Source organism: Physella acuta, unplaced genomic scaffold, assembly GCF_028476545.2.
Source record: "Physella acuta isolate Inbredline_101_S28 unplaced genomic scaffold, ASM2847654v3 ptg000515l, whole genome shotgun sequence".
NCBI classification, from domain to species: Eukaryota; Metazoa; Mollusca; class Gastropoda; family Physidae; genus Physella; species Physella acuta.
In genome coordinates, this window is record NW_026732034.1 from 420,367 (window position 1) to 473,322 (window position 52,956).

A 52,956-nucleotide genomic window follows, 5' to 3' on the forward strand; every position below is an offset into this window, starting at 1 on the left:
CCCACCCCTACATGGTTTTAGTGAGCTGTGTTCACTCTAAATGTTTACAAGCAGAGCCAACGATTTTAAACGTAGGGGGGGGGGGGGGGGGGAGGGGGGGAGGGAAGGAAGGGGGGGGGGTATGGTCCTTAACGAGCTACTTATAGTGTTTTAAAGAAATATTTTCAGTGTCAGCGTTGGTACTGTCGAATTCACAAATTATGAATTATTGAAAATTAGAAACAACTAAATAGCGGCGTATGTTATGCCGCGGGCCGGCTCGTATATATATAATTCTCTTCTGGGAGCCGTTAGAGAACAAGCTGCAAGCGCGCCTTTGCAGTCCCCTCTCTTCAATATCACTACCACCCCCACCCCATCCCCACATGATCTGGTGAGCTGTGATTCACTCTAAATGTTTACAAATCGTAGAGTCGGGTTTGTTGACGGCTATTAGGGGCAGATAATTTAGTTTGAAACGATTTTAAACTTACAGGAGGTAACTAAGAGGAGGCTGCTTTCGCGGTGGGGGGGGGGGGGGGTGTAGGGTAGGGGTTGGGGAAAGGGGGGGGGGTTAGTGTTTTAAAGCAAATATTTTCAGTGGCAGCATTGGTACTGTCGAATTCACAAATTATGAATTACTGGAAAGTAGAAAATAAAACAACTAAATAGCGGCGTATGATACGCCGCGGGTCGGCTCGTAGGTTATATTAGGCATAGTATAATTAATGATAAATACAATGTATTTTACTTGGACTCAAACATTGATCAACACAGCCCTTAATTACAGCAATTAGTTCCTACACAACGATAAACATAAACTTGAACTTTAAAAGGAAGTAGGTCAACATGACTCAACGGGTCACAAACTTCTGACCCAGCTGTCGCTCTCAGTAATTGGCGAACATACACCACAGACACCACAGGGGCTGGTGTATCAAATAGGCCAATGTCAGGGTCAGTTAATATAAGATGCGGAGGGTATTATGGGGTTGGTCTACTTGTCGAGACATAGTTTACACTGGTTTTATAAACCTTACTTTGATTGTTTAAAACATAAGATTTCCTACTTGTATTTAAAGAATTGATTACAAGAAATGTACTTTTCTCTTTACTAATGTATTTGTTTACTCACTAAAGGTGTAGAAAAACAAGCCAATGCCTTTCCTGTTCCATAGTCTTAAAGTTTCTTCAGAATGAAAAGACAATCTTTTTGGGTTTGAAACGATTAAACAATATAATTTACTCTACTGTTTACCATATTTTGCTGAAATTACAAAAGACATGTAAACTTTAAAACAACGTCAATACCGTTGCCGTGTACAACATATATACATGTTTTAACGTCTATAACACGCAGATGATTGTGAAGACTTTATAACAGCAGAGCAGTTTAAATCTAGAACAGTTTGTATTGCAGACCGAAACGAGAAAACACAATGCAAAAACATAATGTTCAATAAGAAAAGGTTAATTAAACACAATGTACTCAATAAAAGCATATCTAGTAATTAAAACTTGATTGTGTTTGTCTCTGCTACTTTTCTACATGTCGGAATGCCTTAGTGACGTACGCAAATTATACAACTCTGATGTTTTATTGCATACAATTAATGTAATTACACCACGGCAAAACACACAAAAATGAAAACAAACTCTTTAAGTGACCATAGATCAAACTAGTTACTGTAAGAATACAGCAAAAATTATAGCCACTCAAAGTTTGACAAAAATAATACACATAAAAAGTCACGGTATCAAAATGAAACAAAATTTACTTTTGTTTTAGGTCAAAACTAAATTTATAAACCCCTTAACCAACTGGGACTCTAAGTTGTCTTAGCAGCTAAATAAAATTCTTGGTATTACTTGGGCGTTAAAACCGGGCCATAGCATTTCAAAAACTTGCTATGGCCTTAACCTATATTTAGTGCACATAAAGTAAAATAAACTTTGCAAAGTTTTTTTTCCTGCTTGTATTTCAGATAAAAAGGACAGCTACTTCGCCCAAAGTTTATGAGCATACGCTGGTTAGACGGTAGGTTACATACGTTAGCAAAATACACGACATTTATTTTGTTTCAACATGACGTAGTTAAATTTAATTTATGAACTGTAATTTTAGTTAAAGTTTGTAATATTTACATTACATTTTAAGGAGATTCATACTTATTTCATAAGTTGAATAAAATATCCCATATTAAGTTTGATTCATTTATTTCAGTTCACCGAGGCGCTTTGACTGGCTGTAAGACGCAAGATGTTAGACTTGACCACCATTTTCTCTCTGACCGCAATCTTTCTCCTCACTTATCTGTGGCTGAGACGACCTAAACTCAACCTTCCACCATGTCCCACCCGCCCCTTACCTTTCCTCGGAAATTTACTCGCACTGGAGGAGAACCCAAGGTCACAGTTCAGAAAATGGCAGAAGGAGGTGGGAGAGATTTTCACGTGAGTTGGTTTATATAGATAGAAAATGTTTACTCCACGCAAAACTGTTTCCGTATATTTAGAACATGTCAATGTTACGTATTGTTGCACTAGATTTTGTCTATATGGAGATGCACCAAACATTCAACTATTTAAAACATGCTTCCTACACATCAATATGCAATTGTGAATTAATAACATGTGAGGTTAAAGGTTAGTTTTAAGCGAGCAGTATCTTAACAAAAACTTTACCAAAACAAACAACAAAAAACGGATTTAATGTGGGGGGAGGGTGACATTTTAAAAAATAATTTTAAAAAGTTGCATATAAAATGTATGAACTAAATCGCCTGTTCTCGTGTTAAAAACAACAGCTCAATTGGTGAATAAATGTATCAGAGATGTAACTGTATACATCCCGACTAAAAAAGAGGCAAATTTTTTAGAAAGGGGGGGGGGGATACATTGACTGCGGCAAGTTTCTTAAACAATCCACCATACTTCGAATTTATCTTTAGTTAAACATTTCGAAGAATTGAAACATAAGTTTAAAACAATTACATCTAGCCATCTCTGATAGATGGTGCGACATAAGTTTTTCCGCCTAAACTTTTTGCCCGATTACAAGACTCCCTCCATACTTCGAATTAGAGAAAGTAAAAATCTTACCTAACAATAAGTACTAAAGAGTCTAAAAACTTAAAATTTTAATGGCTTTAGTTCCGTCTATAGATTTATTTGATATATGCGAAATCTCAAATTAATTAATATTATTTTGAGAAATTGTTTACAAGGTAAAATGTTTATAAATTTTGTGTTTAGATTATTTTTTTAAAAATAATACTTACGCATGCAATTGTATCCTGTTTCATTGTTGTATGCTAGTAAACACAACTAGCATGTTTTGTACTGTAGGCTTATGTCTAATAATTATGTCAAAGTAAGCATTTCTTATTTTCCCTTTGGATGTGTGATTTTTATCAATTTTTACAAAGAAATTAACTTTACGTTTGTGTCAAAAGATAGTTTAAGTGTTTCTGTCATTGAAATTAATTATATTGTAGAGATATTTTATATCTCATTAAGTTGAAAGTTGGGTATACAAACCATACTTGCATTTGTATTGAAAACTGTGGTTATGTCCTAGGCTACAAACAAATAATTACATTTGAAGTAGGTGAAACTTGGGTGATAAAATTCAACCAAAGACACAAATACGGACACAGGGAAATGTTTGATTCGATTCTATCTGTTAAAAGTTAAGTGGTCAAAGGAGATGGGTTATCTGTTAACTTACGTAACTCTATGACTGTTTTGTTTTACCAGCCTCTACATGGGAAGTAAGCTTGTAGTTGTTGTGAGTGGTTATGATCTGATTAAGGAACTATTCCTAAAGAGGGCACATTTGTTCTCAGATCGTCCTCAAGTTGCATTTGATATGGTAAGATGAACCGCTGCAGATTTTTAAGCTTTTTTTTTGTAGAATAACTATAAGATTTTTACATGACTGTAATAATGCCTTATTTTCTGTTTGTGAAATTTAGGTTAATAAATTTCCTCAAAGTGGATTAGCGTTCTCAAATGGCCACAAGTGGAAGGAGCAGAGAACCCTCTCCTTAAAAATTCTGAGAGATTTCGGCATGGGTAAAAATGTAATGGCTGAAAAAATTCAGGAAGAAGTTGCTCATTTCCTTGACCTGTTGGCTAAGCTTGAAGGTCAACCGTCAGACATACGAGTAGCCACCAACATCAGCACCTGTAACGTCATCAGCTCTATCGTGTTGGGTCACAGGTTCGAATACCATGACCAGCGGCTCCAGGATCTGATTGTCCGTATCACTGCTCTGCTCTCAGACACACAATTTAACGGAATCGTTAATTTTATTCCTTATGTTCGGTTTATTCCCGGTGATTTCTTCCACATTAAAAAAATCAAGAAAACGACGGATGATATTTTGGATTTTTTAAATACTTTCGTTCAAAAGAAAGGAGTCGATGAATACGATGAGAACCATTCAGACAATTTAATAACAGCGTACATTTCAGAACTTAACTCAAAACAAAGTACTAGCCAGCAGACAACGTTAAGTAAAAACGAACTTTTAAAATCTCTGTTTGATTTGTTTATTGGTGGGACGGAGACGACAAGCACTACCATCACGTGGTGTCTCTTATATGTCGTGAACAATCCGGATGTCCAGAAGAAAATTTATGATGAGCTGAAGGAACAGGTAGGGACCAACAGAACACCTTGTATACAAGATAAGCCAAAGCTGATATATCTGAATGCAGTCATTAAGGAAACACAAAGAGTCGCTAGCATTATACCACACTCTGTAACCCACACGTGCACAGAAGACGCCGAAGTCAGAGGCTACACCATCCCTAAAGGAACCTACATCTCACCCAACCTGGACTCTGTCTTACACGATCCTAAAATATGGGGCGATGACGTCATGGAGTTTAAACCTGAAAGATTTATAGACCAAGACGGGAAGTTAAAAACTCCTGAAGAGTTCATCCCCTTCTCGATAGGTCGTCGTGTCTGTTTGGGCGAGTCCCTGGCTGTCATGGAGTTGTTCCTGTACCTCTCATCAATCTTCCACAGATTTGAGATTCTGCCAGCAACTCCAGGCTCTCCCCCTCCTATAGATTACAAATTCGGTATTGTTGCATCGCCAGCCCCTTACCAACTTAGATTCTTACTAAGGGGTGTGAACGGCTTTGCTTTGAAAATCTAAAAAAACGTTTACTTAAGCTTTATAATGATCTTCTTTAGTGTTTACAAATACATTTTATGACTGTAATGTTAGGTAACGTTACTGATACTATATTATCGCACGTTCAGTTGAAATAAATGTAATTGGTGATGCTTTTTATAAAGTATATTTCTGTTTTCTTCTACAAATAAACCCACCTTGTAAAACCTAAGTTAAGCTAATTGTTCATAATATAATTCAACAGTTTTTTCTAAAATTAATTTTCATTTCCCCTAAAGGGGAAAATTATTTGCTACAGAAATATTGATATGTTAACATTTTTTTTTGTCGCCTTTTATTCGCTTTAATTAAGACCTCAAAGTAATTAGCATGTATCTTACATTGTTGATTGTTTTTATGTGAGATAATCGGGGATTTATTCTACTTCTTCGTTCCTAAATGTAATGTTGTAATGTGAAAGATAATTTTTCCAACACATTCAACTTCTTATGCGCCACATAGGCCATTGACACCCATTTCAGCTTGCATTTCTTTGTCCAACCAATAACAAACTACAAAGCAGCAGTTGGGGTTTCGAACTCAGAATGTAGGCCTAGCTACCATGAGCTTTAACCATCCGACCTTGCCGACCACAGCAAGGATGCGCTTTTTAAATTCTAATTGTCTATATCTAATCTATATACCTAATGTATCGAAATGGTAAATGACGTTGCCATTACATGTGCTTTAAAAACCCGTTTGAAATAGTTTTCATTACGACACATAACATTTTTTGTATACATTTACTTTATTTTCATTTTACATATATTTTTTATAGAAGTCTTTAATTCCTAACATTTGACACTGCGCTCTAATTTTTTAAGGTAAGATTATTGAGTTGTAATACAAGAAAGTGAGAACTAAGGCGTCAGTTTCTGTGGCATTTCACTCCAGCGAGTGAGTGGATTTTGAAATAATGTGTTGGTTTTTTTTAATGGCTACCCCATTACCATAAACAACAAGAAAATACAAACATATTGATTATGTTATGTCAAACACGATATACAAAATTTATTACTCGAATTTCCGGGTTCGTGTGTGAAGGCGCCTATTCTAGATCTAGCTGATTCATTTTTCCCCTCCGGACTGATTCGTTTAAAGGTTATATAAATACTTCTTTTGTTTACATAGTAAAAGATATGACAGACACTGTATATAGAATTTTTTAAAGCTTAAACAGCTTTATTTATTATGTATAAATGTATAATTTAAAAAGTCTATTTTATTTAAATTATATACAAAAAAGAAAATATGTTTTAAATCAAAATATTGCTTTGTAATAAAAATCAGCATAAAATTGTATTATTATTTGTAAATTAAAATAAACCGGGAGTGATCTCCCCTAAACTTTCTCGAATATTCTTATATAAAACAACATGGGATGGGAACTCGGACTATAGACATGATTTTTAATCCATTTTAAATACTTAAAGTTTTAAAAATAGAATAAAATCTCGTAGACAAAAGAATTGCACACCAAGTGAACGCCAAATAAAAAAGTGCATAATAGTGCGCAATATTATTAGTACTTTAAAAATTTTCATTAGTTATTTGAGAAATCGGAAGTAGCGTAAATTACTACTTCCGGTCAATGGAAATTACTCAAAATTTAACAGAAGGTAGAGAATTAGATCTTTTACTTACACTTGAAATTTCATTTATCTATCTGAAATAGTACTCAAGTTATAGGTTTTTGAAAAATTCAAAGTAGAAAAAGTACCACTTCCGGTTATCGGAAATCGCTCAAAAGTTGATACGGATCTACGATTTTGATAAAATACTTATATATGAAATTTCATCAACCTAGCTCTAACGGTACTCAAGTTATCGTGTTTACACACGGACAGACAGACAGACAGACAGACACACAGACATACGGACAGAATTGCAAAGACCAGTTTTTTAGACTGGATTACGCATAAAACCTCTTAATTTTGATAAATCTGGATTGATAATTTTTGCCCGATTAAAATAAGTCCTCTATACTTCGGATGTGATGAAGGAATGAGGTGTAATACGGTGAAAATTGTTAAAATTTCAAGTGATTTTTGTGCACGATTACAATACTTTCTCTATACTTCGTATATACGAGAAAGTAAAACAGAGTATATTGTTATATTTTACTGTTCTAAAACAGCCAAACGTGTTTTTTTAAAATAAAAGTGAATGGTCGTATACTAATACAAATTATTTTAATATTAAATAAAAGAAATGTACATGAGAACTGCAAAAAAAGCTTGCCTTAAATTATGCCATGTAAACTGTGGAATTTTAAACCTTTACTCAAATAGAGACAATTTCAAATGTTTATATGTGTATTAATAAAGTATTTTTCATTAAAAAGTTACGTTTCATGTGTTGTTCTTTCAATAGCTCTGAGCTGAAAAAGGGCAGGTGAAACTGTAAAACCAAACTTGTATTTGATTGGAGGTGGCGAGCCTGGAGTTGCTGGTAGAATCTCAAACCTGTGGAAGATTGATGAGAGGTACAGGAACAACTCCATGACAGCCAGGGACTCGCCCAAACAGACACGACGACCTATCGAGAAGGGGATGAACTCTTCAGGAGTTTTTAACTTCCCGTCTTGGTCTATGAATCTTTCAGGTTTAAACTCCATGACGTCATCGCCCCAGATCTTAGGGTCGTGTAAGACAGAGTCCAGGTTGGGTGAGATGTAAGTTCCTTTAGGGATGGTGTAGCCTCGGACGATGACGTCACGAGGACAGGTGTGGGTAACACCCTGAGGTGTAACGCTAGCCAGTCTTTGAGATTCTTTAATGAACGCGTTTAGGTAAGTCAGGTTTGGTTTATCAGAAATACACGGGGATCTCCCTGTACCAACGTTCTCCTGCAGCTCGTTGTAAATTTTCTCCTGAACCTCAGGATGATGCAAGACATACAAGAAACACCACATTATGGTGGTGTTCGTTGTTTCGGTCCCAGCACCGAACAGATCGTTGATTGTCTTCAAGAGACTTTCCTTGTTCAGATACGTGGGTTCACCGTTTCTTATCTTTGACTTCAGCTCGGACATGTACGCAGAGATGAAACTCTCCCTCACGTTTTTGTCGTCCTCTTCCATGCTCGCCCATGTTTCGTTAACAAACTTGCTGTGAAAATTATAAATGTCTGAAATAATTTCTTTAAGTTTTTTAATGTGAAACAAATCACCTGGTAGGTAGCGTAGCACGGGTATGAAGTTTAACACCGCGTTAAAGTGTTGGTCTTCAAAAATCTCGGCCAGATTCGTCACCAAATTTCTGAATTTCTCGTCATCGTAGTCGAACCTGTGCCCGGAGACGATGGAGCTGATGACGTTGGCGATGCTGACGTTTGTCATGACCCGGATGTCCGTCGGCTCTCCTCTTTGTTCGGCCAACAGGTCCAGGAAATGACCAACCTCCTCCTGGATAGCACGAGCGAGCACGTTTTTGCCCATGCCGAAATCTCGGAGGATCTGTAGAGATAAGGCTCGATGCTCTTTCCAGTTTTGACAGTTATTAAAAATGAGCCCCTTCTGCGGATACGGAGTTGCCTGAAAATTTTGAAAAAAAAATATTGTATGTTTATGAGCTGTATGTAACATTGGTTTGATGATGTCATATCATATTCTGAATCTAATATTATGTTTACATTTCATAAAAACCTCAGCCGTGTGACATTTAGGGATATATTCCAAATAGATAAAAACTTTTTTTTAATATTTGCGTTAAAATTTAAAAGAAAACATCCTATTGGTTTACGATATTCATTTCTACAAATTCTTATCTAGTAAATTAAGACAACTTTTAATAAGCAATATTTTGTGGTGTAGAACAAACTTAAGCAAAAAAAGAACATCTATTTTGACAACGTCTAATAACTTATTATTATATTGGAAAATTAAGTTCTACCCTTATACAAACGCCACATTTTTTTCATAATTTGCTGCTGTGCTGGAACTATAGCGTCCCGACTAACCAGATAGATTCTACGTACGGCCAGTGATAGCAAAAACGAAAGGTGGAATTCATTTATACCTGGTCTATGGCCAGCAGTGGACGATGTGAGAACTCATCCCCCCTCTTGAGCAGAAGTTCCTTAATCAGGTCATAGCCACACACAACAACCACAAGTTTACTGCCCATGCAGAGGCTAGTGGGTACATGAAGAGGTTTTACAGAAAATGTGGGTCGTTAATTGTTGTCAACAATATATTTAATCAAAATGATTCTAGTTGATGAAATGATTAATATTGTATTTTTTCCAGTAAATGTGGATGCTTTTTTTTCATGCTTTTTCTAATTCTGTATTCCACAACATTAAATACACGTCAGTGTTAGTTGTTCTACGATTATCATTTTTAAAAATGTGGTACATGAATTTACAAAACTTTGGCATAGGGTTTATGAAATAAACGATGTGTTCATTGTTTTAAAAGGTTGCTGCTACTGCGTTGTAAGGAATAATACAAGAACATCGGCAAAAAGAGGAAGGTAAACTTTCACTGACCTGTAAATATCTCCCAATTCCTGGTGCCATTTCTTGAACTGTGACCTTGGGTTGTCCTCCAGTGTGAGTAAATGTCCTAGGAACGGTAAGGGGCGGGTGGGGCAGGGAGGTAGGTTGACACTCGGGCGCATAAACCACAGGTAAATGAAGGTAAAAATGGCAGATGCCACCAAAACTATTGTAAGATCGAACATCCTCCGTTTGCAACGATGAATCCCAGTTTGTCAATTCGAGTTTAACTTGACGAAAGCCAACAAAATAAAAAAATAATTCTAATGCACAAGAACAAACACGGATATTTAAGGTCATTTGAAACTGTTTTTAGGAGGGGGGGGGGAAGTTAATTTATAGGTCACCAACCTCAACAGATGGCCAAGTAAACATGTTGTTGGTGTCCTGTATTTCATCTGCCTTGAGCACGAATCGGAAAATATGATGATGACTGGTACAAGACATTCGCCCACGTTACGGCACCATATGTAATAACACCAGAGGGTCTTGTTACAAATACCTCCTCCCATAAACCCGCACACACTGACCAACACATACGTACTTCCATCGCTCACTTTCAGACTGCAATTAGACACAAACACATATTGAAATAGTGTGTTAATTAATTTTTTTTTTTACATTTTTTTATTCCTAACGAGAGGTGTCAGAGGCTTCTCGCACACAATCCCTTTGTTTATATATGTATGTTACAGGAACTTAATATTATTCACATATTCACATGCATAATGCCTAAGGCATACACGTATATAATGGTACATAAACACATAGATGCAGATTTTTAATAAATACAATTACTACATCAAATAACATTAAAATAGTCATTATATATATATATATATATATATATATATATATATATATATATATATATATATATATAATTCAGCAATCTACTTGAATACTATATGATATATAGAGTAGGAGATAATTTAGATACTTGTTTTGTTCATACTTCTTGAAACATTTTTATAACATTGCTTTGATCATTACGTCTTTTAACAAAAACTATGTCAGTCGAAGCTTTCAATTTATGAATTTATCTATAGATATTCCATAATAAACCAGCCAGTTTACAAGACAATCTATAAAAAGTTTTTCACATTTCTAATGTAACAGAACTTTGAGATTTTAGTTATTTGATTTTAATTGTAAGAATTTCTCTTTCTTTTTGATTTGTTGCCTTGACATTAGCGTCGTTTAACGGCTTTAAGCTCATAGGGCAGCGGTGCTATGGTCAGGCCGAACTTGTATTTGATTGGAGGGGGCGAGCCTGGAGTTGCTGGCAGAATCTCAAATCTGTGGAAGATTGATGAGAGGTACAGGAACAACTCCATGACAGCCAGGGACTCGCCCAAACAGACACGACGACCTATCGAGAAGGGGATGAACTCTTCAGGAGTTTTTAACTTCCCGTCTTGGTCAATAAATCTTTCAGGTTTAAACTCCATGACGTCATCACCCCAGATCTTTGGATCGTGTAAGACAGAGTCCAGGTTGGGTGAAATGTAAGTTCCTTTAGGGATGGTGTAGCCTCGGACGGTGACGTCACGAGGACAGGTGTGGGTTATAGCCTGTGGTACAATACTCGCCAACCTCTGAGTTTCTTTAATGACAGCGTTTAAGTAAACCAGCTTTGGTTTATCTTGTAAACAAGGCTTTCTGTTGTTTCCAATCTGTTGCTGTAGCTCGCCGTGAATCTTCTTCTGCACATCCGGGTGGTTAAGGACGAACAGCAGACACCAGAGGATTGTTGTGCTGGTGGTCTCCGTGCCGGCAGAAAACAAATCAGTCACCACTCTCGAGAGGTTCTCTTTGTTTAAATGTGTAGGGACACCTTTGCTCTCCTTAGACTTGAGTTCTAACATGTAAGCTGAAATCAAACTGTCAACGTTGTTCTCATCTAACTCTTCTACCCCTTTCTTATTGACAAAAGAAAATAGAAACTCGCAAAGACTTTTGATGTATTGATTTATCTTCTTAATATGGAACCGATCCCCGGGCAGCAGGTGTAGGAAGGGGATGAAGTTGGTCACCCCGTTGAAATGGCTGTCGGTTAAAATTGCCGTCAGTTTGGTCACCATGTCTTGAAAATTTTCATCCTGGTAGTTGAACCTGTTGCCTAAGACGATGGAGCAGATGACGTTAGCGATGCTGATGTTCGTGACTATTTTAATGTCCGACGGCTTGCCCTCTTGTTCAGCCAACAGATCCAGAAAATGATCAATTTCCTCCTCAATTTTCTCGGCCAATCTATTTTTGCCCATTCCGAAATCTCGCAGAATGTTCAACGCCACTGTTCGCTGTTCTTTCCAGTTCTGGCCATTAGAGAAGATGACACCTTTCTGAGGGAATGGGGTCGCCTACAAAACAAAAAATATTATTTATGAAAACGAAAATGTTTTCGTGTTCAAGCATAAATTAAAAATAAAACAATGTCTGGTGACTGCGACGGAAATCGTGAGCTTGAATTAAAAAACATAACTTTCTAAATCTTATATAGTTTAAATACCATGTTTGCGCCATACATTTAGATCCAGTTTATCTTCTGTTTCAGATAAAGGCTTTTGGCTAACCATAAGATAGCAGTCAATTGAAAGGGATATTAATGCCTGCATAAAGGGATGGGTCTAGCATACTCTGAGAAGGGAAGAGGTTAAAATTGTGAGACAAGCTTTAGACTGGAACTCCATGGGGGAAGAGAAAGTAGGCCGGCCAAGGCAATGCTGGAGAAGGTCAGTGGAAAGAGAAACTCGGGCTGCCTGGATTACGTGGGCGAAAAAAAGATGATACCTGCCCAAATACGAGTCCGGTGGAGAGGTCTGGCTGAAGTCCTTTGCGTCTTAGAGGCTACAAAGGAACAAGTCCTCAGCGTTTACAATCATTTGTAAATAAATTGTAAATCTATCTATCTATATATATAATTCTCCTCTTCGAGCCGTTAGAAAACAAGCTGCAAACGCTCTCCCTACCTCCCCACCCCTACATGGTTTTAGTGAGCTGTGTTCACTCTAAATGTTTACAAGCAGAGCCAACGATTTTAAACGTAGGGGGGAGGGGGGGGGGAAGGAAGGGGGGGGGGTTATGGTCCTTAACGAGCTACTTATAGTGTTTTAAAGAAATATTTTCAGTGTCAGCGTTGGTACTGTCGAATTCACAAATTATGAATTATTGAAAATTAGAAACAACTAAATAGCGGCGTATGTTATGCCGCGGGCCGGCTCGTATATATATAATTCTCTTCTGGGAGACGCTAGAAAACAAGCTGTAAACGCGCTCCCTACCTCCCCGCCCCTACATGGTCTTGGTGAGCTGTATTCACTCTAAATGTTTACAAGCAGAGCCGGGTTATGTGACGACTATTAGGGGCAGATAATTTAGTTTAAAACGATTTTAAACGTGGGGGAGGGGGGGGGGGGAGGAAGGGGGTGAGGGGGGAAGGAAGGGGGGGGGGTTATGGTCCTTAACGAGCTACTTATAGTGTTTTAAAGAAATATTTTTCAGTGGCAGTGTTGGTACTGTCGAATTCACAAATTATGAATTACTGAAAAAACAACAACTAATAGCGGCGTATATTATGCCGCGGGCGGCTCGTAAATTATATTTCGCTTCGTTTCGCTGCGAGAGGGGGAAGGAGGCCGTAGATCTTTCTTTCTGGGAGGCGAGGGGGGGGGGATGGTAAGTGCCCTTCTAAAGGTATGCCTGAAAGTAACTCTGACTATTTGATGTGATTTGATGTGATGTGATGTGATGTGATATGAACTGATGTCATGTTATGTCATGTCATGTCGTGTCGTGTCGTGTCGTGTCGTGTAGTTTCGTGTCGTGTCGTGTCGTGTCGTGTAATGTAATGTAATGTAATGTAATGTAATGTAATGTAATGTAATGTAATGTAATGTAATGTAATGTAATGTAATGTAATGTAATGTAATGTAATGTCAAGTCATGTCATGTCATGTCATGTCATGCCATGTCATATCATGGTTACCTGGTCAACCGCCAGCGCTGGACGGTCCGAGAACTCCTCACCACGTTTGAGCAAAAGTTCCTTGATGAGATCATAACCGCACACTACGACCACCAGCTTGTTGCCCATGTACAGGCTAGAAAGTAAAGGATGCTTCTAGTCAGTCTTATGGTCAACATAACAGGCTAGAAAGTAAAGGATGGTTTTAATCAGTCTAATGGTCAACATTACAGGCTAGAAAGTAAAAGGTGGATTTGTCAGCATTACTAGATGAAAACTGGTGGCTACTTCTTATGTGCCTGAATATCTAAGCTCGAAATTTCTAGTAGATGAGGATCATTAACTGTGGACAACAGCCAGAGACGTATCTAGGCGGAGTGCATTTTGTAAATACTCATATATATATATATATATATATATATATATATATATATATATATATATATATATATATATATATATATATATATATATATATATAAATATAGTTGAAATTATTATACCTGAAAATATCCCCCAATTCCTCGCGCCATTTCTTGAACTGTGACCTTGGATTTTCCTCCAGTGTGAGTAAATGTCCGAGTAGAGGTAAGGGGCGGGTGGGGTAGGGAGGTAGGTTGAGTCTTGAACGTTTGAGCCAGAAGTAGGTCAGGAGAAAGATGGAACTAGCCAGGATGAATGTTGTCAGGTCCAGCATCTTGTACTAGCATCAGACACGATATTTCGTCTTACGAGGATTAATTTATTAAAAAAAAACAACTGATGTTACAAATTAAAACAGTAGAATCTATACATATTCATATGTCAAATTTAATCTAAGAACGTCACACTTTTAAATTTCATTTAATCATCAAACCCTTATTGTCAAAAGGATGTCTATATCTTAACTACGCCCCCCTCCCCCACCTCCAACCACAATTAACCATAGATAGATTGATCAACGTATTTTTCAGAGGTTTTTTTTTTTCAATAAAAATACAATATATAAGAAACCCCTCTTACGTAACTATCTAAATCCCCTACAGTCTTCGTGGCATATGTCCTAACAACTATTTAACCCCTGTCTTGTGACGTCAGTAATAGACGACCTACTTACTTATTTCCTTGGCTGGTACCACAGATGTGTTAAAAACATTAAGCTGTGCTTTATTTTAAAACAAGACAAAAAATAAAAGACACTCCTATCTGTTTGGTTGAAATCAGCAGTGTAAGTGGTGTACTTTACTACGCTGATTGTACAATAAAACACACTTATATAGAGGGAAACAACTGAGCTGTAGCAGGCAAAGTTGACAGCACATCCACACACCAGCTGGTAAACCAAAAACGTAACGTCTGGGCCGGTGTTATCTGTTTACAGGCTAAAATCAAGGTCGCGAACAGCGCTACAAGCCTCCCCGTCCCTTCCACGCTCTTAAAATATCTTTACGTGTTAAATACAGAGATTCGACATTTCGCCAAAAACTTTCGATTTGCCCCCCCCCCCCCCCCCAGACTTTTTGCACCTCTTAAAAGACAATTTAACACTCGAATTAATCACTTAATTAAGTGGATTTATCATTTTCTCTATATATGTTGCTATTTTTTGCCTTGGTGTCACCCCACTAAATGGTGTCCCCCGGTGCGGCCCCCCTCCCGCCCCCCCCCCCCTCGCTACGCCTCTGATGCCGCCAAAACTATTGTAAGATTGAATATCCTCCGTTTGAAACGATCAATGTTATCCCAGTTTGTCCAAGTTATCGAATTCTAACAGAATAGAACAAGTAAGTAAAAAGTCTAGTGACAATTTAAGCGCAATTTCCTTATGTTATCTATAACAATTTTAATTTTTGGTGACCGAACAAAAGGATATTTTTTTTGTGCTAAAAAAAAGACAACTATATTAACCTGTATCAACGGAAATAGTTTTATTTTAACTAGTAGGCCTACAATGCTCAGTTTAAAAAAAGTAATAAATATTTTTTTGTGACCGAACGAAAGGATATTTTTGAAAATTTTCTTCGGCAATATTGTTCTAAATTATGGCAGGAATCGATTGGTAAATGTTTCAAGTCGCTAAGTGGTCTGTTTATCGAGATATGGAGCGAAAACTGCATTTTTTCGAGGGTTATTTTTTGGCTTTACCGGGAAATCCAGGAAGGAATTCCGGGAATTTTTTTGGCCCACAATCATCCTCGGAACTTGTTTAACAAATTTGCTTTTGGAACTAGTCCTCGATATTGCTTCGTTGAAGAGGAGATACGACTTGAAGCTGCGGACACACATCCATCCATCCATCCATCCATCAACAGAAATGACGAGTTAATAATCGCAATTGTCCAGTATGGAAATTGCGCTAAAAAAATCTAATGCACAAGAACACACACGGATATTTAAGGTCAATTGAAACTGTTTATTTTTTCCTTTGGGGTTTAATTTATAGGTCACCAACCTCAACAGATTGTTTAGTAAATATGTTGATGATGTCCTGTATTTCCATCTGCCACAAGTTTCTTGGGCACCAACCGGTAAATATGATTTTTACTCGTACAAGACATTGGCCTGCGTTACGGCACCATATGTTATAACACCTGAGGGCTTTCTTACAAATACCTCCTCCCATAAACCCCCACACACTGACCAACACGTGCGTACTTCCATCGCTCACTTTCAGACTGCAATTAGACACACACACACACACAAATTGAAATAGTGTTTTAATTATTTTTTTACATTTTTAAAAAATTCCTAACGAGAGGTGTCAGAGGCTTCTCGCACACATTCCCGTTGTTTATATATGTATGTTACAAGAAGTTCATATTATCCATATGCATAATGCTCAAAGCATGCACTTATATAATTGTACATATACACATAAAAGCAGTTTTGGTAACGAATACAAATACTGCATCAAATTACTTTAAAATAGTCATATATATATATATATATATATATATATATATATATATATATATATATATATATATATATATATATATATATATATCAGCAGTCTACTTGATTACTAAATTAATATAGAGTAGGAGAGAATTTAGATACTTGTTCCCTTCATACTTCAAGAAACATTTTTTTAACATTGCTATAATTGTTACGTCTTATAATAGAAACTATGTCAGTCGAAGCCTTTAATTTAAGAATTGTATCTATTGATATCACATAATAAACCAACCACTTTACAACAGAATCTTTGAAAAGCTCATTACAAGTCAAATGTTACAGAATGTTTGATATTTTAGTTATTTGATTTTAATTGTAATTATTTTTTTTTTATTTGTTGCCTTGACATTAGCGTCGTTTAACGGCTTTAAGTTCATAGGGCAGCGGTGCTATGGTCTGGCCGAACTTGTACTTGATTGGAGGGGGAGAGCCTGGAGTTACTGACAGAAACTCAAATCTGTGGAAGATTGATGAGAGGTACAGGAACAACTCCATGACAGCCAGGGACTCGCCCAAACAGACACGACGACCTATCGAGAAGGGGATGAACTCTTCAGGAGTTTTTAACTTCCCGTCTTGGTCAATAAATCTTTCAGGTTTAAACTCCATGACGTCATCACCCCAGATCTTAGGATCATGTAAGACAGAGTCCAGGTTGGGTGAGATGTAAGTTCCTTTAGGGATGGTGTACCCTCGCACGGTGACGTCACGAGGACAGGTGTGGGTTATAGCCTGTGGTACAATACTCGCCAACCTTTGCGTTTCTTTGATGACAGCGTTTAAGTAAACCAGCTTTGGCTTGTCTTGTAAACAAGGCTTTCTGTTGTTTCCAATCTGTTGCTGTAGCTCGCTGTGAATCTTCTTCTGCACATCCGGGTGGTTGAGGACGTACAGCAGACACCAGAGGATTGTTGTGCTGGTGGTCTCCGTGCCGGCAGCAAACAAATCAGTCACCACCCTAGAAAGATTATCTTTGTTTAAATGTGTAGGGACACCTTTGCTCTCCTTAGACTTGAGTTCCAACATGTAAGCTGAAATCAAACTGTCAATGTTGTTCTCATTAAACTCATCCACGCCTTTCTGATTGACAAAAGAAAACAGAAACTCGCACAGACTTTTGATGTATCGTTTTGTTTTCTTAATATGGAACCGATCCCCGGGCAGCAGGTGTAGGAAGGGGATGAAGTTAGTCACCCCGTTGAAATGGCTGTCAGTTAAAATTGCCGTCAGTTTGGCCACCATGTCTTGAAAATGTTCGTCCTGGTACTCGAACCTATTGCCTAAGACGATGGAGCAGATGACGTTAGCGATGCTGATGTTGGTGACTATTTTAATGTCCGACGGTTTGCCCTCTAGGTCAGCCAACAGATCCAGAAAATGATCAATTTCCTCCTCAATTTTCTCGGCCAATCTGTTTTTGCCCATTCCGAAATTTCGCAGAATGTTCAACGCCACTGTTCGCTGTTCCTTCCAGTTCTTGCCGTTAGAGAAGATGACACCTTTTTGAGGGAATGGGGTCACCTACAAAACAAAAAATATTTATCAAAATGAAAATGTTTTCCTGTTCAAGCATAAATAAAAAATAAAACAATGGCTGACTGTGACGGAAACCGTGAGCTTGAATTAAAAAAATAACTTTCTAAATCTTGTATGGTAAAATACCATGATTGTACCATTCTTTTAGATTCAATTTATCTTCTATTTCACATAAAGACTTGTGGGTAACCATAAGATAGCAGCCAATTGATAGGGACATTAATGCCCGAAAAGAAGTGAAAAGTATACAATTACAAGACAAGCCTTAGACTGGAATCACATGGGGGAAGAGGAAAGCAGGCCGGCCAAGTTAATTCTGAAGAAGGCCAGCTTCAAAGGTATGCCTGTAAGTAACTCTGACTATGTGATGTGATGTGATGTGATGTGATGTGATGTGATGTGATGTGATGTGATGTGATGTGATGTGATGTGATGTGATATGATGTGATGTGATGTGATGTGATGTCATGTCATGTCATGTCATGTCATGTCATGTCATGTCATGTCATGTCATGTCATGTCATGTCATGTCATGTCATGTCATGTCATGTCATGTCATGGTTACCTGGTCGACCGCCAGCTCTGGACGGTCCGAGAACTCCTCCCCACGTTTGAGCAAAAGTTCCTTGATGAGAGCATAACCGCACACCACGACCACCAGCTTGTTGCCCATGTACAGGCTAGAAAGTAAAGGATGCTTCTAGTCAGTCTAATGGTCAACATTACAGGCTAGAAAGTATAGGATGGTTGTAATCAGTTTAATGTCAACATTACAGGCTAGAGAGTAAAGGATGCTTCAAATCAGTCTAATGGTCAACATTACATGGTTCTAATAAGTCTAATGGTCAATATTACAGGCTAGAAAGTAAAGGATGCTTCAAATCAGTCTAATGGTCAACATTACATGGTTCTAATAAGTCTAATGGTCAATATTACAGGCTAGAAAGTAAAGGATGCTTCAAATCAGTCTAATGGTCAACATTACATGGTTCTAATAAGTCTAATGGTCAACTATACAGGCTAGAAAGTAAAGGATGCTTCAAATCAGTCTAGTGGTCAACATTACATGGTTCTAATCAGTCTAATGTTCAACATTACAGCAAGCTATAAAGTAAAAGGTGGATTTGTCAGCATTACTAGATGAAAACTGGTGGCTATTTCTTATGTGCCTCAATTTCTAAGCTCGAACTTTGTAGTAGATGAGGATCGTTAACTGGGGACAACAGCCAGAGACGTATCTAGGCGTAGTGCATTTTGTAAATAATCCTATATATATATATATATATATATATATATATATATATATATATATATATATATATATATATATATATATATATAATACTTTTTCTATGTTAAAGTTGGAATGATTGTACCTGAAAATATCCCCCAACTCCTCGTGCCATTTCTTGAACTGTGACCTTGGGTTTTCCTCTAGTGTGAGTAAATGTCCGAGTAGAGGCAAGGGACGGGTGGGGCTGGGAGGTAGGTTTAATCTTGAACGTTTGAGCCAGAAGTAGGTCAGAAGAAAGATGGAACTAGCCAGGATGACTGTTGTCAGGTCAAGCATCTTATACTAGCATCAGACACGATATTTCGTCTTACGAGGATTAAATTTAAAAAAAAACTGATGTTACAAATTAGAACAGTAGAATCTATACATATTCATATCTCAAATTAAATCTAAGAACGACTCAGTTTTAAATTTAATTTTATCCCCAACCCCCCCCCCCCCCCCCCCCCCATCCCAGCTCCCAGCTCCTACCACAAATAACCATAAATAGATTGTTCAATGTATTCTTCATAGTTTTTAAATATAAAAATACAATATATAAGAACCCCTACTTACGCAACTATGTGAATCCCCTACAGTCTTCGTGGCATATGTCTATGGACGACCCACTTACTTATTTCTCTGGCTGGTACCACAGATGTGTTAAAAACATTAGACTGTGCTTTATTTTAAAACAAGACAAAAGTAAAAGACACTCCTACCTGTTTGGTTGAAATCAGCAGTGTAAATGGTGTACTTTACTACGCTGAATGTACAATAAAACACACTTGTAGAGGGAAACAACTCAGTGTAGCAGGCAAAGTTAACAGCACATCCACACGCCAGCTGATAGGCCAAAAACGTAACGTCTGGGCTAGTGTTATCTTTTTACAGGCTAAAATCAAGGTCGCGTATCTTACACATTCTCAATAAATTCTTTAGACGTTGTAAATGTAGAGATTCGACCTTTCACCTCCCTAGTTCATTTTCTTTACTCCTGAGTCATACCTTTAAATCTTTTTATTTCTAGAATTCAGGTTCTTAATTGGCATAAATTGAAATCAATTGAACAAAAGTAAAGAAAAACATAAAGTAAAAAGTGAAGCTGTGGCAAGTCGAGCAAGCTTTTCACCTCAAACTTTTATTTCACTACTATAGCTAAAGTTTATTCATGATTTTTAGACGTACATTTAAATCATATTTTTATTCGACATTTAAAAAAGAGATAATAAGAAATGTTTTTCTTGTTTTATTTATAATGATAAACTGTTTTTCACACGTTGTTTTAGTTTACAGATGTCACCAGTAAGATTAATGACACGAGTCCAATGGTAAAGAGGAGTTATATTTATTACATTAAAACAGTCCAGACCAATATAATAAATAAGACTAAAACGAATAATATTAATTTTTTTACAAATACTATACAACTAATTTACTTGTATATTGATTAAATGACTATATATTATAAAAGCCGCTAGGTAGTGTGTCAGTCACTCGGTATAGCCACTTTGTCTTCGGCAAATCTGGAGAATGTGGTCTCATTAATAGAATTCTTATAAATAGTTTTTGTCCATCATTCATCTCTTATGGCGAACGTTTCATTTAATAATACAATGCTTAATACATTGCACTGCCACGCTTTGTTAAAAAAAACCTGCACATTTACTTCAAGTACATGTGTATTAAGGAGATGATAACAATGATTTATAACTAAAATGTATATTTTATTTTTTATTTGTGTAACCGGTATAAATCAGAATCTACAACAATCTATAAGTGTGGTTGTGTTATTTTTTTATTTGTGTAACCGGTATAAATCAGAATCTACAACATTCTATAAGTGTGGTTGTTGTTAGCAACCAATTAAATTCTGCATAGAAATATGTGTACACTGTTTACATTCTTAGAGTTTTCTGCGCTCCATTAATCTCACTTTAAATGGAACTGGACCCACGTCTAAGGCAAACACGTAGTCTTCTGGAATTTTCGTTACGTTCTCTGGTGGCACAATCTTAAACCTCTGCAGCATTGTGGCCAGGAGCAAAAACTCGATGGCCTTGGCCATCCCCTCCCCGAGGCAAACTCTGGTACCAAGTCCAAAGGGAATAAATTCGTCACATGATTTTAATTTTCCGTTCTGGTCCAAAAATCTCTCGGGTTTAAAGGTCATGACATCTTGACCCCAGACCTTCTCGTCGTGTAGGACTGAGTCAAGACTCTGTAGAATGACGGCCCCTTTAGGGATCCTATACCCTCGTATGGTCGTTTCTTCTGACGCCATGCGCGGAATGGACTGCGCGGCGATGCTAGCCAGTCTCAAAGTTTCGAATATAAACGCGTTCAAATAAACAAGTTTTGGTTTATCTTGTAGAGTAGGGGATCGTTCGGTGCCGATCTCGTTTTCAATTTCCTGAAAGATTTTGTCTTGAATATCCTGATAGTTGGCTGCATACAGAACCGCCCACAGAATAGATGTCCCTGTCGTCTCCGTACCAGCGAGAAAAATATCCAGAATTATTTTAGCCAGATTCTCCTCGTCCATTAAAGTATGTTCCCCCGCCGCCACTTTCCTATCGCGTTCAGCGATGTAGGCGCGGATGAAACTGTCATCTGAACCTCCTCCGATGCTTCTTTGAAGACTCTCATGTACAAACTTGTTCACGAAAAGGTCCATGATTTCTTTGGCGTTTTTCTCCAGCTTTTTGGCGTTGAATAAATCCCCGGGCAGTTGACGTAAACATGGGAAAACATTAATTAGTTCGCTTGTTTTCTGCCCTCCTAGGATAACTCTCAACTTTTCCATGAGCTCGTGGAAAACGACGTCATCGTACTCGTATCTCTGCCCGTTGAGAAACGAACAGATGATGTTGGCGATGATCATGCTGGTGCTTAGTCTAAGGTCTGTCGGCTCTTCCTTCAGTAGAGTTAGACGCTCCATAAAGTGCACTAACTCTTCACGGATTTTCTCTCCCAGTACGTTCTTGCCCATGCCGAATGCACGAAGCAGATATAGAGTTACTGTTCTTTGCTCTTTCCAGTTTGCACCCGATGCAAGAATCACACCTTTTCCCGGCATACCTGTCGCCTAAGAATTGGAGAGAGAGGGTGGAATGGCTGTTTTACTTTTCTAGTGTCCTCGTACATTATTTTATAAAAATACTTCAACAAGAAATTTTCAAAATTAAATTAAATGCTTTTGTAATATTTCGAATAAAAGGTTGTTTTATTAACAACTTACAATGTAGTTATACGATGCATAAACAAAAGCTAATAGATGTCAAATTACCTCATCGAAAAAGAAGGGCGGTCTAAGAGAGAACTCATTCCCCCGTTTAGCCAGTATTTCCCGTAGCAGATCGTAGCCATTGATCATCACCATCAGATTCCCAAACACCTTGAGGCTTAGAGTTTTAAAATGCTAACATTATAACTTTAGCCTGCACAAGTCTAAATGCATAAACGTTTATGATAAAAAGCTTTTAAATATGCATGAAACAGTGCGAAATAAATGATTGTCCGCGACTCCGAGCAGTCTCCGATTCTGGGCAGTCTGTGGCTCCGGGCAGTCTTTGGCTCAGGGCAGTGTGTGTCGACTACTAAGCTGTGTTTTCCTCAAGACCACCTTTTTATTTACCTGTACATATCCCCCACGTCCTAATTTACCTGTAGACATCCCCACATCTTAACTTACCTGTAGATATCCCCACACTCTAACTTACCTGTAGATATCCCCCACGCCCTAATTTCCCTGTAGATATCCCCACACTCTAACTTACCTGTAGATATCCCCCACGCCCTAATTTCCCTGTAGATATCCCCACACTCTAACTTACCTGTAGATATCCCCCACGCCATAATTTACCTGTAGATATCCCCCACGCCCTAACTTACCTGTAGATATCACCCACTCCCTAATTTACCTGTAGATATCACCCAAGCCCTTATTTACCTGAAGATATCCCCCACGCCCTTATTTACCTGTAGATATCCCCCACTTCCCTGTGCCACTGTTTAAACTGCGGCCTGGGGTCGGCATGGAGTGCTAGGGCGTGGCCCAGCAGGGGCAGAGGTCTCACAGGGTACGGGGGAAGGCCTGCGTCCCTCTGGGTGAACCACAGGTAGATGACAATAATGAGGGCCAGCCCTATAGCGAGCGTCATCCAGTCCATTTGGTAAGCCTGGCAGAGTTTACAAAAAACGTTTGTTAAGAGGATTAAGAAGGACGGTGAGTCACAATGGCACCGCTGTGTGTTAGAAGATTTATGAAAACAAGATATATTGTAGCTAGCTAAACGGTTATCTACACTTTCTAAAGTAAAAACAACATATTTATATGGAACGTTACGTTTAATTCTAGCTTTGACATGAGTTTTGTCCTTTCCTATTCTAACCGTATCCGTATACCCAACCTTAACCTTATAATGATCAGATAACCTCATAAAGATAACAGGATCACCATGTAAACAATCAGATGCTCGCGTTTAAACCTCGGGACACAGAATAACCAATCGACTATACATGCAGTCAAGCACACATATTAAAAATAACATCAGTCTTAGAAATCCATAGAAATATCTATCTGATACTGTTACCCATGTGTTCCATTAAAGACAAGTATATATACATATATATATATATATATATATATATATATATATATATATATATATATATATATATATATATATATATATATATATATATATATATATCTGCGCCTAAACTTGATTAGTCTACCAGTATAATCACATATAGGCTATGTAGAACTAGCTACAGTACACCAAACATAAACACAACTTACCAGTTAGCCAACGACTGCCGTGAGTAAAATGCAAGCACACAAACAGCGATCTAGCAAGAGCTGGCCTACTTTTGTCTGGCACAGTAAATAATAGCTATATTTACCGTCTACATCACTTCCGGAGAGCTATTACGGTTGTGCTGTGCCCTGCCTGCAAGTGTTATAAATCTAGTCACAATCTCGGTGTTGTAAAGCAGATTGCTCCGGTGGTTGTCGCACACAATTGATGTGATGGTGGGTGGCGTCAGATTTTGTTTATTAGTACAAATAAATAGTTACTTTTTCATTGAACACATATGTTGTTTCATGTTGTATTAATGATCTTCGATTAATTTATTAACTTCTGCAACAAAATCTGATAATTACTAATAATGGGGTACAAAGAAAATAAACATCACGACGTCCAGATTCCCATAGTCAATCAGCTATAAGTAAAAGTTCCCTTTTCAAACCTGACGGTCTATAAGGCAGGTTAAGTAGAGTTCACATGTTTCTGTGACCTCGGCATATGAAGAGATAGTGTGGTCAGCACCATGCCTAGCCGCCTTTACTTTCCCTAACATGAGTTATGTACCCATCAGAGTTGGGTGGACTCAGCGACGGTCTACTGACTTGAACCCGGATTCGAACTCGAGACTTACGGTTTAGCAGTCCAGCTCTCTACCGCTAGACCACTTCGTCAGCTATGTCTGAAAAAAAAGAACTGTTCTTCTCGGAGTCTAAAAGCAGCAGATATGATGTTGTAACGTGTATTTTTCGCATCTCAGTTTCAAGCTAGTGGGATCTTCTACCACCTGGGTAGGGTTTCGGTACGTCAGCGACGTTACTGGACCATCTACAGCCTCCAGCCTGGTACCAAAATTGTGCCTCTAGTATGTGCAAACCAAAGATAGCTAGACCATGCAGTCCGTTACTGAATGATAAACATCATTAATCATTTACTTTTTATATTTTTTCTGAATATTTTCATTCGTTGGACTAAGATGATTTGCTAGTCGATTGAGGGGAATGGCGGTCAGGAGGATGTTGGTCTAGATAGAGAGCATGGCCTGCATGAAAAAAAAATTCAAATAAAATCAATTGTGTTTGATGTTGCAAGATTGACGCAATTAACTAAAACAACAGGCACATTATATATCAATACCAAACGTGTCTGTAATTTTTTTATAAAAATCTAGTCCCACCCCTGTTTAATATACCATACCATAGTCTGGATCAGGCGAGTAAATGATCATTTTTACTTTCTCGTATGTATGAAGTATATAGAAAGTCTTGTAATCGTGCAACAACAAAAAATCGAGATTTTTACAAATCTCGACGTTTTACACCTCACTGATACGGAAAAACATAATTTTGCAATCTTGTCCGTATGTCTGTGTGTCCGTGTGTCTGTGTGTGTGTCAGTGTGTGTGTAAATACGATAACTTGAGTACCGTTACAGCTAGGTTGATGAAATTTCATATATAAGTATTTAATCAAAATCGTCGATCCTTGTCAACTTTTGAGCGATTTCCGGTAACCGGAAGTGGTACTTTTTCTACTTTGAATTTTTTAAAAGCATATAACTTGAGTACTATTTCAGATAGATAAATGAAATTTCACATGTAAGTAAAAGATCTAATTCTCTACCTACTGTCAAATTATGAGTAATTTCCGTTGACCGGAAGTACTACTTTACGCTATTTCCGATTTCTCAAAAAACGCATGTAAATTTATAAAGTACTAATAACATTGCACACTATTATGCACATTATGTTTTGGCGTTCGCTTGGTGCGCAATTCTTTTTTCTATTAGATTTTATTTTATTTTTAAAAGTTTAAGTAAACAAAAATCATGTCTATATTCTGAGTTGCCATCCCACGTATTGTTACATTAGAATATTCGAGAAAGTTTTTTTATTCGGATTATTACAGACATAATCATGACAAATAGATTAAAAATAATCAATTATCTCTCGTGGGTAAATGCTTTTAAATTAAATGTAAAGGTAGGTAACTCATAATAGTAATTCCAAACTTGAAAATATAAAGAAATATATTCAAACTTCTACTGTGTCTGTGTTTTAAAATAAAAACATAGATGCATATGCTGTTTAGTTATAAAGCTGCCGCTCCACACTACAGAAGCATAATCCAACCTAGATTGAATAAAAGCTTCATAAAAAACCAGCCTGCTCCTATAGTCCACAAAGTTATTTATCCTTTCTATAAAAGAATGAAATTAAAATTGTCGGAGAGTATTTGCTATTTTCCAGTTCAAATATTTATAACCTCTGTATTGCCAAGCAATATTACCCGAACCAAAAAAGGGCTATAAAATTGGTTACTGGCTTGTCTAGTAGTCTGCACTACTATTTAAATAACTATAATGAAAAGCGTGGGTCACTTATATTTAGGAAGAGACCCACGCTTTACTTTATAGTTATTTAAATAGTAGTGCATAATTTATTTTGAACTTTTTTGTGCATTACTAATTAAAAGTTTGATATTAAAACGTTTTTTATGAAGTTTTTTTCAGTACTTTAAATGTTTTAAATTTACAATAGAGTTGCATGACTAAAAAAACATTGGGCACCTAATGTACGTGATGAACGTGATTAGGCAATCAATTATGTCAAGTTTAATGTCATGTCTTCATGTCTTGACCCACGTACCAACAACGAACCGTATCTGTCAGTTAGAAGTGCCCGTAATTTCACTCGGGCGTTCCGATCAAGACAAACAGACTGTCGACTGACGACAGACAGAGGAAGTGAGTTAAATAAAAGCTTGTAAAAATTTTTGTTTTCTAGACATACATTACGTACCTGCACTTTGAAGACATTAAAGCAGCATATTAAAATTTTTACAAGAAATAACAAATATATTAAAGTTGTAAATACGTTTATTATTGTTACATTTGAAATCAAAAGTTCAGAATATTAACAGCTTTGAATAATTTAATTTGAAATAAGTGAATAATAATATTCTTGATATATTAATAATCATTGGACAAAAGATTTGTTTATGTAATAGATATGCTAGATCAACACAAATATTAGGTGCTAGAGATACTTTCAAAGTGGTAGTTTCATTATATGCTGTAGAAAAATCTAAGTGACAAAAACAAAATTACAAAACGTAAAGAACCTCTGAGTATAAATTGAAAATGCATAGGGAAAAATTAGATAAATTGCTCCCTCTGTTCGAATCTCACTTTATATGGCATCGAAATCGTCGTAAAACCAGGAATAAATTCCATTGAAGGAAGACATCCTGGGTCCTCTGGCTTCACCTCAAATCTCTGGAACATGGAAGAGAGAAATATAAAGAGCTCCATGTTGGCCAAGGACTCACCCAAACATACGCGTCGCCCGAGAGAAAACGCGACAAATTCTTCGGGATTTTTCAGTTTCCCATTGACGTCCAGAAATCTTTCAGGTCTAAATGACATGGCATCTTCTCCCCAGATTTTTTCATCGTGTGCAATAGATGGAAAATTTGGAATGATGAGGGTTCCTTTTGGAACTGTGTAACCGTTAACTTCAACATCTCTGTAACATGAATGGGGTAGAGAATACGGAACCATACAAGACAGCCTTAGGGTTTCCATGATAACAGCACCAAGGTACGGCAGTTTTGGTCTGTCCAAGATGTTGGGCACCCGGTCAGTGCCAACGTTTTCAACAATTTCTCTGTGGATTTTCTCCTGAACCTCCGGATGGTTGAGTACGTACAAGATGCCCCAAATAATTGTTTGGGAAGTCGTTTCAGATCCGCCAAAGAATAATTCAAAGACAATTTTTAAGAGATGATCCTTATCCATTGTTGTTTTGGTGCCTTTTTCTTCCAGGTTTTTTATCTCATTTAAATACTCTGAGATAAAGTTTTCCTTCTGCACTTTACCTTGATGGGTGGCTTCCATTTCGCGTTTCACAAAGTTGAGGATGAGATCGACGTACACTTTTGTTTCCTTGCCTTTGGTTAAATCAAAAGGTAAATAACGCACAAAAGAAAGAAAATTCAACACTGAAGTCACCTGTAAATTGTTTAAGACAGTTTTCATTGACTGAAGAGCGTTTAAAAACCTCGGGTCGTTATACTCAAACCTGTGCCCAAATACCACATAACTGACAACATTGGACACACAAGCATAGGTAAGGTCTTTGATGTTCGTTGGCTTGCCTTTGAGGTCAATCAGGGCTTTGATAAAGAACCCAGCCTCTTCTTGTACCCTTTCCGCTAAGACATTCTTCCCCATACCCAACTTTTTTAAGATTTGAAGAGTTTTGCCTCTTTGTTCTTTCCACAAATCGCCGTCAGTGAAAACAACCCCAAGTCCAACCATGCCAGTTGCCTGTAGATGTTCATTAGAATTTAGTGCAACTGCTAGTTAGAATCAATATTTTCTTAACTGCCACTAAGTTAAGGGTATATAACACATTATTTTGATATTATTGTAATCGTCTTAGTTCAAATTTTTAGGTCGAAGTCTTAATTTATGTAGGTAGTTTATATAGTTCATTGTTAATTCTTTTTAGTTTTTTACTTGTTTTATTTTATTCGTTCTTTCTTACATAAGTTTATTTATTCTTTAGTTTTCTTGACTATTCTTTCGAACCTTCATTCGTTTTTTCCTTCATTTGTTCTTTTGTTTAATGTATATTTTTATAAATAACTTAGCTTTCTGTTTACATCAAATTAAAAATTTTAAATATAAAATTATTAAAAATTTTGTTTCTGAATTTTTTATTAAATTAAATGTAAGATTTCGTAATTTTTCTTCTACAGGAAAAACTCCTGATTTACCTAAATTATTATTTCATCTTTTTTCGTGATAATTTGAGATCCACCTCTCAGAATTCTGATTAATCAGCTCTGAACTATCAACCTACCTCATCGAAGAATAATTTCGGCCGTGCACTGAAGTCATCGCCCTGCTTTACAAATGTTTTATTGATCAGCGAGTATCCGTTCAGCACCACGGCATATGTCCCACCCAGATACAGGCTGTGGTGGAGATGGTAAAGCAATTTTATTGTCTACTATTGATTTGGAAAGTTAGTAAAAAAAACTAAAAAAACTAATTCATTGCCCTTTGTTAAGTAATTGGCCCGCAGGTCTGACCATCTGTAAACATGTTACTCTACTGAATTTACAACGACCTTTCAATCTTTTCCAATTTTGAATCTAAGTAGCTACTTGGTTATAAAGGAATCCTCCTGTCTTATTACATTACCGGGGCTTCTCCATGTCTATACTAATATGATCACTAGGATATGGTTAGTTTTCTTCTGACAGACAGTATATATCTTAAACCAATTCACATCTGTTGTAGTAAAGTGGGGAAAGGGATAAAGTCCAAAGATACTGAAAAACGGGAATAGTTAAAACCCGTACACACTGTTCCTACAACTGTCCTAACACAGATTTTACCTGCAGATGTCTAATTACTGATTTATCTGAAGCTATACCTACACTAAGTTACCTATAGATGAAGATGTCCCCACCCTGATTTACCTGAAGATGTCCCCACACAGATTTACCTGAAGATGTCCCCACACAGATTTACCTGAAGATGTCCCCACACTGCTTCCTCCATCTCTTGTACTGTTCCCTGGGGTCTTTGTCCAGAGACAACAGATGACCAACTACAGGCAGCGGTCTGACCGGACATGGCGGCAGACGTGGGTCATGACGTCTGAACCAGAGATAGAACAACAGAATCAAGATGGTGGCGATGGCGATGGTGGCCAGATCCATTGCTTAGAAATTCTGAAAAGTTTGAGATCAGGAAATGTACATACAATCAAACCATGTAACAAAGCTCAGAAATAAACAAAACGATTCAATATAATAAACTAAATGCTTTTGTTTACTCTGATATTTATCAATAGAAAAATGGTATCATCATTTACACCAAAAGACTAAACACAAGTTATGCTTCAGGTGTTTTGCTGTCTCTAATGGTGTGGTTTTTTAAACGAAATACACCACTTTATGTTTGATGGATACAAACTATTTTTTTTAGCTGTGTTTACGAAATAATTTGATTTACCTTTATTAAAATTAGAAATATTAAGAATATTAAAATACGGCTAAATAAAAAAATAAACCGGGAGTGATCTCCCCTAAACTTTCTCAGGACATAGACAATATTTGTTATCCTTTTTTAATTACTTAAACTTTTTATAATAGAATAGAATCTCGTAAAAAAAGAATTGCACACCAAGTGAAAAGTTTCCCTTTCTAACCTGACTTGAACTCGGATTCGAACTCGTGACTAACTGGTTAGCAGTCCAGCTCTCTACCGCTAGACCACTCCGTCCCACACCAAGTGAATGCCTAATAAAATGTGTATAAAAGTGCGGGATATTATTAGTACTTTATAAATTTACATGCGTTTTTTGAGAAATCGGAAATAGCGTAAATTAGTACTTCCAGTCAACGTAAATTACTCAAAATTTGATAGAAGGTAGATAATTAGATCTTTTACTTACGTGTGAAATTTCATGCATCTATCTAAAATAGTACGCAACTTATAGGCTTTTGAAAAATTCAAAGTAGAAAAAGTACAGCTTCCGGTTATCGGAAATCGCTCAAAAGTTGATACGGATCTACGATTTTAATAAAATACTTATATATGAAATTTCATCAACCTAGCTGTAACGGTACTCAAGTTATCGTGTTTACACACAGATAGACACACAGACACACAGACATACGGACAGAATTGCAAAGTCCAGTTTTTACGACTCGATAACGCATAAAACGCCAAAACGTTTATATATTTGTATTTATAATTTTTGCCTGGTTAAAATAAGTCCTCTATACTCCGGATGTGATGAAGGACTGAGAAGTAAAACGGTGAAAACTGTCAAAATTTCATGTTATTTTTGTGCACGATTACAATACTTTCTCTATACTTCGTATATACGAGAAAGTAAAAAAGTTGATTACATATTGTTAACTGTTACAATATATTTCAAAACCCCAAAAAGTTTTGAATTGAAAAATATCTCATCGATCGTTACGATTGGTGTCAGTGTAGACACTCGATGGAAAAACTAGCTGACTTTTATTTAAATGAATCGTAAACTCATTATGCACTCTCGCGTGACACTATTAGAACCCTATCGCTCATAGAACCATCAATAAATTTGTAACATAAGTTCACCAATGAAATGTATTCTCAAGCTGTTCATTAGTCGAACTAGCCTTTCAGTTTGGGGGAGGTGTTTGAAATATTATATATATATATATACATAATCTATATATATATATATAATTCTCTTTTTGGAGACGTTAGAAAACAAGCTGTAAGCGCGCCTTGCTGTCCCCTCTCTTCCTCTCTAGGAAGTCAGGTGAGCTGTGGTTCACGATAAATGTTTACAATCGTAGAGCCGGGTTTAGTGACGGCTATTAGGGGCAGATAATTTAGTTTGAAGCGATTTTAAACTTAGGGGAGGTCTAAGAGGAGGCTGCTTTTACGGGGGGGGGGGGGGGGGTAGGGGGGGAAAGGAAGGGGGGGGGGGGGGGGGAAGGAAGGGGGGGGGTTATCGTCCTTAACGACTTACTGATAGTGTTTTAAAGCAAATATTTTCAGTGACAGCAGTGGTACTGTCGAATTCACAAATTATGAATTACTGAAAAGTAGAAAATAAAAAACTAAATAGCGGCGTGTGATACGCCGCGGGTAGGCTCGTATATATATATATATATATATATATATATATATATATATATATATATATATATATATATATATATATATAGTCACAGCCGGCTCCTTATGTATTTTGGGCTCTTTGGAGCCAAGTGTAACAATTTAAAATAAATACAACACTCCACAACGAGAATCTGTTTTATAGGTGTATAGTTATCTTCAAACACAAGAACACACCTCAAGAAGAAAACACTGACTAGTAGGTCTACGATGGTTACACGACACCACACTGCCTACACACTACTTTTTCTGCCATAACCATTCATTGTCGTCTGTAAACTGTCGTCAAGGACGGCTGCTTTCACGGAATTCGCGGGAGGGAGGGTGAGGATAATAGTCTTTACCAGCTACTGATTTTGTTTTAAAGCAAAATATTTTCAGTCTCAGCATTGGTAGTGAATTATGAATTACTGAAAAGTAGAAAATAAAACAACTAAACAACGGCGTATGCTTACGGCGCGGTTCAGCTCGTATATATTATTCTGTTCTTGGGGACCATGCGAGACACCACGTAAACGCACGCCGTTACTCCCCCGCTCTCTAGGCATATAGCTCAGAGGCGAAGCGACCCTTCCCGGCGCCCTGGGACAAACTTTCGATTTGCACCCCCTCGAACTTTTCATTTGCACACCCCCCCCCCCCCCCCCCCCCTCTCAAACTTTCGATTTGCACCCCCCTCGAACTTTTCATTTGCACCCCCCCCCCTAAAACTTTCAATTTGGCGCCCCCCCCCCCCTAAGGGTGAGCTGTGGTTCGCGACAAATGTTTACAATCCCAGAACCCAGTCGGATTAGTGACGGCTATTAGGGGCTGATAATTTAGTTTTTAAATGTTTTAAAACTATTTGAAACTAAGGGGAGGTAATAACAAGTTTTGCTTGATCTTTTCATTCTGGTATGTACACTGTCGTCACGGATGGCTGTTTTCGCGGAGTTCGCGGGGGCGGGGGGGGGAGGTGAGGATTATCGTCCTTCACGCGCTACTGATTTGAAGCAAAATATTTCCAGTCGCTGAATTGGTAGTGTTGAATTCACAAATTATGAATTACTAAAAAGTAGAAAATAAAACAACTAAATAGTGGCGTTTGCAAACGGCGCGGGTCAGCTCGTTAATTTTATCCTTTGAAGCGAGCCAGAGGCTTTTTGTTTATGGTCGAGCGCTTTACTACCTTAACATGTGAGAAAAACAAATTAATTAATTTCCTATTTGATAACTTCTAACCTTTCTGCAAAAATAATAATAATATCACTAATAATGAATTGTATATAAAGTTTCCGTTATATTTCAAGATAAACGAAATTTTCAGACCTCAAAACTAGTAAGTATTCAGTACTGTAATAAAACCACATGAATTTAATACGACTTAAAATAGAATGTTTCGAATATTTGTTTTGTTTGCGTTTTAGTCCGTGTTTAGGACCCTCAATACACAATGAAAAAAAAAACATATTTGCAATAGTCTACCACTCAACCACACAACCTCGTCTAAAACATTAGTACCGAGAAAATTGGAGAAAAGGACTAAGTCCAAAGATACTGAAAAACAAACGTGATTAATTAAACCCAGTAAAGACTGTACCTACAATTGTACTCACACTGATTTACCTGAAGATGTCTAATTACTGACTCACCTGAAGATGTCCCCACTGAAAAAAATCCAGACGGGAGGGAGATAGACATACAACAGCAAATTTCAATTCACCACCCGCTATTTGAGATTCGATAAATAAAATAAAACTGTCATCCAACAATATTTTCTAATTAACCCTATAACCGATATGTCTATTTATTTTATCGTTCACTTTTTTAAAAATGACACCAGCTGAATTCGATAAAAAAATACACGATACCTTCTATATAGTGCTATCGTATGTTTGGATCCACTGATCCGTACAAAATTGTATGAAATAAAATAATTTTCATGTAACAGCCGTTTAGTCGCCTATATTACTTTACACATATATTTAAGGGGCGTGACCACACGCATAAATTATGTCACTCGATACTTGCAATAAAATATTAACACCTTCACTCCCCCGCAAATCGTTAGCCACACATAACCCACACAACCCGCAACTTACTAGCCACACATAACCCACACAACCCGCAACTTACTAGCCACACATAACCCACACAACCCGCAACTTACTAGCCACACATAACCCACACAACCCGCAACTTACTAGCCACACATAACCCACACAACCCGCAACTTACTAGCCACACATAACCCACACAACCCGCAACTTACTAGCCACACAAACCCACACAACCCGCAACTTACTAGCCACACATAACCCACACAACCCGCAACTTACTAGCCACACAAACCCACACAACCCGCAACTTACTAGCCACACATAACCCACGCAACCGGAAACCTACTAACCACACAAAAACCCACACAACCGAAGTATACGAACCCAATTTTTCATAACTACCAACAGTTTATCCAGAGTTACTTTCAGGCATTTCTCATTGGGGGTGTCGGGATACTCACCCCGGCCCTAGTCTACCGCCTCCACTACCCCCACCCTCTCGGGACGAATTGAAAAAAAAAATTTAAATAGAAAATATGTATTTTTACCTTCCATTTTTGGAAGTTTCAATGCCCGGGAGTAATCTACCCTAAACTTTCTCGCATTTTATTCTAAAACAGATTTGGGAACAGCACTTCCAGTCCGACCAGGCTTTAGAAATTATTTTCTAATTAATGTTTTACTTTCTAGTATACGATTTTAGAGGACGTATTGTAATCGTGCAAAATAAATCGAAATCATGATTTTTCACAAATATCGACGCTTTACTGCGGCTTTACACTTCCCTTAGTCTTCCTAAAGAGGTCTCAATAGAGATATCCCAAAGTAGTAACAGGTCAATACTAACGATAGTCAACATTAATACAATTCTACATGCAAATTTAAAGGCAATCTGACTAAAGAGGGCACTAGTAAAGATATCCCCAGGAAGAGTCAGTTCGACCTAAACTGGCATATATTTAACAGTTACCAATGTACATCACAGTGCGATGCCTAAACAAGATCACTCGCCTGAGGTCTCAGTAGAGATATCCCCCAGGACGTGACAGCCCTCAAGTGTATATAAAACTGACAACTAACCATCCAAAAATAACACCTAACTGTCAGTGTCAGTCGTGAACTGTGGGCAAGGCTTAAATAAATCAACATATCCCGGGCGAACTAGCTAGATCAGGGGATACAACTCACAATAAATGCACACTGTAATTTTAAGTAAATTACCACCCTCAACTTGAGGCTTACATTTAAAATTGTACATAAGTTTAAGATTCAATTAGAATACATTTCTAATGGTCCATGATTTAGCAGAGCAACAAAGCAACACGTGGTCATGAAATAAAACGGCCATAACTTCTTAAAGTTGGGAAACTTAATTTTCTTGCCGGGACAAAATTAGTCCAAGCCATAAAAAATAGAACGTACAAAAAAGTATAAAAAGTATCTACTTTATTAGAAAGAAAAAAAATACACAAAAGAAAGAAATATAACAGAAGCTTTCTTTTAGCATTCTAGATGATACTAGCCCTCACACGCAGAGAACCGTTCTCATCCCCCACCCGCGCTCCAAAAGATTTCAAACCTCGTGCTCTTGGTCGAGAAATAGCCCCTAATACAAAGATGACAAACGATATGAAACAAAACATGACGCGGGACCATCCAAAAACAAAAATTTAATATTAATAAAAAATAAACAAAACATTCACATACCAGCATTAACCACAGTAAAAACAAATCGTGTCAACCCATGTTACTGAATTACTTAATTAAAACCAACAACTGGCTACTACAGAAAACAAAACAGTACATTTGCTTTTTTCCTAACAAAATAATAAAAATAATAATAACAGAGAAAGGTATGTACCACAGCCACACTTTTCTAATATTCTCGATAGCAACTATTTTGTATTTTTTAACACCACATTGTCATTCCAATTAATACAGCGTTTATTTTTCACTATCAGTTCTCGACCACGGTAAGCCATCTCTCATAAAACACAACTTCGAATTACTCTGTCAGTGTCCCTTTCAGATATTTTTCTCAGGGCAATCCTCGAAACTTCCAAGGGAGCCCTTAAACTTCAATGGGTGGGTGGGGGATACAGGTTTGAAATATATATTTCTACATAAATCAGTTTTTCCTTATTTTTCTCCAGGAAAAAACAGGATTAGTTTATTCTTTATTTAAACCACAGGTTCCCAACCCGGGGGTCGCGACCCCCCTGGGAGTCGCGAAGGTCTTTCTGGGGGGTCGCCAACTGCTATACTAATCCTTAGTAATTTGAAACAAAACATAAATATTTAGAAGAATTTTTGAAATTCGGCTTCATTAACATCACTGGAAATGTAATAGAGAAGAAACAAAGCGCACTGTACAAAGTTGTTCTCAGTCACGAATCTATGAAATCTTTAAAACTAAAACGTCATTTGAGACGAGTCATTCGGAGCACACCAAAAAATATATGGAGTTCTTTCGTCTGTAAGAAGCTAGCTGCAAACGCCAGAGACTTGATCGAACAGGAAGTTTTCACCAGCATTAGTGCAAGCATCAAATGAAGTCGCGATAGAAAATGCCAAGCAAAAAAAAAAAAAAAAAAAAAAAACAATAGGAGAAAATCTCATCAAACGCTGCATGTACGTAAATGTTAAATAACACATTTTTATTAAAATTAAGCTTTCACCATTGTTTGCTTTTCAAGTTGATATATCAACAGACGTGAGTTCGTGTTCGCAGTTGCTGGTCTGTGTCTATATTCATGCGGATGATAGCAAAGAAGAGTTGCTCTTTTGAGAAGATAGCAGCATGGAGAAAATAAATACCTTTTTTGAAACTGGATGATTAAAATGGGTTAGAACGGCTGTGGGGGTTTGTACGGATGGTGCGCCATCTATGTTTAGCTCAAAATCGGCCTTTCAGAAAACAGAAAAGGTTTAGCTCCCTAACCACTGCCCTAACCAATCGACACCAAGAGTCCATTGCTAGTATAAGTCGTAAATTATATAAAATCTGGAGCGTTCAAAGAACTGAGCAAAAACATTAATATAGATCACGAGGTTCTGCTCTTCTACACTACAGTACGCTGGCTGTCAAACGAAATGTTGTAAATTGTGTTTTTGAATTGAAATCTGAAATCAAATTGTTCTTGGAAGTGCAAAGGAAACAAGACTTCTTGGTATACTTAAAACGACATAGAGTGGTTGGAGAGAGTATCATACCTAGCAGATGTGTTCGAACATCAAAATAAGCTTAACCTAAGCTTAACCTGAAGCTTTAGGGAAAATGAACGAATATTATATATATATATTATAACTTTCCATGATAATCTCGGGGCATTTTTATCAAAGCTGCGAAATCGGTAAAGAAAATAAATCTTGGAAATGTTGTAAATTTGAGAAACTCTGCGGTGTGGTAGATGAATCTGGTGGTGAGATAATTAAAATTTTGAAAGTAGCGATTTCTTGGCATCTTGAATCTCTTGAAAACGAATTGCATCGCTATTTCTCTGAGCTGAAAAAAGAAGAATCTGCATTTACGCATTACCCATTCTCTTCTTCCCTTGATGTTGCCAGCATTCCCGATGAACTACAAGATGAATTCTTTGATTTGCAGAATGATTCGGAGTAAGATGAAAAACTGCAGACACAATTTTGGTGTAGTATTCACCATTCATACCCAAACGTAAAATTGATTGACTTTTCGAGAATATAGTTTCAACACTATTCTTCGATTAAAAAACAAAATTAAGATAATTATAATGACATAGGTTGGCGTTAACAAAAATTTTTAAAAAATAAAAACTTAACCACGAAGGTTTAGTGAATAGTATGCAATTTTACTCATGCTATTAAAACAGTTATCAAGAGTAGTTCATATTGAAAGTCTACTAGAAAATCTTATTTTAGTGCTTATTAATTTCCATACTAATTTCGGCTTTTTAATTCTATGGGGGTCGCGGGTCACTTTCTTTTTATAAAAGGGGGTCGCCACTCGAAAAAGGTTGGGAACCACTGATTTAAACAAATGTTTGAAGCGAGTCAGAGTTTGATATATTTCTAACTCTCTCATTTCGTTTAGATGGTAGTTAAAGTTATAAAAAGCGTAGCATTTCGAGCTGTCCATCAATCGTGCCACTCCGTTGTGTACATTCTCAGTTCCCTGACCCCTTTTTTCCTACACACTTGACCCATCTGACCCACCTGACCCACCTGACCCACCTGACCCACCTGACCCACCTGACCCACCTGACCCACCTGTCCCACCTGACACACCTGACCCACCTGACCCACCTGACCCACCTGACCCACCTGACCCATCTGACCCACCTGACCCACTTGACCCACCTGACCCACCTGACCCACCTGACCCACCTGACCCACCTGACCCACCTGACCCACCTGACCCACCTGTCCCACCTGACACACCTGACCCACCTGACCCACCTGACCCACCTGACCCACCTGACCCACCTGACCCACCTGACCCACCTGACCCACCTGACCCACCTGACCCACCTGAATTAAGATTGATCCGATCGACCTACAACGACTTTCTGCAACAGCTGGATCTTCGTTATTGTGTTAATCCGATTATGGCGCACGTATATTGTTGACCAGCACTTAAATAGATTGGACAAAATCTAGAGCAAAATTTGCTGACTAGGTGATAGCGTATTTTCAATTCCAAATTCAATACAACTGGGCCTTAGAACGGGACATAGAATATGTGTGTATGTGTGTTAGTTGATCAACACATTGAAAAACGAAAACTTTGCATTTCTTTTAATGTGCACTCCTGCTCAGTGCGAACTGAATACTTTACGATTACACAACGTTTAGATGACGTCAGGGTACATACTTAAGAGACTGCTATAAATATCTTGAACTGACGGTATCTACATTTACTTCATCCCCAACCGGTTCATTGAAAAAGTCGAGTCAGCCTCTGTGATGGATGACACTAGTTTAGGTCGGATGGGTCAAGTAGAAGAAGTTAATAGAAACAGGCTATAGCTAGCTGGTTAGAGAGACCAATGGAAGTACAGGAGCTGACCGGTCACGTGGGACGTTCAGCTGACCACTAAAGCGTGGGTCTGCAGTTAGGCAGCAGTTTGTGTTAGGTATCGGTTAGAGACGGTCGAGTTAGTTAGACAATTGGATATAGGTAGCGATAGGGAACGGTAGGAGAAATATAGAGTAAGGTAGAGAATGTAGTGTGTTCGGACTGGTCATGGGAGTGCGTAGTTAGTAGTGTTAGAAGTTAGCAGATAGTATACAGATTAGTTAGGTTACGTAGGAAGTTGATTGTGTAATTTTAATAAAGAACATTATATTTGGAAATGTGTGTTTGTTGGATTTCACGAAACGATACCAGGCTGGTTTAATCATAATCACCTCCACCCTCACATTTGGTGGTGCTACTTTCCCCACCCTCAAAACTGGCAGAACATCTTCTATTCACCCCCACCCTCACACCCTCCTCCCTTTAACACACACACGGTTGTGCTTGTAAGAGGAGTGTGTACAATATCTCTTGAATATCTGTGTTTGTGAAAAAATGTATTATCGGAGTAATAAAGCGAATAAAGCTATGCTCAAGTTACAGGCGTTTAAAAAAGCAAAAGTAGAATAAGTTCCACTTCCGGATACCTGAAATTGCTTAAAAGTTGAAACAGAACTACATATTTTACTTATATATGACATTTCATCAACCTAGCTGTAAAGGTACTCAAGTTATCGTGTTCACAGACACACAGACACACATTCACATACAAACTCACACAGACATACGGACAAAATTGCAAAACTATGTTTTTTTCCGATTCAGGGAGGTGTAAAACGACGAGATTTGTGAAAATATCGATTTCAATTTTTGTACGATTAAAATACTACCTCTATACTCTGTTTACCAGAAAGTAAAAATAGGTAATGCGATCTTAAAGACCAAACGTCGGATATAGTATACCACGGTCTGTTCGTTATATTCAAGGTTTGCAGCTATCTGTTCACCACACAGTAAAATTAACATGTACATAACTTTTATCCGTTTCTGGCAGATTCAGAAGCAACCATCAAACACGGGCATGGGTTTATCTGACTTGAAATTTATCGTGTGATCTACACGCAATAGGTTCTACATAAAACACAAAAGCACGGTGTACATAAAAATATGTTTTATAAACATATAGTAGGCGCCTGCACTTTGAAGAAACATATCATTAAAGAAACATCAAAACTTTCACAAAAAATAACAAATATATTAAAGTTATGAATATGTTTATTGTTGTTACATTTAAAACAAAAGTTTACAATATTAGCAGCTTTTTAATATTTCTAAGTTTGATAAAATGAAAGAATTTAAAAAAAAAATGCTTACTATTTTAATAAGCATTGAATAAAAGATTTTTCCATGTAATAGAAAAGCTAGTTTTTCACAAATACTAAAAATACAAGTTCAAAATCGCATTTTTATCCATAGGTGTAGAAAATTCGAAGTGATTACTATAATTAAAAAAAAAACAGTTAAAAGACGTTAATAACCTCAGAGTATAAATTGAACATGTACAGTGAAAACAAATTAAGTAGAATTCTCCCAAGGCACAAATCTCACTAAAAGAAACATTGCTTAGTTATATATGCTTAGTTATATAATTAACATCTTTACATTTGTTTATATTGTTGTTCTTAAAATCCTTATGTCACGAAGCAGGACAAATTAAAAGTAAGAATTTAATTTTTAAAATGATAATAAATGTATTTTTTTTCTACTACATAATGTAAGATAATAAGACCGTAAAATTACCAAATATACTATTGAGTAGTGGATGCACGCATCACGATTCTGATTTACAACAAAATGTATAATTTAAAATGTTAAACAAATCTAAATAAGCAGTAAACAAAGAGATAAATAAGTAATAAGTTAGTAATAAATGCAATAAAAAAACTACAGTTATATAAACTATCAAGAAATATAAATATATATTCTATGTTTAGAACTACACAATAAAGTGTTAATTACTAATAAAAAGTTAGTATGAATAAGTGTTAAGCAGTCCTTACCAGCCGATGGTGAAAACTATGGAACTAAAGCAATCGTGGCAAGGTAATTAAAAATTGTAAGCAGTGTTTTTGAGTTTATGTATTATGACAACGGTCAGAAGAAACGTATTTAGCACGCGAGAAATTTTGTGATCCTTTGTCTAAATCTCACTGAAGGAGTAGTAGAACATTTCAGGGTTGACGCTCAACTAATCTAACTTTAAATGGCAAAGATCTGGATGTTAGTCCAGGAATAAAGTCCATTGAAGGAAGACATCCTGGATCCTCTGGCTTCATCTCAAATCTCTGGAACATGGAAGAGAGAAATATAAAGAGCTCCATGTTGGCCAACGACTCACCCAAACATACGCGTCGTCCGAGAGAAAACGGGACAAACTCTTCGGGATTTTTCAGTTTCCCGTTGACGTCCAGATATCTTTCAGGTCTAAATGACATGACGTCTTCTCCCCAGATTTTTTCATCGTGTAAAATGGATGGTGCATTAGGGATGATGAAGGTTCCTTTTGGAATTGTGTAACCGTTAACTTCAACATCTTTGTAACATGAATGGGGTAGGGAATACGGAACCATACAAGACAGCCTTAGGGTTTCCATGGTAACAGCGCCAAGGTAGGGCAGCTTCGTTCTGTCCAAGATGTTGGGCATCCGGTCAGTTCCAACGTTTTCAACAATTTCTCTGTAGATTTTCTCCTGAACCTCCGGGTAGTTGAGTATGTACAAGACGCACCAGATTATTGTCTGGGAAGTTGTCTCAGAACCAGCGAAAAATAATTCGTAAACAACTTTTAACAGCTGTTCATTGTCCAATGTTGTTTTGATGCCTTTTTCTAACAGGTCATTTCTCTCAGATTCATATGCTGAAATAAAATTTTCTTTCTGATCATTCTGTTGTTGCAGTTTCACCATCTCACTTCTTACAAAGTTTAGGATTTGATCAACAGACATCTTAGTCTCCCTGCCTCCGGTTAAATCAAACGGCAAAAAACGCACGAACGTCAGAAAATTTAACACGGACGTAGACTGCAAATTGTTCATAACAGCTGTCATTGCCTGTAGGGCGTTTTGAAACCTCTGGTCATTATATTCAAATCTGTGTCCAAATACAATGAAACTGATGACGTTCGATACACAGGCGTAAGTCAGTTCTCTGATATCCGTTGGTTTACCGTGTAGATCACTCAAGGCTTTCAGAAAAAATTCAGTTTCTTCTTCAATTCTCTCTGCTAGTACATTCTTCCCCATGCCCAACTTTTTCAGGATTTGCACGGTTTTCGCTCTTTGTTCTTTCCACAAATCGCCGTCTGTGAATAAAATTCCATGTCCAACCATTCCAGTTGCCTGGAGAAAAGAAACATTGTAGGTGGTATTTAAATGTTAAAGAGCAAGAATGTATGCATATTTTTTGTTTTTTGAACCACCATCTGTTCATATATTGTAGCCTACATTCTTACACATCAATATCTAGATTTATAACGACTAACGTACGTCTAAGAAAATTCTCGGCATATTTTTGGATCACTCCAGTTAAAGACAATGTTAAAACAGGTTCAAACCTCATCAAAAAACGCAGGTGGTCGAGCAGTGAACTCATCTCCCCGCTTCACAAACGTCTTGTAGAGCAGCGAATATCCGTTAAACACCACAGCAAGTTGCCCACCAAGGTACAAGCTGTGGAAAAGATGTTTGCATGATTCATAATTCAGTCATGTGATTTCGTTAAATTTTGACTTGCCAGACTCACAATAATATTAATTACTCAAAAAATGGCAATTGGTCTAAGAAGGTTCCCACGCTGATTTACATTAAGTTCCTCCTCTGATTGATCTAAATATTCCCCATACTATTTTGCCTGGTGATGTCGAACGCTTATTTACCCCAACTAATCTAATTGAAGGATTAGTTCGTCCACATTATTTGTCTGAATATGTTACCACACAGATTTACCTGAAGATGTCCCCACATAGATTTTACCTGAAGATGCCCCCACACAGATTTACCTGAAGATGTCCCCACACAGATTTACCTGAAGATGTCCCCACACAGATTTACCTGAAGATGTCCCCACACAGATTTACCTGAAGATGTCCCCACACAGATTTACCTGAAGATGTCCCCACACAGATTTATCTGAAGATGTCCCCACACAGATTTACCTGAAGATGTCCCCACACAGATTTACCTGAAGATGTCCCCACACAGATTTACCTGAAGATGTCCCCACACAGATTTACCTGAAGATGTCCCCACACAGATTTACCTGAAGATGTCCCCACACAGATTTACCTGAAGATGTCCCCACACAAATTTACCTGAAGATGTCCCCACACAGATTTACCTGAAGATGTCCCCACACTTCTGCCTCCATCTCTTGTACTGTTCCCTGGGGTCTTTGTCCAGAGACAACAGATGAACAACTACAGGCAGTGGTCTGACCGGACATGGCGGCAGACGTGGGTCATGACGTCTGAACCAGAGATAGAACAACAGAATCAAGATGGTGGCGATGGCGATGGTGGCCAGATCCATTGTGTGGAATCTGAGGAAATAATGTGAAATGTAATATCTCAAAGTACCAAATATAATCCAACCACATATACAGAACTCGAAATTTTTCATGGTTTTAAATATTTAATAAATTATTTGCTAAATTAAGTTTCAAAACGTTTAATCATACCTCCATGTTTACCATTTTTAAAATTATCTTAAATTACCTTTATTTTTATCTACATAGTGGTTTATTATTATTGTATACTTATTGCTATAATAAGTTATCTTAACTAATAAAATACTCTTTGAAATATCAAGTTACATTTACCAATAATCAATGCTTTGAAGGTTGAAAGTTGGTTTACTATTGCAATTTGCCAAACGATAAAAACGGCTGATGTTTGAAATCTGTATTTATGTAGGCATTCGTGATGTAAATGTCTGACTGCTGTTCTGTGCAACGCTTAAGGTTAACACCCAGTCGTACAGCTTTCCAACCCCACTAACCTAAATTTACAAGAAAAGATCATTCTCAAATTGTTAATATTATAGTGCTTACATTTCTAGTATGTACAAACTAATCTTAGTCTAACGTTGAAACATAGATGTTTTAGTTGAATGTAGCATTTATGTTAAATAAAATCCATTATGAAGATTTAAAGTTGAGGCTACTAGTATAATTAGAAAATTGATCGGAATATATGTAAATAAAATGTGGATCAATGTATATAATCTTGAGCTTCAGCCGATGAGGTGAGGGTCCATGTTTCTAATTCATTAAAGAATCAAGATTTTGTTTAAAAAAATTTAACTTGTTTGTTGCCGTTTTACCCTGATCATCATCACCATAATTTTTTAATGTTGTTGCTCATGGCACATGGGGCCGCTACAGAAGGTTGTTTCCACTTGTGTCTGTTTCTATTCAATTTATTTGCATTCCCCTAATACAGCTTAGCTCTAGTTAGTATCTTTACTGCTGAGCTAAGTCTCCATTGGTGTCCCCAGTCTTCCGTTTAGGCCCTTAGTTAAGCGCCCCGTTCAGTAATCGTATCTCATCTCATCTTTCAAATATAGCCTATCTAGTGCTATCTTCTTTTTTCGACAATTTCTGAAACGGCTTACACTTCTCTTTGTAACTTATGTTTATTGCCTTTTCCGTTACAGTTGAAATTATTAATGACCTATTACAATTGATAGCAGATTTTTGGCACAAGAGTGACTTACTAATTGTGTTGGTCTTACCATTTCTACGCTATTTATTCTAAAAGACAGTCATATTTTTCATTAATTTCTCAAGGGTTATTCAATTAGTAAATTAAATTATTCCTTTCCAGCTTTTTACCTTTTTATAATCCCTGTTTACTTAATAGTTTCTTCAAATAACAGAAGTCATATAACGTTTAGGTACTATTTGGAATATAACAAGGTACCTTCTCATAGCATAGCGCTGGAACCTCTGTAAATATCCTTCATTCTGTGACCTACGAATAAAATTCCACAAGCCATCAAAGAGTATATTGAGAGAGCTCGAGTTCTATGGAGTTCTGATTTGTTATCTTCACTCATGCATGGCAGTGGTTAGCATTTGCAGATCTAATCTGATATGCCGGCAAAAGAAATAAGGGGGGGGGGGGCTTCTTCTTCTTCTTCTTCGTTCTTAATTATTAGTGTTGAAGGGGGTCGAGATTTATATGCCAGTGGGTTTGAACTCGAGACTTTGTTCGAATTTATCAACCATGAGCTGTTTGTCGACTCGACCACGCCTCCAACACAATTAAGCGGTACGTGTCAACTGGTTATGCGCCATTGAGGCCATTGACTCCGATTTCAGCCTGCTTTTCTTTTTGGATTTGCTTCCATAGCCTTTGTCCAACCAAGAACAAACTACAAGGCAGCAGTTGTTTAATTTTGGAGTTGTCTCTCTTAGAAGAGTGGCTGTCCCCAGCTAACGAGCCTCATCTGCCCGAGGGTTCGAACTCGAGACGTTTCGGTTTAGCAACCATGAGCTTTACCGACTCGACCACGCCGGCGAAAGTAAGGTGTTTTAACATGTCTTTTAACTGGGATAAAATATTTCCATACAAATACATTTAGAACTAAAGTTACTTACTGCATTTCAATGCTATCTGTTTCCTTTTTTTTTATTAAATTAATTGTAGAAATGGAGAGATGGATCAATTATGCTGTCTATTTTAATGCTTAATACACGGGGATGTATATATATATATATATATATATATATATTTATATATATATATATATATATATATATATATATATATATATGTGTGTGTGTGTGTGTGTGTGTGTGTGTGTGTGTGTGTGCTATTGTATATATATATATATATATCGATGGTCTCGGTCGCAAACCGTCTAACTCCGAAAATGTAAATTTTACAGGAGAGACAAAAAACTGATTATTTCCTTCTCGATCGCTCTAATAAACATTTTTTTAAATGATATCTCCGAAGAAACTCTCTACCGACTATGCTGTAGCGTTTTAAAATGAGTTTTGTTAATATTTACAAAATTATAGCAGGTTTAAAAAGATAGACGGTTTGCTCGGTCTAAAATTCTCGGTGCAAACCGTCTATCTGTGCGCGCGCAGACTTAGCTGTTTTGAGCCGAGAATTTCGGTCTCAGCCGCGTTCGTTCGTTTTGTCCAATGAACGTGATTTAGTTATGTTTATGTTTTTAAGTTATAATTAACATTTCATAGTATTTAGATTATATTTTTAGGCTCATATTTTAATTATTGGAGTTTATTCTACATTATTGGGTCAGTTTAATTTTTAGTAGAGATGTTTTAATATGGCTTTATCGTTTTCGACTGTATTCATTATGTCTGTATTTAGCACTAGACTTGTTAACTGCTTTATTTATTACATCTTTCTATTGTCACAGTTTATTTTACTAAATCTGGTGTGTGCTGGGTTTGTAGAATGATAATAGTAAAAAAAGAAACCGTATTGTAAGATATATTATGAATGAGACATAACACACTAATCACATTAATACTGACTTAATGTTTACTTATTTTACAACAATGTAACACAAAAAATGTGTTTATTTTTTTAAATTTATTCTTCGAATAAACGTCACATAAAGAAACATCAAAATGGCAACTAAATTTTCAAAATAAGGGAAATCATCATAAAAAGGTGTGTTTATGACTTGCTTTTAGGTGCTCAAATATGACAGCTTTTATCTTTTTTCTACTCTTGTACAACTTGACAGGGGCTACAGATGAGATCATAATCTTACGACCCTAGCTTAGCAATTGCCAGCTATCTGCTAATTCACTTTGAAGTAGACAGTAGCATCAGGCTTGTAATGCAGTGCACGAATATCTGTCGCTTTGAATTCTTGATAGGTCTGACTGGTCTTTTGAGATCGGCTGGTCTCTTGTGTGGTAAGACTGGTCTTTTTGAGGGAGGCTGGTTTCTATTGTCTATTATGTGAGGCTGGTCTATTGTATGTTACGACTGATCTGTTGAGAAAGGCTGGTGTCTTGTATGGTAGGACTGGTGTGTTGAGAGATGCTTGTCTATTGTAGGATAAGAGAGGCTGGTCTCTTGTATGGTAAGAATGGTCTGTTGAGAGAGATTGGTCTTTTGTATATTACGACTGGTCTGCTGAGAGAGATTGGTCTCTTGTGAGTTACTGGTGCCTTAAAGGGTTAGACAAGTTTGTTGATATATTCTGGTGTCCTGTATGGTAAGATTGATCATTTAAGAGAGTTTGGTCTTTTGTATGTTACGACTAGTCTGTTGTGAAAGGCTGGTCTTTTGAGAGAGGCTGGTGCCTTTACGATTTGTCAGTTGACAGATGCTGGTGTCTTGTATGGTAAGACTGGTCTGTTGAAAGATGCTGGTCTGTTGAGAGAGGCTGATCTGTTGAAAGAGGCTCGTCTGTTGAGAGAGGCTGGTCTGTTGAGAGAGGCTGATCTGTTGAGAGAGGCTGATCTGTTGAGAGGGGCTGGTCTGTTGAGAGAGGCTGATCTGTTGAGAGAGGCTGACCCGTTGAAAGAGGCTGGTATGTTGAGAGAGGCTGGTCTGTTGAGAGAGGCTGATCTGTTGAGAGAGGCTGATCTGTTGAGAGAGGCTGGTCTGTTGAGAGAGACTAATATGTTGGGAGAGACTGATATGTTGAGAGAGGCTAGTCTTTTAAGAGAGGCTAATCTGTTGAGAGAGGCTGGTATGTCGAGAGAGGCTGGTCTGTTGAGAGAGGCTGGTCTTTTGAGAGAGGCTGGTCTTTTGAGAGAGGCTGATCTGTTGAAAGAGGCTAATCTGTTGAGAGAGGCTGGTATGTCGAGAGAGGCTGGTCTGTTGATAGAGGCTGGTCTGTTGAGAGAGGCTGGTCTGTTGAGAGAGGCTGGTCTATCGAGAGAGGCTGTTCTTTTGTGAGAGGGTGGTCTGTTGAGAGAGGCTGGTCTATTGAGAGAGGCTGTTCTGTTGTGAGAGGCTGGTCTGTTGAGAGAGGCTGGTCTATTGATAGAGGCTGGTCTGTTGAGAGAGGCTGATCTGTTAAGAGAGGCTGGTCTGTTGAGAGAGGCTGGTCTGTTGAGAAAGGCTGGTCTGTCGAGAGAGGCTGATCTGTTAAGAGAGGCTGGTCTGTTGAGAGAGGCTGATCTGTTGAAAGAGGCTGGTAAGTTGAGAGAGGCTGGTATGTTGAGAGAGGCTGGTATGTTGAGAGAGGCTGGTGTGTTGAGATAGGCTTTTCTGTTGAAAAATTAATCATAAAAGCATTTGCTAAAGACAACTAACTAACATTTTGTAACCTACCATATAAACATTTCTTAACACGTATCTAAACCCTCAATCTAAAGCTAGTAGTGAATTAACAATAATTAAATTTATTGCACATTCTTTTGGAAATATAATTCGAATAATATTGTTTTGATTGATATTTAGATTCTAGAATGAAGATCTAGTTTCAAAGCATTGTGTTAGCCTAACAAATTGTAAACAAATCAGTTTGGTTATTGAAAATCTGGAAATAGTCTATATTAAACAAATACTATTTGTTTATTATTCTTTAAAATGATAAAATGTAATAGAATAGTTGAAAATGATTAATCAAATATCCTTACCTATAAGTACTGTGACTGCTGTGCTGTAAAATTGTGTGATTACGGCGTGCGACTGCGTTCCCGAACAAAAGTGTACTGACAAATATAGCGATATTCGTTTTGCGCCGAGATTTTTAGCGCTAAAAATAACAGGCGGTTTGTTCAAATGATTATATCTCAATAATCATTCTACAGATTTCTCTAATATTTTCAGGCATTATGGGGAATCATATTGGCTTTTGATTTATGTAAAAAAAAGAAAATCGAATTTTTTTGAGTTAGACGGTTTGCGACCGAGACCATCGATATATATATATATATATATATATATATATATATATATATATATATATATATATATATATATATATATATATATATATATACACTAGTGTACCCGTCCCCGCGCGTTGCCGCGAGGATATAAGAGAAAGTCTGATGAAATATATAAGAAGGTTTTCATCCATGCGTTTCCAATCCTATGTTCTAATCACGTGATCTTGTTTTCTAAAACTGCGTTATTTAAATGTAAACAATACCTACGCTGGGATCATAAATATAGGGACATGGGTTTACCTACAATACCAAAACTACCGCATGAAAACCTTACGTTAATCACTCACCAAAATAATGAAGTAGAACACACTTCGGTGACCGCCCATGTGTCAGGACGTAGAGGGGCGCTCTCGAGAGCCCCCGATTACACTAACGGAGGGGAGCTGCGTACGGCCCCTGGCTACAACTAACATAGGCGCCATAGTGCTCAAAGAATAACCCAGAGCGCCAAATAGCATCCGGAAACAATTGTATCATTCGCAAAGTGACGAAACTGTACAGAAAGATTTTTTAGCGATACAAAGTTATTTTTAGAAATTTGACTTTTAATTTTGATTTGAGTTGCCCTTCCAAACTTAATTTTTTACGAAAATATCTTCATTATTTTGAGAAATGTAGGCTTTGGAATTGTTTGGATTTTTTTACGGACAAAAGGAAGCAACCCAGTGTTAATAATCTAATCTTGGTTAATTTTCCTGATTATTTTTTAAAAAAAAAACCAATTACAGGGCCCTCAGCATCCCGCATGAGCCTTTGGGGTCCGAAACTGAAATTTTTGTTCGTAGCCAAATCGCACCCTACCAGGGCGCCGGTGTACACGCCTGATTCAATTTAGTGAGCGTTTGTAACACCCCATCCTATCTATTGTCTATTATACTGTTTAGACCAAACGTAGTCGCCATAGCGTTCACGGGAAAGACCAGGGCGCCGAATCGCATCCTGCCAGGGGGCAGCCCATGCAAAATGAAATCCTCCCTCCCACCACCACTTACCCACCCCACCCCAGAAACCTTCTTGGGAGTATTCATCAACTCGGATAAACTGTATAGAACCGCAATCGTCTTTTATTTTTACATACCGTATATAGAGAAAAATCACACCCTCCCGTGGCGCTGCCCTTGCGAAATTAAAAATGATTGTTTTACAGAAACCTTATCTGAAGTGTTCTAATTAATTTGAATTTTTTCTTTTTACAGAACCCTTCCCCGGAGTGTTCTTATGAACTCTCCAAAGTTTGACGGCGATACGATGAACGCTGTCAAACAAAAATCGATTTTTATTTTTATATACCGAAGATTGAGAAAAAAAATCGCGCCCTATCGGGGCGCCGCCCCTGCGAATTTAAATTTTTTTTCGCAGAAACCTCCCCAGAAATATTCTTAACAACTTCCCATGAGAGGTGTAGTAATGCATAAAAAACACAAACAGACAGACAGACAGACAGACAGACACACAGACAGACAGACACACACACATACATTGCTTTATATATATATATATATATATATATATATATATATATATATATATATACGTGGGGACCATGCGGGACACCACCACCAACACTACCAGGTACGCCCACCGTGTTACCCCCTCCCTCGCTCTCTAAGTATATCGCTACCACCCCCACCAGTCTGGTAAGCTGGGGGGACGGGGACGACGATAATCGTCCTTCACGAGCTATTGATAGTGTTTTAAAGCACAATATTTTCAGTTGCATCATTGATACTGTCCAATTCACAAATATAAAAAGTAGAAAATAAAACAACTAAATAGCTGCCTATGCTACGCCGCGGGTCGGCTCGTATATAATATTCTCTAATTTGTATTTTTGAATAACGCATAGTCATTCCTATTAATACATTAATTTTTCACCATCAGCTCTCGATCAGGGTAAGCCACCTCTTATAAAAAAAAACAACTTTGACTAACTCTTAGTCAAATATTTTTCACATGGCAATGCTCGTAACTTCCAAGGGAGCCCATATAACCTCAATTGTGTGTGTGGAGGGGGGGGGGGGGAGGCGCACAGGTTTGAAATATATATTTATACATAAATTAGGTTTTCTTTTTCGCCCACTGTTTGGGTGGGGGGGTGGGGGGTGTGTAAGTGAAACCAGGATTAGTTTTTTTCATTATTTAAACAAATCAGGGTTTGATATATTTCTAACTCTCTCGCTTCGTTTAGATGGTAGTTAAAGTTATAAAAAAAAACGTAGCATTCCGAGCTGTCCATAAATCGTGCCACTCCGTTGTGTACATTCTCAGTTCCCTGACCCCGTTTTTCCTACACACCTGACCCACCTGACCCACCAGACCCACCTGACCCACCTGACCCACCTGACCCACCTGACCCACCTGACCCACCTGACCCGCCTGACCCACCTGACCCACCTGACCCGCCTGACCCGCCTGACCCGCCTGACCCACCTGACCCACCTGACCCACCTGACCCGCCTGACCCACCTGACCCACCTGACCCGCCTGACCCGCCTGACCCGCCTGACCCACCTGACCCACCTGACCCACCTGACCCACCTGACCCACCTGACCCACCTGACCCACCTGACCCGCCTGACCCGCCTGACCCACCTGACCCACCTGACCCACCTAACCCACCTGAATAAAGATTGATCCGATCGACCTACAACGACTTTCTGCAACAGCTGGATCTTCGTTGTCGTGTTAATCCGATTGTGGCGCGCGTATTTTGTCGACCAGCCCTCAAATAGATAGGACAAAATTTACAGTAAAATGTGCTGACTAGGTGATAGCGTATTTCCAATTCCAAATTCAATTGAACTGGGCTTTAGAACGGGCATAGTATATGTGTGTATGTGTGTTAGTTGATCAACACATTGAAAAACGAAAACTTTGCATTTCTTTCAATGTACACTCCTGCTCAGAGTGAATTAAATACTTTACGATTACACAACGTTTAGAAGACGCCAGGGTACATACTTAAGAGACTTCTATAAATATCTTGAACTGACGGTATCTACATTTACCCCCCCCCCCCACCAATCCCCCAACCGATTCACTGAAAATGTCGAGTCACCCTCCCCCCACCCTTAACACATACACGGTTTTTCTTGTAAGAGGAGTGTGTACAATATCTCATGAATATCTGAGTATGGGGAAAATGTATTATCGGAGTAATAAAGCGGGAGTGATCTCCTCTAAACTTTCTTGAATATTCTTATATACTTATAATACTACGGGGGATGGCAACTCAAGATGTAGACATGATTTTAACCAATTTTTAAACATTTAAACTTTTTAGAATAAAATAGAATCTCTTAGAAAAAAGAATTGCGCAACAACTGAACAGCAAACAGTGTGTATATAATAGTGCGGAATATTAGTACTTTATAAATTCATATGGGGTTTTCGAAAAATCAGAAATAGCGTAAAGTACAACTTTCGGTATACGGAAATTACTCAAACATGGACAGAAATTAGATCGTGTACTTATATGTTAAATTCGTCTATCTATATGAAGCTATACTCAAGTTACAGGCTTTTGAAAAACCAAAAGTAGAATACGTTCCACTCCCGATTACCGGATATTGCTTAAAAGTTGAAACAGAACTACAAATTATATATGACATTTTATCAACCTAGCTGAAACAGTACTCAAGTTATCGTGTTCACAGACACATAGACACACATCCACATACAAATACACACACAGACATACGGACAAAATTTGTTTTTTCCTACTCATGGAGGTGTAAAACGTCAATTTTTTACACTATTACAATACTTCCTATATACTTTGTATACGAGAAAGTAAAAATATGTAATGAGATCTTAAAGACCAACCGATAAAGTATACCACGGTCTGTTCATTTGGTTCTCTGACTTCGTTATATTGAAGGTATATAGCTATCTATTCTCCACACAGGCAAATTAATATTTACATTACTTTATCCGTGCTAGGCAGAATCAGACGTCACCATCAAACTCGAGCATGGGAATCGGGATATATATCGTGTGATCAACACGCAATAGGCCTACTGTTCTACATAAAGCACAAAAGCACGTCGTACATGAAAATATGTTTAGTATAGT

The 52,956-nt window shown here is 37.6% G+C and overlaps 7 protein-coding genes across 8 annotated transcripts; 1 reads left to right on the top strand and 6 right to left on the bottom strand.

The window, feature by feature from the left end:
* Positions 1–2,213: 2,213 nt before the first annotated feature.
* LOC131944906 (cytochrome P450 2B1-like) lies at positions 2,214–5,153 on the top strand. Its single transcript, XM_059305787.1, has 3 exons — positions 2,214–2,433; positions 3,739–3,853; positions 3,957–5,153. Exons 1-3 carry the CDS (start codon positions 2,240–2,242, stop codon positions 5,151–5,153), a joined length of 1,506 nt encoding a protein of 501 aa, XP_059161770.1. The 5' UTR covers positions 2,214–2,239.
* A 2,362-nt stretch (positions 5,154–7,515) lies between these two features.
* On the bottom strand, positions 7,516–9,856 carry LOC131944907 (cytochrome P450 2G1-like). Its single transcript, XM_059305789.1, has 3 exons — positions 9,663–9,856; positions 9,191–9,305; positions 7,516–8,706 (listed from the first exon to the last, which is right to left on the bottom strand). Exons 1-3 carry the CDS (start codon positions 9,854–9,856, stop codon positions 7,516–7,518), a joined length of 1,500 nt encoding a protein of 499 aa, XP_059161772.1.
* Positions 9,857–10,563: 707 nt separating this feature from the next.
* LOC131944916 (cytochrome P450 2C15-like) lies at positions 10,564–14,962 on the bottom strand. 2 transcript variants are annotated; one of them, XM_059305800.1, is made up of 4 exons: positions 14,735–14,962; positions 14,142–14,341; positions 13,660–13,774; positions 10,564–12,034 (listed from the first exon to the last, which is right to left on the bottom strand). In XM_059305800.1, exons 2-4 carry the CDS (start codon positions 14,333–14,335, stop codon positions 10,862–10,864), a joined length of 1,482 nt encoding a protein of 493 aa, XP_059161783.1. In that variant the 5' UTR covers positions 14,336–14,341; positions 14,735–14,962; the 3' UTR covers positions 10,564–10,861. The 2 variants fall into 2 exon arrangements, with proteins under 2 accessions (XP_059161783.1, XP_059161782.1); XM_059305799.1 differs by having other exon boundaries at positions 14,142–14,365.
* A 1,681-nt stretch (positions 14,963–16,643) lies between these two features.
* LOC131944915 (cytochrome P450 2C15-like) lies at positions 16,644–20,276 on the bottom strand. Its single transcript, XM_059305798.1, has 4 exons — positions 20,107–20,276; positions 19,488–19,711; positions 18,677–18,791; positions 16,644–18,096 (listed from the first exon to the last, which is right to left on the bottom strand). The coding sequence occupies exons 2-4, from the start codon at positions 19,679–19,681 to the stop codon at positions 16,924–16,926; spliced, it is 1,482 nt and encodes a 493-aa protein (XP_059161781.1). The 5' UTR covers positions 19,682–19,711; positions 20,107–20,276; the 3' UTR covers positions 16,644–16,923.
* Positions 20,277–20,548: 272 nt separating this feature from the next.
* Positions 20,549–24,293, bottom strand: LOC131944917 (cytochrome P450 2J1-like). The gene is made up of 4 exons (XM_059305801.1): positions 24,189–24,293; positions 23,366–23,565; positions 22,674–22,788; positions 20,549–22,472 (listed from the first exon to the last, which is right to left on the bottom strand). Exons 2-4 carry the CDS (start codon positions 23,554–23,556, stop codon positions 21,291–21,293), a joined length of 1,488 nt encoding a protein of 495 aa, XP_059161784.1. The 5' UTR covers positions 23,557–23,565; positions 24,189–24,293; the 3' UTR covers positions 20,549–21,290.
* A 2,828-nt stretch (positions 24,294–27,121) lies between these two features.
* LOC131944918 (cytochrome P450 2J4) lies at positions 27,122–28,531 on the bottom strand. The gene has a single exon (XM_059305802.1). It carries the CDS (start codon positions 28,513–28,515, stop codon positions 27,352–27,354), a length of 1,164 nt encoding a protein of 387 aa, XP_059161785.1. The 5' UTR covers positions 28,516–28,531; the 3' UTR covers positions 27,122–27,351.
* Positions 28,532–41,159: 12,628 nt separating this feature from the next.
* Positions 41,160–45,590, bottom strand: LOC131944908 (cytochrome P450 2C3-like). The gene is made up of 5 exons (XM_059305790.1): positions 45,586–45,590; positions 44,906–44,956; positions 43,324–43,524; positions 42,542–42,656; positions 41,160–42,326 (listed from the first exon to the last, which is right to left on the bottom strand). Exons 1-5 carry the CDS (start codon positions 45,588–45,590, stop codon positions 41,160–41,162), a joined length of 1,539 nt encoding a protein of 512 aa, XP_059161773.1.
* Between the last annotated feature and the right edge of the window lie 7,366 nt (positions 45,591–52,956).

What these genes read in the sequence shown, in the direction of transcription:
- LOC131944906 (XM_059305787.1), top strand. Translation starts at nt 2,240, where the DNA reads ATGTTAGACTTGACCACCATTTTCTCTCTGACCGCAATCTTTCTCCTC. An exon ending in GAGGTGGGAGAGATTTTCAC is followed by an intron (nt 2,434 to 3,738) that starts GTGAGTTGGTTT and finishes TTGTTTTACCAG; the next exon opens with CCTCTACATGGGAAGTAAGC. An exon ending in CTCAAGTTGCATTTGATATG is followed by an intron (nt 3,854 to 3,956) that starts GTAAGATGAACC and finishes TGTGAAATTTAG; the next exon opens with GTTAATAAATTTCCTCAAAG.
- LOC131944907 (XM_059305789.1), bottom strand. Translation starts at nt 9,856, where the DNA reads ATGTTCGATCTTACAATAGTTTTGGTGGCATCTGCCATTTTTACCTTC. An exon ending in GAATTGGGAGATATTTACAG is followed by an intron (nt 9,306 to 9,662) that starts GTCAGTGAAAGT and finishes TGTACCCACTAG; the next exon opens with CCTCTGCATGGGCAGTAAAC. An exon ending in CACTGCTGGCCATAGACCAG is followed by an intron (nt 8,707 to 9,190) that starts GTATAAATGAAT and finishes CAAAATTTTCAG; the next exon opens with GCAACTCCGTATCCGCAGAA.
- LOC131944916 (XM_059305800.1), bottom strand. Translation starts at nt 14,335, where the DNA reads ATGCTGGACCTGACAACATTCATCCTGGCTAGTTCCATCTTTCTCCTG. An exon ending in GAATTGGGGGATATTTTCAG is followed by an intron (nt 13,775 to 14,141) that starts GTATAATAATTT and finishes TTTACTTTCTAG; the next exon opens with CCTGTACATGGGCAACAAGC. An exon ending in CAGCGCTGGCGGTTGACCAG is followed by an intron (nt 12,035 to 13,659) that starts GTAACCATGATA and finishes TTTGTTTTGTAG; the next exon opens with GCGACCCCATTCCCTCAGAA.
- LOC131944915 (XM_059305798.1), bottom strand. Translation starts at nt 19,681, where the DNA reads ATGCTTGACCTGACAACAGTCATCCTGGCTAGTTCCATCTTTCTTCTG. An exon ending in GAGTTGGGGGATATTTTCAG is followed by an intron (nt 18,792 to 19,487) that starts GTACAATCATTC and finishes TTTACTTTCTAG; the next exon opens with CCTGTACATGGGCAACAAGC. An exon ending in CAGAGCTGGCGGTCGACCAG is followed by an intron (nt 18,097 to 18,676) that starts GTAACCATGACA and finishes TTTGTTTTGTAG; the next exon opens with GTGACCCCATTCCCTCAAAA.
- LOC131944917 (XM_059305801.1), bottom strand. Translation starts at nt 23,556, where the DNA reads ATGGACTGGATGACGCTCGCTATAGGGCTGGCCCTCATTATTGTCATC. An exon ending in GAAGTGGGGGATATCTACAG is followed by an intron (nt 22,789 to 23,365) that starts GTAAATAAGGGC and finishes TAAAACTCTAAG; the next exon opens with CCTCAAGGTGTTTGGGAATC. An exon ending in CGCCCTTCTTTTTCGATGAG is followed by an intron (nt 22,473 to 22,673) that starts GTAATTTGACAT and finishes TCCAATTCTTAG; the next exon opens with GCGACAGGTATGCCGGGAAA.
- LOC131944918 (XM_059305802.1), bottom strand. Translation starts at nt 28,515, where the DNA reads ATGGTTGGACTTGGGGTTGTTTTCACTGACGGCGATTTGTGGAAAGAA.
- LOC131944908 (XM_059305790.1), bottom strand. An exon ending in CAGCGCTATGCTATGAGAAG is followed by an intron (nt 43,525 to 44,905) that starts GTACCTTGTTAT and finishes TTATTTCCTCAG; the next exon opens with ATTCCACACAATGGATCTGG. An exon ending in CACCTGCGTTTTTTGATGAG is followed by an intron (nt 42,327 to 42,541) that starts GTTTGAACCTGT and finishes TCTTTTCTCCAG; the next exon opens with GCAACTGGAATGGTTGGACA.